This window comes from Chiloscyllium plagiosum, unplaced genomic scaffold (genome assembly GCF_037043375.1).
Source record: "Chiloscyllium plagiosum isolate Xiang-an unplaced genomic scaffold, Cpla_swu_hap1 HiC_scaffold_35, whole genome shotgun sequence".
NCBI lineage: Eukaryota > Metazoa > Chordata > Chondrichthyes > Orectolobiformes > Hemiscylliidae > Chiloscyllium > Chiloscyllium plagiosum.
Window position 1 is genome coordinate 10,254,767 of NW_028270173.1, and position 72,089 is coordinate 10,326,855.

The 72,089-nt window shown below is 43.9% G+C and overlaps 1 protein-coding gene across 2 annotated transcripts; it reads left to right on the forward strand.

Annotated features, from left to right (window-relative positions):
* Positions 1-22,395: 22,395 nt before the first annotated feature.
* Positions 22,396-47,917, forward strand: LOC122541474 (cytochrome P450 2K1-like). 2 transcript variants are annotated; one of them, XM_087979216.1, is made up of 10 exons: positions 22,396-22,413; positions 23,045-23,260; positions 29,247-29,409; positions 31,893-32,042; positions 34,356-34,516; positions 37,205-37,378; positions 39,218-39,359; positions 41,117-41,304; positions 41,858-41,999; positions 44,235-47,917. In XM_087979216.1, the coding sequence occupies exons 2-10, from the start codon at positions 23,060-23,062 to the stop codon at positions 44,423-44,425; spliced, it is 1,512 nt and encodes a 503-aa protein (XP_087835342.1). In that variant the 5' UTR covers positions 22,396-22,413; positions 23,045-23,059; the 3' UTR covers positions 44,426-47,917. The 2 variants fall into 2 exon arrangements, with proteins under 2 accessions (XP_087835342.1, XP_043534193.1); XM_043678258.2 differs by lacking the exon at positions 22,396-22,413 and adding an exon at positions 22,832-22,960.
* The last annotated feature ends 24,172 nt before the right edge of the window (positions 47,918-72,089 follow it).

The window sequence follows — 72,089 nt, forward strand, 5'->3', positions numbered from 1 at the left end:
GTATCCCTACTTTTGAGCCCAAAGGCTGGGCCTCTGGTCCCACCTGTTCCAGCAGTGTATAATAACATCTCAAAATGAAAAATACTGGAGATCGCGACGGGTCAGACAGCATCCAGAGATAGCAAGCTAAGGATTCAACTCTAGATGAAGTGTGCGGGGGCTGCAGCAGTTATTGCAATAGTTGGAGGGGAGGGGAGGGGTGGGGAATGAAGTGCTTTGGGAGAAAAGATGTTGATAATTCAGATTAAGTGATCGAAATGTGAGAATGGCAGACCAACGTGTATCTAACTGCCAGCCTGGCTTGCTGTGTTCTTCCAGACTCCTGCCTGTCTAGCCTTGAAGGAGCAGACAGTCCCACTGGAGTGGAGGGAGGGAGGTAAAGACAATGACCTTGGATGCTGCCTGAACTGCTGTGCTCTTCCAGCACCACTAATCCAGAATCTGGAGGGAGGGAGGGGAGAGGGGACATGGTGACTGAGAAAGTAACAAATAAAACTAAAAGGGAAAGAATGGGTTCACAGTTTGAAAGTGTCGAAGTCCAGAAGGTTGTAAAGTGCCTAGTCTGAAAAAGATAACAGCTCTGCACGGGTTGATTAGGAAATAGTTTTAAGCTCCTCTCTGGCAACCGGTGAACGTGAACAAGCTCAGGAATCAGTGAGCTAATATCTGCCCTTGGGCTGTCAGAACAGATTAGATTACTTACAGTGTGGAAACAGGCCCTTTATCCCAACAAGTCCACACCGACCCTCCGAAGAGCAACCCACCCAGACCCATTCCCCTACATTTACCCTTTCACCTAACACTATAGGCAATTTTTAGCATGGCCAGTTCACCTAACCCACGCATCTTTGGAAGGAAATCAGAGCACCCAGAGGAAACCCACGCAGACACGGTGAAAATGTGCAAACTCCACACAGACAGTTGCCCGAGTCGGGAATTGAACTGGTGCTGTGAGGCAGCAGTGCTAACCACTGTGCCACCGTGCTGCCCCAGTTTAGACTTTATTGAGAATGGTGCAATGATCCAGCACCAGTGGAGTCCCTTCAGCCCATCATGCCTGTTCCAGTTGCTTGGTTCAACAATTCAGTTAATTTCATTCCCTGCTGCTGGTCGTGCTTTGAACATTGATCAGATCTCCCTCTGAATATGCAAATTGAATCCGCCTCCTCTGCCCTGTCAATGTTTGTATCCCAGATAATCCCAACTCATTCTCTCAAACAAGTTTCCTCTATGTGGAGATGTACCGAGTTCAAACAAAGGTATATTGGGTTATCAGGAGGCCATAAGGCCATTCGGCCCATTGAGTCTTCTCAGCCATTCAATGTCATCATATCTGATCTGATAATCCTCAACTTCCCGCCTCTTCCCCAATAACCCTTGATTCCCTCACTGGTTAAAAATATTTCTTGCTCAACCATGAATATATTTGATGATCCAGCCTCCACAGCCAGCTGCGGTAAAGAATTCCATAAATTTTCGACCTCTGGAGAGAAAAAGATGCTCCTCATCTCTGTTGTAACTGGGAAACCTACTCTGAGATTTGGGCTTCTGATCCTAGACCCTCTCACAAGGGGACACGACCTCTCCACGTCTACCCTGTCAAGTCCCATGAACCTTATGTCCTACTATAAGGTCATTCTTCCAAACTCCAATGAGTACTGGCCCCATCTACTCAACTTCTCCTTATAAGAAAATCTTTCCATACCGTGATCAAACTAATGATCCTCCTCTGTTCTGCTTCTGCTGTCAGTATATCTTTCCTTCGATAACAGGAATAAAGCTGTGCTCTGATGAGTGCCTTGTACTGTTTCAGTAAAACTTCTTTATTTTTATATTCCACTCCTTTTGAAATAAGTGCCCGACGTCCCTGTGCCTCCCCCATTAGCCACTTAACTGAGAAGCTGGCTTTTTGTGATTCATGCATGAGGACCCCTAGATCTCGGAGCTGCAGTTTTCTGCAGTCTTTCCCGATTTAAATAATATTCAGTTCCTCTTTCCTTTCTGCCAACAGTTTTCCACATTATTTTCCATCTCCCATGTTCTAGCCCACCCGCTCCACCCCTCTGTAGACACTTTGTGTCTTCCCACCTGTTCTTATGTCTTTCACAAACGTGGCAACAGTATACTCGCTCCTACCATCCATGTCATTAATATGACACACCACTGGGTATGGGTTACCATCCTAAAAATGCCCACTTTATCCTAATTGTCTTCTATTAGTTAGCCAATACTGTATCCATACTGATAGGCTATCATGTCATAGTCATAGAGATGTACAGCACGGAAACAGACCCTTTGGTGCAACCTGTCCTTGCCGGCCATATATCCCAACCCAATCTAGTCCCATTTGCCAGCACGTGGCCCATATCCCTCTAAACGTTTCCTATTCATATACCCATCCAGATGCCTTTAAATGTTGTAATTGTACCAGCCTCCACCACTTCCTCTGGCAGCTCATTCCATGCGCATACCACCTTCGGCATAAAAAAAGCTGTCCCCTTTTAAATCTTTCCCCTCTCATCCTAAACCTATGCCCCCAACCCAGGGTAAAGACCTTATCTATTTACCCTATCCATGCCCCTCGCGATTTTATAAACCTACATAAGGTCACCCCTCAGCCTTCTACGCTCCAGCCTCTCCCTGTAGCTCAAACACTCCAACCCTGGCAACAACCTTGCAAACGTTTTCTGAATTCCTTCAAGTTTAACAACATCCTTCCTATCGCAGGGAGACCAGAATTTGAAACCTTTGTCACCTGGAAAGACAAGGGCAGCAGGTGCATGGGACTAGCACCACCCGCTAATTCCCCTCGAAATCAGATTTGGAATTATATAACTGTTCCTTCATTACCCGCTGGGTCAAAATCCTGAATGTCCGTCCCTTCCAAGTAGTTCTGTGGTTGTTCCTACACCAGGCGGATGGCAGCAGTTCAAGAAGTCAGCTCACCACCACCCTCTAGAGGACAGCTTGAGACAAACAATGGCCTAGTGGTATTATTGCTAGACTGTTAATCGAGAGACCCAGGTAACATTTAGGGATTTAGGTTCAAATCCTGTGATGGTAGAATTTGAATTCAATGTAAATCTGGAATTAAAAGTCTAATAATGACTGTGAATTCGTTGTCAATGACTGGAAAAACTCATCTGGATCACTAATGTCCTTTAGGGCAGGAAACTACCATCATTACCAAGTGTGGCCAACATGTGACTCCAGACCCACAGCAATGGGGTTGACTCTTAACTACCCTCAGGCAAATTAGAGATGGGCAGTAAATGCTGGCCTTGCCAGCAACGCCCTCATCCTGTGAATGAAATATAAGCAGGTAATAAATGCTAGCTACACCAAGATCCCAGAACAGACAAAAATAATTTGTATTGTGTACAGTTTTGAGCAGCAGAGTCTGGGAAGGATGTAAATGCATTGGAGAGAGTGCAGAACGATTTACAACAATGGTCCCAGAGATGAGAAACTTCAATGGGGAGGGCAGATTGAAGAGGTTGGGACTGTTCTCCTTGGAGTGAAGATGGCTGAGAGGAGATCTGATTGGACTTTTCAAACTCCTTCGTGAGCTGGAAACAGTAGTCAGTGGAGTGAAGAAGGAGATGGCACTGGGCAGGGTGACACTAGGCATACAGACACACAAGATGGCCACTGAGCCATCAGTTGGCCAACTTGACACACAAGATGGCTGCCGGATCACAACATGGAGAGAAGCAGTAGAGCAAATACAGAGCAAAAACTGCTTGGGACCACCAGAATGCCAGGGCAATACACTCACAACCCAGTTGATTAGTTTTAGGTGAGTGGGAGAGAGAATACACATGAGTAACGAACACTGCCCGCCGAAGTGTCTGGGTCCAGCCAACACCCCTTATTGAAATGCTAACAGCTTGATACAGACTCAATACGAAATGCTAATAGCCAGGGCTGCAGTAATCGTCGTTCTCAGGAAGTGCGATTAGCGCCCATTACTGCAGTAATGGATTTCCGTGCAGATATAGAAGCTGACAATGTCTACACTGAAACTGACAACGACCGCGCTGAAATTAACAAAGGCTGTGCTGGAACTAACAAAGGCTGTATCAAAGCTATCAACAATTCTTCAATGATTACCATAAACAAACCATGTTACAAAGACAATAGTCTCATCACTGACCTATTGTATCACAAGATGTGTAAAAGTTTCTTGACATGTGCTCTGGGTTGAGAGAAGACTCACAGCTGACCACTGTGTTGCTTGTGTCTTTCTCTCCCCGGAGCCTCTGGGGAGAGCTCCGTCATTGAAGCCTGATTTTGACTCGGAGACTGGTGTTTTTCCCCACAACAAGAGAAACAATTCCAATTGCAAAAGGAACAAGAGAATCACAGAGGTGATTTGCAAAAGGTGATGTAAGGAAACAAAATCACACAGGGAATGGTCTGGAATGCACCAGCCAGAAATGTGTTCAATTGAAATATTCAAGAAACAATTGGACAACAATTTGGATAAATTTTCCCCACAGGGGTGGGGAACCTTGGGCCTTCTAGGCCACTGTGTGTGGCCTTTTCAATGAATCCAAATTTTGCAGAACAAATCTTTTATTTTTTATTAATATGTTTTTTTTCATCCTTTATTATTTTTATTTTAATCTTAAAATGAATGTATTTAAAATACCAGAAGAGAGCAAAAGAAAATTCAACGAAATAATCCTCACAGACTGACCGCCACAATTAAAATAATTGGTAAGTCATAAGGGCTAAAACTGCAAACCTCCATGCTGCAACCAAACATTCAAATGCTTTCCTACAAAAAGCAGTCACAACAAAGTCATTAAAAGGTTAGTTAACTTTAGAATTAACATTTTTTTTCTTTTTTTTAGTTAGTTAGTACATAGTAGTTAGATTTTTACAAAAAATGTGAATTTTGAAGAATATATAATTGAAGTTTCTTGGATGCAGCCTTATTAGATTACAACTAACATAATCTAACATGCCTTCCAACATGAAAAGGTTCCCCACCTCTGGGATAAAAAAAACCATGCAAAGGTCTGGGGAGAGGCAGCAGCAGCAGCACACTGGCATTAGGGATTGATGTTCATTTGAAGACCCAGTGCTGGGCTGAATGGCCTCCACCTGCACTGCAATAATTCTGTGAAAAGTAATTAAAATTATTTCCATGTAATTAAAGGTGCTTGTCCCTGCCAGCTGTAATAAATAGGTAACTGAAAACAATAATGCTCTGTTTGATCCTGTGTTTTTGATTAGAAATTAAAGGCAATGTCATTAATCTGAGTACAAAGATGGATGGTCACTACAACATACCTTCATCTACTCCTGAAATATTGTCTGTGTCTCAGAATCTGATGACTCCGTTTTAATATTTTGGATAGATGGTAATTGTTTTGGAAGCTGACGGATGAAATATTTGATAAATGCTCCATCTTCTGAGATTAGTCTCCTGTTTAATTAACGGCCAGTCGAATGATCAGGGACTACAAAGTGTGGTTCATACGATGTTAACCACATATTCAATTATACACTTCAAATTTTAAAACTCTTACCCACAAGCTTTGAACTTTAAATCTCTCTGTGGCCTCTCCCCTCCCTATCTCTGGAACCCCCTCTTGGATGGAGCAACTATCCATGATGTCTGAGCTCCTCCTTTTTGGCTTTTTGCATATCCCTGATTTTTCTGGTCCTGCCATTGATATGGTGCTGCCTAGGCCCTGCATTTGGGAATTACATCCCCAAAGCTCTCAAACTCTCTACCTCACGTTCCCCCTGAAAAGTTCTCTTTAGAATTTGCCTTTTTTGACTAAACCTGTGTTCTCTTGTCCCAACATGGCATGGTGTCAATTTATTGCCAGATAACATGCTTGTAAACTGCCCAGGGATGTTTCACTAATTAAAGGTAGTTTAAATATATTAACCTTCCACAAATGTGGAATAAACTGTCCCTACTTCCTACCTTTTGAGAGGGTACTGAGATGGATGATCAGCTATTGAAAAGCAGAGGGCTAAATGGTCTCCTGTTCCCATTTTCTTTGTTTCTAAGTTGTTTTGCTTGTTGTTATTTTCATAAAGACTCTATGCTTCTTTTGTCCCTTTGGAATTCTGTCAAACCCTGATTCTTCCATTCCAACCGAAAGGACAGAAAACTTTATCCAGGGCAACGATCAGCTAATGTACGAGCGAAAGAAACTCAGAGCTCAGTTCTCTGCCTCAGATCCTGACAAAGAACTTCTGGCTTGGTTCAATAATGTGGAGGTGCCAGTGTTGGACTGGAGTGGACAAGGTCAAAAAAATCACACGACACCAGATTATAGTCCAACGGGTTTATTTGTAAACACAAGCTTTTGGAGTGCTGCTCCTTCATCAGGTGTTAGTGAGAGAGGAAGACATTAGACAAAGAATTTATAAGGAAAAGACCATGCAACTCACTGAACACATAAAGAATCATAGATTCCCTACAGTGTGGAAACAGGCCCTTCGGCCCAATGAGTCCACACCAACCCTTCGAACAGTAACCCACTCAGACCCATTCCCTTGCATTTATCCCTGACAAATGCACCTAACCTACGCATCCCTGAACACTACGGGCAATTTAACATGGCCATTTCACCTAACCTGCACATTCTTGGACTGTGGGAGGAAGCCCACGCAGACAGGGGGAAGTAAGCACAAACTCCACACAGATAGTCACCCGAGGCTGGAATTGAATCTGGGTCCCTGGCGCTGTGAGGCAGCAGTGCTAACCACTGAACCATGGTGCTACCCCATACCTGAGATGGCTCTTAAATCTTTAATCAGTTAAGAGCGGAAGTGCAGGCTTCGATTGATTAATATGCAAATCTCAGGATCTCTTTCAAGTCACTGCCCCGAGATAAGTTGATTCAATAAGACAGTCTTTTGGATGAGATGTTAAGCTTCAGGCCCAACAAGTAGATATCAAAGCTGACACAGCACCGTTTTTGAAGAGAAGGAGGAGTGACCTCCCTGGTACATTGGCCAACACCGAAACAGATTTGCCATTTGTAGAAGTGTGTTGTGCAACAATGTGGCCGCCATATCTCTGACATCACAATGGTGACTACCCCTCCAAAAGTATTTAATTGGGCTGTAATGTGCTTGGGCATATTGTGAGCTCGAGTGAGCTGCTTTAAAAACACCCTCCGCTTGTCTGGATGAAGCCTATCCGCCACCATAAGCACCTGGGGGGTAGCGTCCACACGTCGCATTGCAGTGACTTTCCAAGCCTCCTTTGACTATTTCCAACCTCACAACCATTACCCCCTAGAAGGACAAGGGCAGTAGATACATGGGTTAAGCCCAAAACATCGACTCTCTTGCTCCTCAGATGCTGCCTGACCTGCTCTGCTGTTTTCCATCGCCACACTTTATCGACACTGACTTCTCCAGCATCTGCAGTCCTCGCTGTAAGAAATGCGGAAGTGTGTTGTTTTTGCAGATATAGAAAAGCAAGAGTGTGTATGTACAGAAAAGGGGTCAGGGAAAAATATCAGCTAGGCAAGCATTAGGGAAATGTATCTTTATCTTTAATGAATAATTGTGGATAATTAAATCCGGCTGCATTTCTGTGGCGGAGAGAGGGGGGGGTGGCCCTTGGCAATCCAGAACATGACTGCCTTGATATTACTGAATATCAGACTAAAGTACGAATGAACTTAAGAGACGTACCGTTGCATGTGGGAGCTCAGTTGTTTATTGACGGGTCCTCCTGGATGATTGAGGGTAAAAGGCATAATGGATATGCCGTAGTAGACGGGATAGAGGGAAGCATTATCGAGGCTGAAAGACTGTCTAATGGCTGGTCAGCCCAAACTTGTGAACTCTATGCCCTAGAAAGAGCTCTCAGAACCTTAGAAAACAAAAAGGAACAATATATACAGACTCCAAATATGCGTTTGGAGTGCACATACCTTCGGAAAAATTTGGCAAGAAAGAGGACTGATAAATAGCAGAGGAAAAAAACTAGCTCATGAGAAATTGATAAAACAAGTGCTGGAATCCCTGTTACTCCTGAGAGAAATAGAGATAGTTACATCAGAAGGGGAATGAACCAGAAGTATGAGATAGTTAAAGAAGCGACCCTGAATCCACAAGGAGCAGTGATATACTCCCTAATACCTACAATCTCAGATCTTCAGGATGCCCCGTTGTTTACTGCAAAGGAGCAAAAAGGACCAAAAGATTTAGCAGCTGATGGGCTGGATGTTAAGAGATTATGGCTGTCCTACATCAGGGGAGTCACTGGGGAGCACAAGCTATGTGTGACATAGTGTTAAGGAAGTACGGATGTAAAGGGATATACACCTTAGCCAAGCAGGTATGCGCAGGATGCCCGACTTGCCAAAAGATTAATAAGAAAGTAACGAGAGGGGGGCCAAGAGGTGGAAGAAACCCTGGGGTAGGACCTTTTCAAAGAATACAGGTAAATTACACAGAATTACCCCCAGTAAGGAAACAAAAGTACTTATTAGTCCTAATGAATCACCTAACTGGGTAGGTGGAGGCATTTCCAATGTCCTCAGCTACCTCGAAGGGAGTGGTGAAAACTCTTTTAGAACATATAATTCCTCGATATGGAGTGGTGGAAAGTATAGATTCAGACCAAGGTAGCCATTTACCTCTAAGATCCTACAAGAAGTAATGGCAGGATTAGAGATCTCTTGGGAATTCCACACCCCTTGACACCCACCTTCCTCTGGGCGGGTGGAACGAATGAATCAAACCTTAAAGAAGCAATTGTTTAAGCTAGTCCTAAAGACTCGATTACCATGGACAAAATGTTTACCTAGCACGTTGCTACGCATTAGGACTGCGCCTAGACGGGATATAGGCCTCTCTCCTTATGAGATGATGTTTGGATTACCTTTGTTGGGTGGAAGAGGGGAATTTCCAACTGTAGAGTTCAATGATAAGTTTTTAAAGAACTATATTGTGGTGCTCGGCTCTTCTTTGTCTGTCCTTAGGAAGCAGGGTCTGTTGACCCAGATACCTCCACTTGAGTTCGACAACCGGGTGATTGGGTTCCAGATCAAGATCTGGAAAGATACCAAACTGCACTGCACCCGAGCAGGGAGGGACCATTCCTAACCCTCCTGACTACTGAGACAGTTATGCGGACTGCTGAGAAAGGGTGGAGTCATCACACTCGCATTAAAGGTCCACTGGCAGAGTGGCACGCTCATCCTACTCCCCCTCCCACTCCACCGAGGATATGCAGGTCATTGGACTCATCCACCGCCAAACCACAACAACCCGACGGTCGGAGGAGGAGCGTCTTATCTTCCGACTGGGAACCCTCCAACCGCAGGGGATGAACTTGGACTTCACCAGTTTCTTCATCCCCCCTCCCCCCACCTTGTCTCAGCCGGATCCTTCCAGCCCGGCACCGCCTTCCTGACCTGCAGTCTTCTTCTTGACCTCTCCGCCTCCACCCTACTCCGACCTATCACCCTCACCTTGACCTCTTTCCACCTATCACATTTCCAACTCCCCTCCTCCAAGTCCCTCCTCCCTACCTTTTATCTTCTCCTGCTGAACACTCTCTGCTCATTCCTGAAGAAGGGCCTGTGCCCGAAACGTCGAATCTCCTGTTCCCTGGATGCTGCCTGACCTGCTGTGCTGTTCCAGCAATAAAGTTTCAACTTTGATCTCCAGCATCTGCAGACCTCACTTTCTCCACGCTCATCCTACAGACAACCCTCTGAAAATTAAGCTGAGAAAGAAGGAATGAACTGAGACAAAAGACTCTTTTAGCGTTTGATGATATCTATTGTTATTAATTGTAAGGGCTGCGTGGACTCACCTCTCCCTGGCGCCTAAAAGATTAAGACAGATAGACAGGACGGTAGGCAGGGGTCAGAGATGGGCGGGTACTGGTATAGTATTGTAACGTTAGTAGTATTAACTGTTCAAGGAAGCGGGAAAAATCACTTCACTTCACTATGCCAAAATTATGCTGAACAAGAGGGACTTGCCGACTGTTGGGTCTGTGCAGAGGTCCCACACCATGGCAAATCTGGAATCCCCACCTCAGTAATACCGCTCACCAAAAAGGAAGTGTACGATGTACAACAATTTGACTCAGGCTCAAATGACGGGATGGTTCCCTAGACCAGCCCCGAAAACCCAGGGTGCTATCGATGGCCTTAGGGTTTCCCCACCAAAAGGAGCAGTAAATACCACCAGTTTCTGTAATCAGAATGATACCTTACCCTTCCGATTAGGAAAAATCATCTTGTGTCTACACCAGCCAAGCCACTGCCACGACCATTCCCCGAATATTAAACGGAACATATTGGGTATGCGGCCTGAAGGCCTATCCATTTATTCCCAGGAAAAATACATTCGTGTGACCGAATGCATAGGAATGCATGCATGTTATGACGTTGATGAAACACTGCCTCAAAGCCAGAAAGGCTGGAGTGGCTGCTGTTACCTCGCTTATATAGTTCCTCACCTCCAATTAAGAAAAACATGAGCACAACCTGAGAAAGGAGGGGGGAATAAGACGTAAGACCCGAGAGGTCTCTGAAGGAGACCATCTGTTGTGGACACTATTCCCAAACTGCGGCACTACAAGGGCAGGGGTAGAAATACAGAAACTGGCGGCTGCCCTTGAGAAGCTAATTAATGGTACCACCGACGCAATGGGAGAAACTCAGTCCCAAATATCGGCCATAACCACCGAAATGATTGCCACAAGACTAACAGCTTTACAGAATCGAATGGCTTTAGACTATCTCTTGGCCGTAAAAGGGGGAACCTGTGCTCTGATTGGTAAGGAATGCTGCATCTTCATCCCAGACACCTTCCATAGTGGAAGATAAGGCAGAAATAGTAAAGAAAAAGATAAACAATATAAGAGAAATTGGGAATGAACTCCAAAAAGATGAAGGACGGGGATGGGGGTAACTGGAGACTGACCGGTTGGGGAAAATGGTTAGTTAATTTAGGCATTTCTGTGTTACTAATAATTGTAGGTTTACTGATAGGGTTTAATGTGTTAAAGTGGATAATGACTAAGCTGGTAATGTCTTTGGGAGGACAACAATCAATAATGGTCATGACAATAGCACAAGCGCAAGAAAGAGAGAGTAGCAGATTACTCCTAGAGTTTGAAAAAAAGACAGACTTAGAAGGACAGAAATGGCAAGATTGTGAACCTCTGCACCATAGGGTGAAAAGAGGGCAGAAAATAAAATTGCAAAAACAACAAAAGGTAAAAAAAATGGGGGAGTTGTAAGAAATGGGGAAGTGTGTTGTTTTTGCAGATATAGAAAAGCAAGAGTGTGTATGTACAGAAAAGGGGGACAGGGAAAAATATCAGCTAGGCAAGCATTAGGGAAATGTATAATTGTGGATAATTAAATACTAACTTTAGTGCAGAATTATTAAAGCAAATAATTCTTTTAAATAATAGTCTGAGACAGGTGAAACGCATAAACCAAGCTTGAAAAGATACATTGTTAAAACGTATGTTCAAGAATGGAATGTACCTGTGAACAATGGAAGATGTTACAGGCAAAGTAAAAGAACATCAGGATACAAGTTTCGCCTTATGTCAGCACTTACAGAGGGAAAGGTTGCCAACTTGGAGAAAAGGGGGCAATAAGGGTGGAGTGCAGCTGGGCAGTGGTAGAATACAATAAAAAAGATTGGGTAATGTAAGAGTCGGGAGAGGTGACCTCACGCGGCTCAAAAGTATAACTGTGTACTAGTTTGAATGTTCATTGCTCAATTGCTTCTGCATTTGATGCCCTTTCTTACAAGATCGTAGAATAAATTGTCTTGTTTCCAGTTTTGGTGGTCTCGTCTAAATTTTATTAAATTTGTTTCTAACATCACTATCTCCCAGCAAATGCATGGGACCCCCCACCAGCCGCTAGTACCCCTTCAATCCGGACATGATTTGGAACTACATTACTGTTCCTTCAGCACCGCTGGGTCAAAATCCTGAAACTCCCTTTGTATGAGCTCTGTGGGTGTTCCTGCACCAGATGGACTGCAGTAGTTCAGGAAACCAGCTCACCGCCACCCTCTAGAGGACAATTCAGGGCAGACAATAAATGCTGAAAAATGTGTTGCTGGAAAAGCGCAGCAGGTCAGGCAGCATCAAAGGAGCCGGAGAATCGACATTTCGGGCATAAGCCCTTCTTCTGGATGCTGGTCAAGCTAGTGACACCAAGATCCCATGACGGAATAAAAGTAGAGACAAAAACAGAAATTGCTGTATAAGCTCGGCAGGTCTGGCAGCATCCGTGGAGAGAAATCAGAGATAATGTTTTGGGCCAAGTGACTCTTCCTCAGAACCCCTGACTAACAGTTCTTTTGCTTATTACAGAATAAAAATAAATTGTATAGTGCACAGTTCTGGGTGCAAATGCATCAGGGTGCAAAAGTGATTTGTAAGAATGGTTCCAGAGATGTCAAACTTCAGTGATGAGGATAGATTGAAGAAGTTGGGGCTGTTGTCCTTGGAATGAAGCAGGTAAAGAGGAAGTCTGAAAGAATTTTGCAAAACCATGAATGGGTTGGAGAGAGTAGATTCTGTAACAAGCATAATAGGAACAGGAAAGAGAGATCTCTAGTGACTTGCAAAAGAAGCAAAGGTGATATGAGAAAAAAACATTTGAACACGTTTGCTGAGAGTATGGAATGCATTGCCTGGAAGTGTACTGAATTCAGACATTCAAGAGGGCAATGGCCAATTATTTGGATAATAATAAAGTGTGAGGGTATAGGGTAAAAGCAGGAAACTGGCTCCAGTTGAAGAGCTGGTGCCAGCAGAATAAGCTGAATGGCCTCCTCCTGCTCTGTAATAATTGTGATTCTGTGAAAAATGTGGTTTTTTTTTTCATTATGATCTTGAGAGCTGATTCTGTTCTAGAAGAATGGCTTCTCTCTCTCTTTCTCTCTCCGTAATTTTCCCACTTTACAGAGGCTGGGTGAGCCAGTCTTTGTGGATATGCTGGACTCCATGTTCAGATGGACAGATGAAAGATTTTTTATCACACTGTGTGTGCCCATCACTAAGATCCACTGCTCTAGTCTGATACTGAAGTCACAATCATTGTGTACCTTTTAACAGACCAACACTACCAACAATCCTGGAAGCCAATTTCTGTTTTCACTACGTCAACAGGGAGAGCTCCACACATCTGTAGCCAGTTGTTATAAAACTGTAGATGGGATGAGATACAGGGAAATTGGGATGTGGGCATATGGTTTCCATGGCGACAAAGGCCATGCCAGTGTGATTGATGACTACACAGCCGTGCAATGCACCATGGGATTTGTGAATGTGTTGCCATAGTGATGGATGATGACTGCGTCACAGTGCGTGTGGCCCATTGTGTTGCATCTGTTTTTTTAGTGGGGAATGCGAGTGCAATTTGGGAATATTGCTTCTATCATCACATTGATCGATTGGCACCCAATAAAAAGTCTTTAGTCAAGGTTAAAGGTCAAAGATAGCTAATTGGCCTGGAGTGCCTTAGAAGTTACACATAGCAAGCAACAGTTCTGACTTGGATCTGTAACAAATCTTGCCTGACCGGAAGGTTTAAACTGAGGTACATTGCTGTGATCCAGCCCCAGAGTATATATAAACAAGGCACCTACTCAATTCTAAAAATCATACATTTGCAGACCCCCATCCTAACTGTGAGAGGTAATTTCGGTTTAAACTTTAAGATGTGCCTGGAGCACAGACTGATCTATAATAAAAGACAAAACTTTTGTTTCTTTTCTAACAACCATTTTATATACTCAAAAGTAGAGTAGTTTAAATTGTGCAGAATGCTGACAATTTGTGAGCGATAGTAAAAACAAGCAGGCTCTTGATTAATGAAGCCATTCACACAGCAGGGAAGGATAAGTCCTTGACTGATAAGACTCCAGGATGGGGGAACGACTTGAGACATCTGTTTCAGATTAAAGCCTTTGACTGATAAGACTACAGGGTGAGAAAAACAACAAACTTTGGAGACTCTGGAGCCTTTTGTTGCAGACTTTGTGATAAAAATAATGATGTTTTTAAGAATGTGAACCTTATGGCTTGTTGGAGCCAAGGAGAGGAGGGACTTGTGCTATATATAATGGAGACTTTGTAAGCCTCAGCGCGTCTTTTCTTTAAGGGTGCCCGACTCTGCAGACTTGACTTGTTAATAAAACTTTGTTTTCCTGAATTTGTCTAGAGCGATTATTGAGAAGCGATTTTCGTTTCTAACACTAACCTTCTCTAAAAGTCACTTCATCTGAAATCTCTGTTCCCATATCCTGACTTCCATCAGGTCCCCACTCACCCTTATCCCAGTGCTCCATGGCCTATGTTAGATACAATTCTCATCCTGGTGTTCAAATCCCACCCAGACCTTTCACTTCCTTATCTCTGTAACCTCCTCCAGCCTGACAACAACAAATTACTTTCATGGATTGAGTGTAGTCGGTGCCTCATACTCCCCAATAATAAGACCAGGAGACAAGTGAGCAGAAATAAGCCATTGGGCCCATCAGGTTTGCTCTGCTGTTCAGTGAGACCATGGCTAATTTGATAATCCCCAACTGAACTTTCCTGCCTTTTCCCCATAACCCTTGCTTCCTTTCTTGATTGAAAAGCTATCTCTAATTTGAATAAAATTAGTGATCCAGATTTGACTGCCCACTTTTGATAAAGAATTCCACAGATTGCAGACCCTCCAAGAGAAGAAATTTACTCTTATTCCTGTCTTAAAGGGGTGACACTTCATCCTGAGATTATGCCCTCTGGTCCTAGACTGTCCCACAAGGGGAAACAAGCCCATGTCTGCATCTCCCCTGTTGAGCCCCTGAAGAATCTTGTACATTTCTATAAGCTTACATCTCATAATGAGCCTGCATTGCCCAACATGTACAGGCCTCATCTACTCAATCTCTCCTCTTAAGAGAGTCCATCGATACCTGGGATCAACCTGGCAAACCTTCTCCTGGACTGCCTCTATTGCCAGTGTATCCTTCTTGCCATTTATTAATGATTACCAGTTCTTTGCAAAATGGCTCAGCCATTCTGAATTTTGAATTAGCTTTATTGTCACATACTCACATGAGTACAGTAGAAAGTTTATAAGTCACCACTTATGGCACTACCTGGAGTTCAAATGTCGCTGGGTGAAAAGGGTGAAAAAGGTGAAAAAGATAAGGAAAGCAAAGTTAAAAAGTTGAACATTATAGTCCTTCTTACTAAAAAGTGGAAGAACAAAGGAAAGAAACACAGTTAACAATACAACACCAGGCCAGACCCCTCAAGAAGATAGCCCAGATCCTAACTTTGCTAGTTGTTTTAAGCAAGGTGGATATTCCAGGAGAGATATTGCTGGTCAAACCAATTAGTTTTAAACAAACCAGAATTTATTTATAGGATTACTGAATGAGACACAAACAACAGAAAACAGAATACTGAATAACGTAACCTCTCCAAAAACCTAACAGATCATCCCAAGTTAATGATGTTGTTCCAAATACTTGCAACAATCCCCATAAACATCTTTTGGCACAAATGTATAAATCAAACACGGGGTCTTACAGGAGAGATGTCAGAGAGAGTGTGTCCCAGTCCAGACCTGCTTCTTTGAGTCCAGCAGCTTTTCCCCACTACTGCTAAAAACCAAGCCAAACCGGAGTAAAGCTGAGCTGGGAGAACTGGCCACTCCCCTTTCATTGTTTAAGCATTTTTTTTAACTTGAAGCCTTCTGCCTGAGGTAGTATCTCTTAGCTATAATCAAATTGGCCCTAAAACACATCAACCCCAGACTTTTACGACCTCTGGAAAAAAAAGCCAAGGACAGCATGACCTTGTCAAATGAGCAGCTTTGTCACACACTACAGTCTATAAGTGCCTGGCCATGCTGGGCTCACACTGCCCAGAAGGGATCCACAGGTAAATGGAGGTCTGTTCAGGTATCAGACCCTCCTGGAGCCTCAAATGCATGCAAATGTAGTGTCGTATGTGGAAGAGAGCGCTTTGATTTGTTGGGATAGAGTCAACTGCCAATGTTTGTTTGTTTCCTTAATATGCTACTGTACAAAACCGAACTGCGTTTGTGACTATGGATACATACAAAGATTCCTTTTATGAATAAAGTATATTTTTGACTTAAGAAGAAGGTCTTGACCTTCCTTGCTTCAGTCTTAATGTCACCCCCGCCACTGCCCTGGCCTACCTGCTCCAACTCTCACCCCCAGCTGCCCTCTAGTGTCCCACTCTGGTACTGCTCCATCCCAATTCTTACCCGGGGGTCCCTGCTCCCACTCTCACCCCCAGCTGCCCTCTAGTGTCCTACTCTGGTACTACTCCGGCCCGTTCTTACACCAGGCTGCTTCTCCCACTCTCACCATCACCTCCCCTCTAGTGTCCCACTCTGGTGCTGCTCTGGTCTGTTCTTACTCTGGGCTGCTGGTCCCACCCTCACCCCCCCAGCCGCCCTCTAGTGTCCCACTCTGGGACTGCTCCGGCCTGTTCTTACCCTGGGCTGCCTGCTCCCAACTGTCTACCCCCCTCCCCTACTCCAACCTCGCACCCTCACTATGCGCAGCCCTCCACTCCCTCTGCTCCAATCCCAACCTCACCATCAAACCAGCAGATAAATGGGGTGCACCACTGAAGCCAGACGCCAACTCGAGGACACCTCCTCCTACCGCCCTCTCGACCATGACCCCACTGCTCATCACCAAACCGTCATCTCCCAGACTGCTCATCACCTCAGGAGATCTCCCACCCACAGCTTCCAACCTCATAGTCCGGGAACCCTGCACCGCCCAATTCTACCTCCTTCCCAAGATCCACAAGCCTGATCACCCTGGCCGACCCATTGTCTCAGCATGCTCTTGCCTCACTGAACTCATCTCCACCTACCTTGACACTGTCCTAGCCCCACTAGTCCAGGAACTCCCCACATACGTTCGAGATGGCCCCCTTCTGTAGAGACCGCAATTTCCCTTCCCACGTGGTTAAAGATGCCCTCCAACGCATCTCGTCCACATCCCGCCCCTCCGCCCTCAAACCCCACCCCTCCATCCGTAACAAGGACAGAACGCCCCTGGTGCTCACCTTCCACCCTACCAACCTTCGCATAAACCAAATCATCCGTCGACATTTTCGCCACCTCCAAAAGGACCCTACCACCAGGGATATATTTCCCTCCCCACCCCTTTCCGCCTTCCGCAAAGACCATTCCTCCGAGACTACCTGGTCAGTCCACGCCCGCCCCCAACAACCCACCCTCCCATCCTGGCACCTTCCCCTGCCACCACAGGAATTGCAAAACCTGCACCCACACCTCCTCCCTCCCCTCCATCCAAGGCCCCAAAGGAGCCTTCCACATCCATCAAAGTTTTACCTGCACATCCACCAATATCATTTATTGTATCTGCTGCTCCCGATGCAGTCTCCTCTACATTGGGGAGACTGGACACCTCCTACAGAGTGCTTTAGGGAACATCTCTGGGACACCCGCACCAATCAACCACATCGCCCCGTGGCCCAACATTTCAACTCCCCCTCCCACTCTGCCGAGGACATGGAGGTCCTGGGCCTCCCCCACCGCCAGTCCCTCACCACCCGATGCCTGGAGGAAGAACGCCTCATCTTCCACCTCGGAACACTTCAACCCCATGGCATCAATTTCACCAGTTTCCTCATTTCCCCTTCCCCCACCTCACCCCAGTTCCAAATTTTCAGCTCAGCACTGTCCCCATGACTTGTCCTACCTGCCTATCTTCCTTTCCACCTATCCACTCCACCCTCCTCTCTGACCTATCACCTCTATCCCCACCCCCATTCACCCATTGTACTCTTTGCTACCTTTCCCCACCCTCCTCTCTGACCTATCACCTCCAGCCCCACCCCCATTCACTCTATGCTACTTTCTCCCCACCCCCACCCCCCTCTCATTTATCTCTCCACTCTGCAGGCACCCTGCCTCTATTCCTGATGAAGGGCTTTTCCCCGAAACATCGATTTTCCTGGTCCTCGGATGCTGCCTGGCCTGCTGTGCATTTCCAGCACCGCTCTAATCTAGACTCTGCCTGCTCACACCCTCACCCCAGCCACCCTGTAGTGTCCAACTCTGGTACTGCTCCATCCTGTTCTTACCCCGGGCTGCCTGCCCCCATCCTCACCCCCAGCCGCCCTCTAGTGTCCCACTCTGGTACTGCTCTGGCCTGTTCTTACCCTGAGCTGCCCGCTCCCACCTTCACCCCCAGTCCCCCTCTGGTGTCCCGCTCGGGTACTGCTCCGGTCCATTCTTACCCCACTGCTGTGGGCCCCCAGCTGCTGCTGTCTCTGCTGCTCACCTCCACAACCGAGCTCCCTCTAGAAGGTAAGTAGAGAAAAATGAGATGAAAAAGCTCAGAAAAAAGTGGGAGAAATAAAAACAAAGAGAAGTTGTCGGAGAAAGTTCAGTTATAGATTCACAGAATTTTATAGTACAGAAGGAGGCCATTCGATCCATCAAGTCTGTACTGGCTACCCAACTTGTCCCATCCTCCAGCCCTATCTCTGTTGCCCTCTTACTTAATCCATTTCAAGTATATATCCAGCTCTCTTTTGAACCCTCCTATGGAATCCGCCTCCACCACTCTCCCAGGCAGCACATTCCAAATCCCAACAAATCTCTCTCAGGTAGAAGTTTCTCTTCATCTCTCTCCTAGCTCTCTTGCTGACAATCATGAAATTGTCACCCCTAGTTACTGGCATACCAACTACTCAGAACAGAATATCTTTCTTTACCCTGTTCATAACTTTTGTGAGAAACGAAGCTCACTCACTTTAATAATTTCAGTCTGAGACAAGATCTGACGCAATCAGTATGTTTATTATATGCTTGCAAGCGTGGTGCCTGAAATAGACATGCAGAGTTTAGCAAGTACATATCTTGTATAGGATTCACTACTCCAAACCCGGTGCCCATTACTATTGTTTATCTCCTGCCTTATCCGGCCTTGTGCATAACAAAGTACAAGTTTTACTTGGCCATTTCACCACATCCTGCTGTGGTCCATTGTTAGGTATATCCTCCTTCACTGCCATCTATTTCCCCACTTGTGACATTTCCTCCCATTCCTCAACCATATTGAACCTTAGGACATTTTAATTGGGGTTTGTTTATTTTGTTTTTGCAGAAGTGGGAAACAGATGCTTATAACTACTGCTTGTACAAGCATATCTGGCTTAACCTACATCCTCACAGCACCTTATCTATTTGTCTGTAACATCTACCATTGTTTGCAGGCATGTTTCATTCTTGTATGCACATTTTAGCTAATACAAAAACAATTATATATTTCCGTCACATAGTTTTCATTCTTATTGACTCAGCTCTTGGTTGAAACAATTATACACTGATGTGAGTGCATTTACCTTGCATAAATAATTATGATTGCAGAAGTAACACTACGTTACCTATATCCCACACTTTGAACACCTCAATAAGACCACATTTTAATCTTCTCTGTTCCAAGGAAAATAAGTCCAATTTCACTAATATTTCCTTATCACTGTAATCCTTCATTCCTGGTAGGTTGGTAAATCTCTTTTGCCCCTCTCTCCAGACCTTTAACATCCTGCCTTAAATATGGTGCCCAGAATCGAATACAATATTCAAAACGTGGTCTAACCAATGATTGGAGAAATGCAAAAACACTTCCTTGCTTTTATACTTTGCCCCTCTATCTATGAACCAAAGGATCGTATAAACCTTCTTAATAACTGTTTCCATTTGCCTGTCCACCTTTAGAGAATTATTCAAGTGAATTCCTTGGTCCCTCTGTTCCTGTACTCTCCTCAATGTTGTGAATGTTTGCACTTTCAGTGGTAGATTTTCATCTCCAGCTCAAAGTGTAAGAGTTACTTTTCTGTGCTGTGGCTTTAATTGCAAAATTGAACGCAGTCTGACTGAATGTACAGGAAATTATGAGGCCATTCTGCCTGATTCCAGTTCCCGACTGAAACCTTTAGTCCCATTCCTTCTTGTCCCCCAGTTTTATCCACTGGACATCTTGTGTTATCCCAAGTTTTGTTCTTTGCTGTTGACTGATTAACCAGTGACCAATTTGATGGCCATGTAATGGGAAAGTTTGTTCCAGCGAGGTGGCAATAAAAAGCCACCTCCCTGTACTGACAGAAAAATAAACATTATGCTTCTGTTACTGGCAAACTACTGGGAATTCAGCAATAACAGAATGGGGGTTTAGATCAGAGTGGTGCTGGAAAAGCACCGCAGGTCAGGCAGCATCCGAGGAGCAGGAAAATTCACAGGCTGATTCTTGATGAAGGGCTTTTGCCCGAAACGTTGATTTTCCTGCTCCTCGGATGCTGCCTGACCTGCTGTGCTTTTCCAGCACCACTCTGATCTAAACTCTGGTTTCCAGCATCTGCAATCCTCACTTTTGCCTAATAACAGAATGGGTCCTGACCTCGAATGGTCTATTTGCCCAACGTGACAGAGATATGAAACAGTTTTAGTAACCACCACAAATGCCCCATTACACTAGTTACCAATATATAGTACACAGAAAATCCATTCCATTTGCCTGCTTTTCAATAAGTTCCTTCTGATAATGGTTATTCTTAGCATGAGATGAGACAAAAGAAAAAAAATGATCCATTGATTGATCTGCCCCCGATTTCCTTCGAAATGGGATCTTTTACTCCAGCTGCGAAGATAGGCAGGGATTTGGTTCAACATCTTGTCTCTTGGTACCTCTGACAGTGCAGTGCTCTCTCAGTGCTGCACTGAGATTGTCAGCCTGAAGTTTTGTAAAGTGCATCATTTTACTTGCTGTCCAACAGAGCGCATAGCATCTGAGAGAGGTGTAGACAGAGACCATCATGTTTTGCTAACTTCTATACAAAATATGTGACACATATCAATGGCATAGGAAGCCTTTTAACTTTCTTTGGACCTGGTATCTCAATGAGACAGATCAGAGAACGTCATTGGGAAACTACATTACAGTATCTGTCTTGCTAATCTTATTTTCATGTGCAAATGGTCTCAGTCAATGAACTGAAACATTTCTGTTTGAACAAATGGTTAGTTCATACAATGTTGCCAGTAAACTCGAAAACCAGGTCAATGCTGGTATTTACTCATTGGGACATACTGAGCAGGTCATTCTGCATAATGAATGAACGCATGAAGATTCTCTGTGCTTCCAACAAAAAACTAAAAATCTATTCTAAAAAGAAATCTTAGACACACTTATCAAATTGCCACAGAACAGTCTGGTACTGCTATATAATTCAAATTACACCATTTTCATGGACAATTCTATTGACACTCAGTAGCAGTAACAGAGCCCTTGTCATTTACTAGAAAACCTGTCTGGTATAGTGAAAGCCACACTCTAACCTGAATCAATAAGGTTACACACAAAACTTTAGCCTCGAAAGAAGCAACACGCCTTTAAAAATGGCTACAGGAGGAATAACATCCGACAATTCTGACAAAGGACTTTACAGATTGGTATCATCAGATCGACAGGTGATCAAAGATTTTGCTGTTATAATGATGATAACTGAAGGAGTTTCTGGGAGATATTCAGAAGGCGCAGCAGAAACTCCTCCCAAGGAGGAAGGGACATGCTAAGGGGAGGATGAGGCAACCGTGGCGGACAAGAGAGGATAGGAACAGCATAAAATCAGAAAGGGAAAGCATACAATGTGGTGAAGGTTAGTGGGAAGCCTGTAAAAAAAGCAACTGAAAACGTTGGGAGAGGGTGGAGAGAGGTTTAAATATGATAGTAAGCTAGTTAGCCATATAAAAGAAGATTGTAAGTTTTTTTTGGAACTCTAAAAGGTAAGAGGGTGGCAAGAGTGGACATTGGACTGCTACAAAAATGAGATTGGAAAAGTAATAATAGTGTACAAAGAAATGGCAGAGGAACTGAATAGGTACTTTGCATCAGTTTTCACATTGGAAGACATCAGCAGCATACCAGAACTTCAAGAAAGTCAGAGGCAGAGTTGAGTGTAGTGGCCATCACTCAGGGGAAGCTGCAGGGCTAACTGAAAAGTCTGAAGGTGGATAAATTACCTGAGCCAGATGGACTAGGGTCAGGATCTGAAGGCAATAGCTGAGGAATTTGTAGAAGCAATAATGGTGATCTTTCAGGATTCACTGGAGTCAGGGAGGATCCCAGAGGGCTGAAACTCTGAAACAGGACTATAATAGTCCTGTTTCAGAAAGGAGGGAGGCAGAGGGCTAGAAATAAAGGAGCAAGTGAGGACTGCATCACCCTCTGACTGAAAACTTCTCCTCATCTCAGGTCTGAAAGGTTGATCATTCACTCTGAGGCTGTGCCATTGGGTCATCGCCTTTCCTACTAGTGGAAACATCTTCTCCACATCCACTCTATCCAGGCCTCTCAGTAAGTTTCAGTCAGACCCCCCCGCCCACCCCTCATTGAGTACAGACAGAGATTGGTTCTTGGTTGGTAAAGGCAGCAAGGGTTAGGGGGAAAAGGCAGGAAAATGGGATTGAGAAACATAACAGCCATGATCAAATGGTGGAGCAGACTTGATGGGCTGAATGGCCTAATTCTGCTCCCATATCTTATGGTCTTCTGGTTTAAAAGAGAAAAGAGTGAATCAAACAGAGCTTCACTTCTGGGTCATAAGAGGGATAAAGAAATCCTTATTTAAATTCATCCCTTCCATCCCTTTGTGTGTGACTGAAAGGTTACTTGAGCTCAAAGGGCTTTTCACAACTGTATGCCAAAATAACTATGGCCTGGTTTCTGTACACTATGATGCAATCCAACTGAGGGTCATCCAGTGAAGGCAAGAGACCGCAGAGAGCAAAGACCAGCAGAGAGTTTTCTTGCCAGTTTCAATCAGCTCCAGGGGCACTGTTCTGAGGCTGTAAATTATGCTCGGAATGTGAATGTTTTACTTTCGGTGTGCGGCACCAGTCAGGCAAGGCATTAGGTTGATAGAAAGTCAGTAACTGTGCATGGAAAAGACATAGAGTTAAAGTAACAGAGAGGTTTTGCTTTACAGAGAATTCCGTTCGCTATGGCTCTCCTCAAACTGTTTGCATCAAGCCTCACCACGACATTACTGATTTACTCTCTACTTGGGATTCTGCTCATTTCCTTTCTCAACAAGTTCAGGAAAAGGCCTCCGATTAACTACCCCCCTGGACCCATCCCTCTCCCAATAATAGGGAACCTGCACCAACTGGACTTGAAAAGACTTTACAAATCGCTGGTCGAGGTAAGAAAACGAACCGCTGAGTCAGCAATGGTTGGTGGTTAACAGTGAGTGTTGAGGAGTTCATTGAGATAATTGATTTATTGAAAATTCATACGTTTAAAATTTGTCGGTGTGTTTCAGACTTCAGCCAAAGAAATCTCTTGGCACGTTCCCGAGCAGAGTGGACACTTAGAGATTGCACTGGAGGGTTTAGTTATGTTTAGTCAGCACGATGACAATGCTAACAGGTCTGGAGCTTGCTTGGTTGCCTTACAGAATATTGCCTCAGCTTATCCTGAAGTTGATTGCAGGTTTTGTCTCTTCTGGTAAGTATTTTTCCCTCCCCTTGGAGCACCTATGAAGAAGAGCTTATGCCCGAAACTTCGATTCTCCTGTTCCCTGGATGCTGCCTGACCTGCTGCGCTGTTCCAACAACACATTTTCAGCACCTATGAAGTGTCATTCGATCAAAGAATCCCTACAGTGTGGAAGCAGGCCAATCAGCCCATCAAGTCCACACCGACCATCCAAAGAGCATCCCACTCAGACACACCCCTACCCCATCCCTGTAACCCGGCATTTCGCGTAACTAACTCCCCCTCCCCACCCTCCCACACCCCCACCAACCTGCATATCCCTGGACACCATGGGCAATTTAGCATGGCTAATCCACCTAAACTGCTCATCTTTGGATTTGGGCTTTACTTGTACCTTGTACTTTTAAGGACCTTTACTTGGACTTATGCCTGGTGTTTGTTACTGTGTTCATGTACCCAGAGTGCTTCACATTTATTAAATACAGAAATGTGAAGATGCCTTGGCTATGTAACCTTTCCAATGTCACTAATGTTGTTCCTTCGATTAAGTTCCTTGTCAGCTCCTGGTGCTCCACAGAAGCTGGATGCTCTTCAGCCCCTCGGCTAAGGGTCTGTCCCTCAGTGAAGGTCAGACAGTGACCACGAATGGGTTGCTCAATGATAGCAGGGTCTCAGCTCTGAGCTCAGTGCTGCCCCTACCTCAGAGCGTAACACCCACTTGTTTTCCAGGTGGTGTCCCATGTAGAATAGTTGGATATTAGATAGCAGGCAGATACCGCTCTAGCCTAGAGGTCAAGGAGGCGGGCTGGTGTCCAAACCGAGACTAAAGCTGACCCGCATTATTCAGTGTTCAATTTTGCTTCTTTTTGAGAAAAGTAAGCAGCTGAGCATTTTTCTAATTGAGATGAAGAGGAGGCCACTCAGCCCTTCGAGCCTGCTCCCTCATTGAATAGCATCATGGCTGGTCATCCCGGTATATCTCTGATGACCTTTCAGCTCTTCAATAATCAAGAATCTATCTACCTCTGCCTTCAAAATATTTAAAGAGTGTGCATCCAGTGCCTTCTCGGGAAGGAAATTCCAAAAGCTCACAAACACTGAGAGAAAGAAATATATCCTCACCTCTGCTTGAACAGGAGATTCCTTATTTTTAAACAACTGTCAGAGAATGGTAAAAAGGAACTTGGCTCAGGACGTCACCATTAATCACCAAATCAACTGAATCCCAATGACTAGTTATTCTGCAGAAATGGTTGTCAGGTTCAAACTGGATGTGATATGGTTAAAATTAGAGGAGAAACCTAAGTGAGTGAGGGATATCCTCCCACAGCTTGATAACTCACTCTCACAGCACTCTGTTCCTCAGGTATATCCTCTCCCTTTCTTGTTTCACAACTGACAACCATACCTTCAGCTGCCCAGACCACATGTTCTGAATTTCCTCCCTGGAACTTTGCCTCCCTGTCCTCTTTAAGAACCTCCTTAAAAGCCACTTTCTTTTAAACAATTTATCACACCAGGTTAATGGCTTGACAGCCATGATTTCATTGCACAGTTGCACAGTGCCTGGATGTATTATTTAATGCTAAAAGTGCTCTCCAAAGACTGTGCTGACACAGTAGAGATTTTTTTTAAATTCACTCATGGGATGTGAGTGTTGCTATTGTCCCTATTTGCCCTTGAGGAGGTGGTGGTGAGTTGTCTTCTTGAACTGCTGCAGGCCACCCACTGTGGGTTGACCCCAATGCCCTTGGAGAGGGAATTTGACCAAGAGACACTGAAGGAATGGTGAGTGGCTTGGAGGTGGTGGTGTCCCATTATCTGCTGCCTTTGTTCTTCTAGATGGAAATAGTCATGAGTTTGGAAGGTGTTGCCTGAGGATCTTTGGTGAATTTTTGCAGTGCATCTCGTAGATAGCACACATGACAAGAACATCAGTGATGGAGGCTGTGGAGCTTGTGGATGTAGTGCCAAGCAAGTGGGCTGCTTTGTCCTGAATCGTGTCAAGCTTCTTGAGTGTTGTTGGCGATGCACTCATCCAGGCAAATGAGGATTACTGACTTGTGCCTTGTATATAGTGGACAGGCTTTGGGGAGTCAGGAGGTGAGTTACTCACTGTAGATCTCTGGCCTCTGACCTGCTCTTGTATCCACAGTGTTTATGTCCAGTTGAGTTTCAGGTCAATGGTAACCCCAAGGATGTTGATAGTAAGTTATTCATTAAAATACCATTGAATGTCAAGGGGCAGTTCTTATATTGTTCCTTATTAGTGATGATCATAACCTGGTGTTTGTTGGCGCAATTGTTACTTAGCCACTTGTCAGACCAAGTTATATTTCATCGTCAATGTCTGCCCTTGCTGAGCAGAAAGTCCCAATAGGAATTCCTACAGAAATTGATCTGGTGTGATAATGGAGATAAAAGGAACTGAAGTGTTATAAAATAACATCCTGGATTGTGGCTGACTGTGTTGTGACTATATAAAAGGCCCATAAAATGAGAAGGAGTCGATGAAGCATGGGATGATTTGGAAATTCAGTTATCAAATACAAAAATCATGAGGGGCATAGGTAAGGTGAATAGCTAAGGTCTTTTTTCCCCAGAGTATGGGAGTCCAAAACCAGATGGCACAGGTTTAAGGTGAGATGGGAAAGATTTAAAAGGAACCTGAGGTGCAACTTCTTCGCACAGAAGGTGGTGTGTGAATGGAATGGAGGTGGGTACAATTACAACATTTAAAAGGAATTTGGACAGATACATGGATCGGAAAGGTTTAGAGGGCTATGGGTCAAATGTAGGCAAATGGGGCTAATCCAGTTCAGGAAGACTGGTCAGCATTGAGGTATTGGGCTGAAGGGCCCGTTTCCATGCTGCATATCTCTATCACTCTAATTTTTGAAAATTAACTGAAAGCAATGAAGGCAGAAAAAAATGATACTCCAGAAACTGAATCAAAAACAACATCTGAGGACTAAAGGTTGAAAAACAAAGCCTTAATGAGCAAATAGAGACCACCAGCTGAGGAGGAAGGGACTGTGGTCAATCAGGTTTACTCTTATCTGAAAATGTTACTGAAAGTTTACAAGAGACTGATGCAATTCCAATGGCACGTCATTTCGGGATTAGGAAATCTCAGGTTAAAATAGTACAACATTTTCGTTGGCCAGGATTGCATAAAGATGTAGTCAAATCTTACCAAACGCACCATACATCTTGGATAGTCAGAAAATCCTAACCCTAACCCTAAAATTAAACTTGCACCTTTAATCCTAATGCCAATTTTTAAAGAAATATTTACCAGGATGTTAGTAGATTTGTGCTAAAACCAAAAATTGGAACCAATATCTTTTCCTGATAATGGCTGCTTCCACAATCCTTTGTTTGTTGGACAGGCTGTAATGTAATGGCAGAGTCCCGAATGTACTGGGGTCAATTCCCAACACAGGAGATGCTTGAATTCACTTAAAAACAAACTCTGGAATTAAAAGCTAGAGTAATGGTGATTTTGTAACCTCTTTTCCCCCAGACCACATCCAGAATTCTGCTGACAAATAAAATTTATGTCACAGTGCACATCTCCAACAGGAGACAATCTTACTGCCATCTCTTGACATTCAGTGGTGTTACTATCGCTGGATTCCCCCACTCTCAATATCCTGGGGGTTACTATTGACCAGATGGACTAGCCATATAAATACTGCAGTTGGAAGAGCAAGATACAGGCTTGGAATCTTGTGGGGTGTAGCTCACTTCCTGATTCTCCAAACATTGTTCACCATCTATAGGGCACAAGTCAGGAGTGTGATGGAAAACTCCCCATTTGCCTGGATGACTGAAGCCCCAACAACCTTCCAGAAGCTTGACACTATCCAGGATAAAGATGGATATCATATGGATATGGCACCATATCCACAAACCTTCATTCCTTCCACAACCAATGCATTGTAGCAGCTGTGTACCAGATACAGGAAAAATTCACCAAGTTTCCTTGCACAGCATTTCCCAAATACACGACAACTAGCATCTAAAAAGCCAAGAGCAGCAGAGCAATATGTGTATAATTCTGACTAGTCCTGAGTTGAGTTTGATGCTGGTATATAGTCTGGTCTTGAATCAATAGCCTGAACTGAAATATCAGCTTTTTCTTACAATGATGAAAATGCCTTAGACGCATCTCATCACATAACCATTGAGCAGAGATGGAGAACCAGGCACATCTTGTTAAATCCCGAAATCCCATGTTTCTGTCAGGGTAAACATTCAAAATGAGGTATGAAAAGACGGCAGAAGTACAATAATAAATAATAATTCAAAAGTCCAGACTCCCTCAAATATGATTCCCAACCAGATGGCTCAATGATCTACAGCAGTTACTTTACGCCATCATGCTGCAGTGAGAAACCTTCCTCCTTATATATTAATACACAGAGCACAAAAACAGATCTTTCCGCCCAACTTGTAAATGTCCAATGTTACATACTAGATTCATTCTTCTTTTTACTGCCCAAGACCGGTCACTTTACAAGTAAGGTCTTTGCATTTTTGCCTCAATTCAATAATTCCAGCAGCAATTTTTTAAAAAAATTATTTATTATCCCACATTTTCTGCTCAGTGTTTAAAACGTTTAAAAAGCAGATATAAATGAAGGTCAAACATTAAACAATGATTTGTGATGTTCTCAGTCTTTTGTTATCATTTGAAGTGGACATACATTTTCTTAGATTAATTGAGGCTTTGGTTGAAGTGAAGAACTTATAAAACAGAGGATTCTCAGCAAGCTAGGAGGCTTCTTACAGTCAAATTCCTATGAAGTCGGCTTTCAAGTGAACGGCAAGTTGAAACAATATGGGGAATCCTTTGCTCATTTTCAAGGTATTGTTAATTTTTGTGTCGTGGAGGAGCTGGCTGGTGTTGGACTGGGCTGGACAATGTTAAAAATCACACAATGCCAGGTTATAGTCCAACAGGTTTATTTGGAAGCCCTGGCTTTCAGAGCGCCTCTCCTTCATCAGGTAGTTGCCTGATCAACAATCTGATGAAGGAGAGGTGCTCTGAAAGCTAGGGCTTCCAAATAAACCTGTTGGACTATAACCTGGTGTTGGCTAATTATTACCTTATCTTTCTAGAAGGTTTACAATTGGTTTAATGGCTCTGCAGTGAAATATTCTCAGAATAGATTTTTTGATGCTATTTTAAAACCAGAAAATGAAATGGTTTCCTTGTCATGTGACTTTTCAACAAGACAAAATCCCATTCCAAATTATGTGGATGATTTGGTCAATTATACATCCTGTGTTGTGTAGTTCACATTTTGAGAGTTTTAAGACAGTTGGTGTCCTTTATTTCAGAATGTCCCATTCAATTGATTGCAGCCTTTTGAATGAGATTCAGGAAAGGGCATTGAGTGAGTAAGTATGTCTGGAATATCCCTTAGGTTCCTTCTTGAGATAAGAGACTAGTTTTAATCCACATGGGTAGTCAGGCGATCCTTGGGTCGCATTTTGTTTGCAGGCTTTTGTGGTTAGTTTAAAACATACATACATTAATTCAGAGAAGGTCGCACTGGGACATGACAATATCTTGTGCATGACACAGGCCCTGTCTCACCCTTCCTCATTTAATTCCATCAATTAGTGCAACAGGCCACCTGCTAAGAGACAGATTTAATAGCTTGTTTCTTTCTTTGCAGCTGTCAGAAAAATATGGCTCAGTGTACTCTGTCAGTCTGGGTCCGGAGAAGGTGGTGGTGCTGGCTGGGTATGAAACAGTGAAGAATGCCCTCATTAATCACGCTGATGAATTCCTGGGAAGACCTGATGTACCGATCATGAATGTGCTTAAAGAAGGATCTGGTAATTTCCTGTTAATTAAAATGTGTGACCCTGCTATAGGAACTGGCAGTACATCGGGGCACAAGGAACAATCCCTGGCACTGGCCTCTCATCTTTCATGTCTTCCTTAATACATTAGAAATAATACACTCAATCAAATTAATCCACAGGTTAACTGGAGGTGTAAGAACAGAAAGCTATTTATTCCATCTACAACACTAACACAGCATGATAGTGAGATTACTTGAAGCAGAAAATGTTCCAGCTAGTCAAATACTCCCCTGTCTCCTCAGTAATCTTAATTTGAATTAAGAGAAAGAAAATGCAGTAACCCCACACTATTCTGATCTGTGTTTGTGATAAAGAATTCCGAAAAAGATTGTGACATGGCGTGCAGGCAGCAACGGGTTCATTAAAATGGAGTCAAGTGTAGTCTGCGAAACTGAAGACAAAAACACCAGGAGAGAAATTCCGAGCCTAATTACCCAGCGTCAATGGATGGATAATTGGAAACTGGTGTTGCATGATATTTATTTCAATGGGACAATTATATGTGGCTTGTCAGGGCTCCTGTAGTGCAGTGGTAGTGGCCCTACCTCTGACCCGGGAAACCTGGACTCAAGTCCCACCTACTGCAGAGGTGTGCCATAACGCCTATGAACATGTTGCTTAAAAACATATTTTTTTTTGTAGATTGGAGAACTTAAATCGAAAGCTGAGCATGAATAATCCCTCAGAGCAATTTTTGTAAAAGTCCTAGATTGAAAGTCTTGTTCTTTTATGGTAAAAGATCATGATGGCTCAGTAGTTCACACTGCTACCTCACAGCACCAAGGACACAGGTTCAATTCCACTCTAGAGCAACTGTCTATGTGGAGTTTGCACATTCTCCCCGTGTCTGTGTGGGTTTCCTCTGGGTGCTCCGGTTTCCTCCCATAGTCCACAGATGTGCAGATGAGGTGGATTGGCCATGCTAAATTGCCACAGAGTGTCCAGGGGTGTGCTGGCTAGGTGGATTAGCCAGGGAAATGCAGGGTTATGGGGATGGAGTGAATCTGAGTGGGATGCTCTGTGGAGGGTCAGTGTGCACTCAATGGGCTGAATGGCCTGCTTCCTCACTGCAGGGATTCTATGATGATGGTTCTATGACCACGCACACTCATGAATGCAGGTACAATTATATTTAAAAGACATTTGGATAGATACGTGATAAGAAAGATTTGGAAGGAAAAGGGTCAAGTGCAGGCAGATGCGACTAGTTTAGTTTGGGATTATGTTTGGCATGGACTGGTTAGACCGAAGGGTCTGTTTCCGTTCTGTATGAATATATGGCAACTAAGCTATGCACAGCAAGATCCTACAAACAGGGGAGTCGGCTATTTGTTTTACTACTATCGGTTGAGATTGGGCTGTTGGCCAGGGCACTGGGTGAAATCTGTAGTTCACTTTATTTAATGCTGCCGTACATTTAACATTCAATTGGAGTAAATGTCAGGGCGGGTACCATGTGGAGCTGTGAAAGAAGATGCTGTAAATGATGCAGGACTGTCCTAAGGACCCTCCAACTCAATGTGGGAAGCCTGTGATTGGACTAAATGTGGGAACTGAGATGTTCAACAGAATTCAGAAACCAATCCTCTTTAATCATTCACAATAATAAGTAAAAAAAGCAAATCAGGAAGATCCAAATTTTGGGAAAGATCGCAGAGGCAGGGAGTGTCTGCATGGCACCCATTCTCCACTGCAGAGTGTTGGAACAGATCTCCAGCTGGTGTGTGTCTTTGAGTAACTGCAACATTAAAAGTGTAGACCCTAATATGCCATCTATCGTAGCATGCTCAAACAGAATTTGACAGCCCAGAAACAGGGCATTCAGCCCAACAGATAGTGCTGAGCCATACACACACACAAATTCCATTTTAAAGATGTTAGGGGATTTGTAGCTTCTGTTAGTGTCTATATGCAGGTGGTGCCCTGTGATATATCACACACATTTGTACAGAAATAGCCTGTAAATCTTCCACTGAAATTCTGCAAACGAAATGGTATTCATTCTCTTTTATGACGAGGGTAGCTGACACAGCTAAGCTTAAAAAGGAGATAACTGCGAGGGAAAAGATTATAATGCAATCAGATATGGACAGAAACAGAGAGAACTGCAATGGAGAAGGGGGGGATATTGGGCAGAGACATTTTGCCCAATAAGTTCTGCAATCTAGAACACTGTCTGAAAGGGTGGAGGGGTGAAGATTCATTTGTGATGTTCAAAAGGGAATGAAAAGTGAAAAAAATGCCAGGCTGTAGGAATGAATCGAGGTGATGAGACAAGTTGGACAGCTTTCTCCCAATTACAATGGATAGAAGGCCCTCTGTTTATTCTGTACAATTCTATAGAATCTTACATAGTGTTTCTGCCACACTGGTAAACTCAACTAGCATTTGACATCTTCACCTGTCTGAGAAAAGACTTATAGATTTGACCAGCTCTTTTGATTGACCTGTAGGTGTTGTTTGGTCCAATGGGGATCCATGGAAACAAATGAGAAGGTTCATGCTCTCAACCCTGCGAGATTTTGGAATGGGCAAGAAATCTATTGAGGACAAGATAATTGAGGAAGCTGGATTCCTGGTGAAAAAGATTGACTCGTACAAAGGTGAGTACATGTGTTAGCTCAGTATTACCATCCAAGGAGACAGTGCTCACACATACCAAATTCCCACCAGATACGTTAAAAGTCACGCCTTACTCTCCCTCTTAGACCCAAATTGGGAAACGTATTTTATTAAAACTGTAAAATGATAGTTTAAAATAATTCAAAAGGATATTTTTCTCCCCTTCCTGTATCAAGAGACATTGAACTACTTGCACGTGCCTGAAGGAGAGCCTGTCTGAATGGATTAATCATTTAACTTAATGGATAGAAATCAAGTGAGTCCCATTAAATGATCAGGTTCCCTGCCCACTTCTGCCCTGTACTTGTTGACTGGATCTCAATGACTCAGTCGCCCATGGTGGAGGCATAAGTAGCAGGCCAAGAACAGCAGAGTAGAAAATTAACCACCAGAAGCCATCCACCTTTATACAGAGCTTTCAACACATTCAAAGATCCCGGGTACATTACCAACTCACATTGGCAACTGAGCCACATGACGAGATGGTAGACTCAAAATGTTTGCACAGGAGATAAATGGTAAGGAAAGTCTGAGAGATAGAAAGAGAGACAGAGAGGTCAAGATGTTTAGAGAGGGATTTTCAGTTTGGCAGCTGATTGCAAGAGTGGAACAAGGAAAATCAGGAATACAGATGGGGCCAGGATAAGGGTCCAAACTGAGCCGAATCAGAGGAGGTAACAGCATCAGAACCTATACTTCAGCAACCATATATATATTTTTAAAATTTCCATCAATCATGGGATTAACTGGATTTTGAAGCAGCAAATATCACAGCTGTGAAGATGATTTCTTATATAAGATACAAAGTACCTGAAAAGGTTAACTGCCATCATAAGATGAGCTCCGCCCATTAGGATATGTTGGGCTGATCCTGAGAGGACCTAACCAGTTTTCCTGTTGTTGGTCTATTTGAGAAGTCTATGCAGCTAACAGTAGCGTCTACTTATTCCAAAGTACAGTCTGAGGTCTTACAAAGTGCACTCGCCTGACTCAGTTGTTTTGTAACTAGATATTAACTACTATGTAATACATTCTTCTGTTTATCAAGACTGATCCCTCTTCTGCAGAAGACTTTAGTGGACATCTTTCCCCACTTGGTATCGGCAATTTAGACTAGGACCAACAAGAATGGGTGGTGGTACCAAAAATGAGTCTGGTGGAGACAACATTATAACTACCACATCAACAGAACTGGAATTCGAAAACATATCTTTTCTCATTAATGTTCTGAATTGGAAATGGTATTAGAAATATTTCCAGCTTTCCAGCCAGGAAATAACCCAGGTATATATATATATATATATATATACATACATATATATATATATATATATATATATGGATCTGACACTAACCACTGTCCCTTGGCATTCAATGATGTTCCGAATATTAAATCCCCCACTAGCAATATCCTGGGAGTTATCATTGACTAGAAACTCAACTGGACTCATCACATAAATACAGTGGCTACAAGAGCAGAGCAGAGGCTAGGAATACTGCGGCGAGTAACTCACCTCCTGACTCCCGAAAGCCTGTCCACTATCTATCCACTGTCAAAACCAGGAGTGTGATGGAATACTCCCCACTTACCTGGATGGGTGCAACTCCAACAACACTTAAGAAGCTTGACTCCATCCAGGACAAAGCAGCCCACTTGATTGGTCCGCATCCACAAGCATCCATTTGAATTTAAATTCAAATTCAAGTCCACACCCTCCACTACCGACGCTCAGTAGCAGCAGCGTGTGCCATCTACGAGATGCACTGCTGAAATTCACCAATGATCCTCAGGCAGCAACTTCCAAACCCACGACCACTTCCATTCAAAAGAACAAGGGCAGCAGATAATGGGAACACTATCATCTTCAAGATCCCCTCCGAGCCGCCCACCATCCTGACTTGGAAGTATATCAGCATTCCTTCACTGTCACTGGGTCAAAATCCTGGAATTCCCTCTCTTGTGGGGCAATCCACAGCACAGGGACTGCAGCGGTTGGAGAAGGCAGCTCCCCCCCCACCTTCTCAATGGCAACTAGGGACGGGCAATAAATGCTGGGTCCAGCAAGTGATACCACATTTTCCAAAATGAATTTTTAAAAATGTGCCTATTTATGCATCTAATAGTGTGGGTGTAAATATTGATGATAGAGTGGGTGAGTAGGTACTAAATGGAAAATGATTATATTAAAAAAATGGATGAGGCAGGTTTGGAAACATTCACTCCCACCCGGCTTCATGTAAACCTCTGCAATTGACTGATATCATGTCCTCATTCTGCAACGTCATGTTTTCAGGTCAGCCATTTGACACGGATGTTATCACGAACTTTGCAACAGCCAACGTCATCTGCTCCATAGTATTTGGAGACCGGTTTGATTATGATGACAAGACGTTTCTCAGCATAGGAAACATGGTCCATGAAAGCTTTCGACTACTTGGCAGCCCCATGGTCCAGGTAACGTCAGCATCTGACAACTCAGCGAATGTCATCATTTAGAGATTGCATTAACCATTGGATATTGATCAGAAAGGGTAAAATGTCTCAAAGGTTTGAGCAACAGCTTGAAGCTTGCTGTTACAATGCAGTAACAGCACAAACCATGTTCATAACTAATAGTATGCTGTCGTTAAGCCAAAAAGATATCTGTCTGTCACACAAATGAAAATTGAGGTAGCTGAATTTCAGTTCCTGTGTGATGCCAGGTATGTAGGCCATTCCTCCATTAGACTGGAGGATTGTACCAGACAGTGTATATCTTTGGCTGTTTGCAATAACCAAGATACTGCCTGTATGAGTTCTGAAACAGGGTCACAGGACCTGAAACACTGACTTTGCTTTCTCTCTGCAAATGCTGCCAGACCTGCTGAGTTTCTCCAGTGATTTCTGTTTTTGTTACTGACTGTATCCAACCACCCTGCACTTGCAGAACCGTAGCACTTGCTGAATAATTCTGAGTGTACAAAGAATTACAGTGATAAGCATTGGAAGCTGCATTTATTAACAGACAGGACCCTGTTCAATACAGACAGACAGAATATGTCTTTGCACTGCCTCTGTTGCAACTCAACAAAACAGGTGACAACCATTCACTGGTTCATTTCCCAGGGCCATGCCTTGAACCATCAGAGTTACATGGTTTAAAGTTTCAGTAAAGCTTGGCTATTACTGCCAGTAATCAGTAACTGGTGAATTTTCCTGGCAATACCTACCAATCCATTTGGCACCAATCAGTACCTTCCTCTCAGGCAGTTTCAATGTTGCCTTTCCCCTTAAGCTGCTATTCTTGCAAACCATCCTGATGAGGGAAGGCAAAATGCTTCAACATGCTGTGCCTTTTTCCAGCAGAATTACTCCCTGATCATTCTACAAAGCAGACCTTGTCAATGAATTGAAAGATGGCTAGCCTCACACAGAATCATAGAATCATACAGAAGAGGCCCTTCAGCCCATTGAATTTGTACCGTCAAATGATTAGTGCTACTACTGGACTATGTGAGCCCCTAAAACACCAACACAGCCAGATGCTCCAGATACACACAATAGCACCTTCATCCGTCACAGTTGGAGCCAGTTTTGTTGCCTGATTGCAAAGAGAAGGATTGCGTTGTAAAGAAAAAGACACTTTTCACTTTAAGTGCTGCTGTCATCTTTGGCTGCCGGTTTCACTCAGTTGTTGAAGTCAAATTGCCTCGATCAGAAAGCTCTGGTTTTGAGCCGTCCTGTGAGCATTATGTGAAACTAATGCTGAGCAGCCTTGACTGATTCTGTGCTGCTAAAGATGATTGAGTTAACCTTACATTGCATGAAAGTAGACTGTGGTTAAGTTTGAATGAACCTCTCTAATGTATGCCACAGTATGAATCCCCTTTCTGCTCAGGCCATTGGAGGAGAGAGGCAGGTGGGTGAATAATGGGTACTCGGTCTGTCTGCTTACACCATCAATCTCTCCATCACAGATCAGCCTGAATTGGCCATGCTAAATTGTCCGTAGTATTAGGTAAGGGGTAAATGTAGGGTATGGGTGGGTTGCGCTTCGGCGGGTCAGTGTGGACCTGTTGGGCCGAAGGGCCTGTTTCCACACTGTAATCTAATCTAATCGAGTGGCAGAGTCTATTAATTCCTGTTTCTATTTTCCTACAAATTAATGCTGCTAAAAGGGAAAGGTTTAATAGTTTACCCTGGAGCTCAGTCTCTGAAATTATTCACAGGAAACGATCAATCTTCAAAAAGGACATGGAGCATACATAAAAGGCAAAGAAAACTACATGACACTATCCCAGCGCTATTGGGAATCACCTCAGTACAAACATCAGAAAGAAAGACTTATCCCTTTTAGCCCAGCAATAAACTTCAGATATTCAAACCTCAGTGAAATATCAGCCCTATCTCTGTGTTAAAGCTTCTTGATCAGCTGGCATGGCTGTAATTGATCAATTTTGGTAAGTTCCAGTGCATTCACATGATGCTACTTTCTTCAGTTAATGTCTCTCCCTTAGACTTTTAAAAGTACTGCTCACTTATTGATTAACATGAGCTCCTTAAACTCAAGTCTTCAATAGGCTTGTCTTTCTTTCTTATACCAGAATCCCTGCTTCTGGATGTTTTTCTCATTAACTTCTGAGCAACTCAGGATTTCTGACACCTTCTCTCTCTCTCTCACACACACACACACACATGCTGGGTCACAAAAGGCAGGTCAGCAAACGCCTTAGCAATTATTTCCCCAATGGCTTGCTGTTCATTTAGCTGAAACCACATGACTTTGTGTAAATGATGTTTTTTTAACTCAGTGTTCAAAACTATTTCCTGACCTTTCAAAACAAAAGTAAAACCTTCACAGAACTGAAAACAAAAATCCGTATGTCCTCCATTTGAGACCAAAGGTTTTCAGGAATAATAAAAACACTATCTTATGAATCTTCATTGCAATGGATGCTACCTTATTTAAAGTATGTAGGTTAAAATTTCATTAAAAGGATGTGTGTTTCAATATCATAATGTTCCCTCAGATGAAATTGTTGCTAAATGTGTTTCAACACCTCTTGTTCTCTCCTGTGTCAACATCTTCCTTGGAAGCTATGATTTCATGCACATACCAATATATTTTGCCAGTGAGTACTAGTTTACTGCAATGTTTGGCAGGTGTTCAATGCTTATCCATTTCTGAGATTTCTACCTGGAAGCCACAAAGAGATCTGCAAGCAATTTGAGATGCTGAAGACATGTTTGACAGAGATCATCAAAGTTAAACAACAGGAGATGAACGAGAATGATATCAGGAGCTTCATTGATACGTACATTGTCAAACAGCGAGAGGTATGATCAGTCTACAAATTATGAAGGTAAAATTTCAACGGCAGTCAGCTCCTGTCTCAGTGGGCAGGACTCCTACCTCTGAGTTAGTAGCTCAGGTTACACTACAAGGACTTGAGCAGATAGTCCAACTGTCTGACTACTAGGCTGACAGTTCAGGTTGGCACTGAGGGAATGCTGCATTGCCTACCTGATGCTGTGTAGGTGGGATGATAAACCAAGGCTTCATTTCATCCCTTAGGTGGATTTGCATTTAAAAAAAAAACCATTGTAATATTTTGAAGAAGAGTGAGGACATTCTGTCCAATATTTAACTCTCGACAATATCATTAAAATCAAACATACAATATATTACCTCACTGCCATGCTTCTGATTGTGAGACCCTGCTGTACACAAATCGATTGTGTGTTTCCAACAGAGCGATCTGGGACTCCTCATCAAGAATCACAAAAACCAGCACCCAGGTTCAGTGAGTAAAAGGGAAGTTAAACAGAATGTTGACCCTTACTTTTAAAGGGAATGGAATGTAGAAGGAGGAAGGTTTTGTTAAAATGATACAACGCACTAGTCAGACCACAGCTGGAACACTGTGACCAGTTTTGGGCGCCTTGTCTAAGGAAAGATATACTGGCCTTGGAGGCAGTCCAGAGAAGGTTCACTAAACTGATACCAGATATAGAGGGACTATGATATGAGGAGGGTTTGAGTATATTGGGCCTACATTCTTTGGAATAAAGAAGAATGAGAGGCAAACGTATTGAAGCATGCAAGATCTTTAGAGGACTTGAGAGTGTAGACATGGAAAGGTTGTGTCCTCTTGTGGCAGAGTCCAGGACCAGGCAATGTAAACTCTGAACAAGGGGTTGTACATTTAAGACAGACATGAGGAGGAATTTCTTCTTTCAGAGGGTAATAAATTTGTGGAGCTCTTTACCACAGACAGCTGTTGAGGATGGCTCACTGAGTCTATTCAATGCCGAAAGAGACAGAGTTTTAACCACTAAGGGTATCAAGGGTGATGAGGAAAATGCAGGGAAATAGTTTTGAAGGATACCAGATCAGCGATGATCTCATTGAATGGTGGAGCAGAGCAATGTGGGGGATGGGGCTTAATGGCCAACTTTTGCTCCAGTGTCTTATGGTCTTATGACAGGCTTCGTTTCACAAGTACTTTATGAGTTGTAAAGTTCTTTGGAATGTTCTGAGGTTGTGAAAAGTGCTAAATAAATGCAAGTCTCCTTTTCAGGCTAACACAATCTCAAACCTTTTGAAAATCAGTGCAATAGTATGAGAGATTACTGAACAGTCTAAATCTCTCAACTTCTGAGTATCAGTATGTGGAATTACAGCAATAATTTATACAGCAGAGTAAAATGGAGTTGCCATTAAATTTCACTCACAGATTAATAATGCCTGAGAGAATGGTAAAAATACAAATCAGACATACAAGATGATCAGAGGATTAGATAGGGTGGACAGTGAGAGCCTTTTTCTTCAGATGGTGATGGCTTGCATGAGGAGACATAGCTTTAAATTGAGGGGTGATATATTTCGGACAGATGTCAGAGGTAAGTTCTTTACTCAGAGAGTATTAGGGGCGTGGAACACCCTACCTGCAATAGTAATAGACTCACCAACATTAAAGGCATTTAAATGGTCACTGGCTAAACATAAGAATGGTATTAAAGTAGTGTAGGTTAGATGGGCTTCACAGGTCGGCACAATATCGAGGGCCTAAGGGCTTGTACTGCACTGTAATGTTCTATGTTCTATACTGACTAATAGAAACAGAGCACTGACTATTCTGAACTCATTCTGTGATCCTCCACTTCCCTTTCAAGGAGGCGGGAAACCCAGACACATACTTCCACGAAAAGAACCTAGTGATCACAACGAGTGATCTGTTCATTGCTGGAATGGGAACTGCGGCCACCACCATTCGCTGGGCACTTTACATCATGATGAAATACCCCGAGATCCAGGGTAAGGAAGAACATCAAATATTCCTTTCATTTTTTTCCAGCTCCATTAGACATTTCATAGTCTGCATCGCACTCTGGTGCATCAATTGACAAAGGATCCCTGTTCCTTCCCACTGGCTCAACATAGGGATGGAATCTTTCCCTGGTCAGTTAGATGTCTGAAAACATCTGCTTCCTGACTTTCCGAATTCTGTAGAAGTGATGATGTACTCAAGAGGAAAGTACAATGATATCGTGGTTTCATTATGGCACAGGTTGTACAGACCAAGCCTGTATTCTCTTGAATTGTAGAAGATTAATAATTGATAGTTGATTAATGATTGGGTGGTAAGGTGACACAGTGTTTAGCACTGCTGCATCACAGCACCAGGGACTGGGTTCTGTTCCAGCCGTGAGTTACTGACTGTGTGGAGTTTGCACATTCATATTGTCTGCGTGGGTATCCTCCCACAGTTCAAAGATGTGCAGACGAGGGGGATTGGCTGTGCCATATTGCTGTGTAGTGTCTTGGGACGTTTAGGCTAGGTGGGTTAGCCATGGGGTGGATCTCAGTGGAATGCTCTTTAGAGGGTCAGTGCAGATTCAATGATTCGACGATCAAACTAGGGCATCTGATGTGATTGCAAGGTTTGGTTGGACTGATAAACTGAATTTTTTTCTGGCAAAGTTTAGTGATAGAGTAGGAGGTGTGATTGCAGGTGGAGAGACCAGAATAAGAGAGCATAACCTTAAAATTAGAGCGAGACCATTCAGGGATAGTGTTCGATAGCTGTTCCTCACACAAACAGTAATGAAAGACTGGATTTCTCTTCCCCCACTCCAAACGTTGTCAAAGTCAGGAGGCAACTGAAAATTTCAAAACTGAGCTTGATGGATTTTTGTTAGCTTACAGTTCTGGAACAGAAATAAGTCAATAAAATTAAGAAACAAATAAAACATGATCTAAATTGAACAGCAGAACAAGGCTGAGGGGCTGAATGGCCTCCTGTTGTTTCTGTGTTTCTATAGACATTGTGTCTGTCTGACTCAGCTGGAATAAGTGATTTTCAGAATGGAAGATAAAAAAAATATAAATTCTGGACATTCATAGCTGCTCACTCAGTCTCAGTGAAAAAGAAATGAGGAACTTTGAAATGTCTTGGGTGTGACCTTTCAGAATGGGCACTCAATATTTGACAAATTCCTGGCCAGAATTTTATAGGAACTAAAGGCTCAGGGCTCTCTCAGTGTGGACAGGAGCAGAACTTAACCAGCTATAACTATAGACTCACATGGCATTGATAAGTCACTGCTCTCCCACTAGCTTCCACAACATCCATTGTGGCTTCCTAGACTATCCTGCAATCCCTCATCACCCCAATAACAGCCCAAACTTCTGCCTTGCCATCCAGCTCCTGTAACTGAGTTGATCTGTTGGAGTGATCATTAGCAGGACCTGGAGTCGTTCAGAGAGTGAGACATGGCTCAGACGCTCCAACCTCAAACCATCAGATACACTGTATAGTTGCATCAAACTGAACAACTTCAGAGTCACCAGGAACATTGCTTTTTCCTTTGCTGTATAATCTGGGTCGTACTATGTGAACTTGAGTTTTGGATGGCAGCACAGAAAGGGAGGGGGTGAATGGCACAGGCTGCCCGTTGTACCCTCCCCTCAGAATTCAGTAGGTGAGTGTAACAGCCTTCAGATGCGGCACCACCCATTTCGCATTCCCTTCAAGCCACATTTCCACATACCTCAACCTTCCTGTCTTTTAGGGAAAGTTCAGGAAGAAATTGACCGAGTAATCGGATCAGAGCGATCTCCCAGGATGGACGACAGAAAGTATATGCCCTACACTGACGCTGTAATCCATGAGGTCCAGAGGTTTGCGAACATCGCCCCATTGGGCATCCCCCGATCGACAATGGTGGACATCAATTTCCAAGGATATTTCATCCCGAAGGTAGGTGGATGCAAATCTGTCGCAAGTTAGAGCTTGTTGGACCAATTGTAGAGGGCATCATGTCGCATTGTTTTACAGAAATTACACAGAAGACTGACAAAACTGAGCAAATTAGTTGCTGATTATTTATTCAGCATAACAAAAAGTGAATTAGAAACATGGCTTTTCCCTGTACACAGTGTCCAACTGTTCAAGCTGTCTATCCACTCAACTGAGATGGAAGAGAAAATGAGGTCTGCAGATGCTGGAGACAGAGATGGAAATGTGTTGCTGGAGAAGCGCAGCAGGTCAGGCAGCATCTAGGGAACAGGAGAATCGACGTTTCGGGCATTAGCCCTTCTCAACTGGTCAGCTTCCTAAGCGTCTCTAGCTGGTGTTCATAACTTGCCAACCGAATTTGATAATTGGACCTCAGACCTGCTTGGTCTGGTTTTGGGATTATTCACCATTTGACTTGAAAAGTCAACAAAATCCAATTTGACTTTTCTGCACAGTCTGGCTTCACAATAACAAACTGCACCATAAGTGATGATTATTTTAATTTTGTCCACAGGGAACTTACATTGTTCCTTTATTGGCCTCAGTGCTTTATGACAAAAGCCAATGGGAAAAGCCTGATGAGTTCAACCCAGCTCATTTCCTGGACGCTGCGGGCAAGTTTGTGAAGAGAGATGCCTTCATGCCTTTCTCTGCAGGTAACGCAGCTGAGAAGTTACACCACATTAAAAACTAGAAAGTTCTCCTTAATTTGCATTGACCTAAATAATTGACGAATTTTCACTTTGGAAACTCAGAGGTATGTCAGGCTCTTGAATCTGTTCCAACTTGTAATTAAATCACAGCTCATCTGAATTTGAATTCTATTTAATTAAGCTGGATCCTGTAACCCTTAAAACCCCTCTCTCAATTGAAACTCCCTGCCCTCCACAAGTCTTAACAGCCTTTAGTTCAAATTTCAACTGAATAAGTGCTTCCTGACGTCCTTGAACAACTTAGTGTTAAATGTTAAAGTTACGGCCATTTATGCTGGACTCTCCCCCAACAAGAGGAATTGGTTTTTCTTCAATACCCTATCAAATTCTTGAATCACTTTGAGCATAACAGTTAGACAAGCCATTGTCCTGCTCTTGTTCTTGTACCTTACATCCCTGTTAATAAAGATGAGACTGTGTGCTTTACTCGTTATTGTTTCCAGCTATCCAGCTGCCTTCAATGGTCAGTGCACATGTACACCCAGGTTCCTGAACCTGCTTTAGAATTGTACCCCATATTTTATATTGTTTTTCAATGTTTATCCCAATAAAATGCATCATCACCTTCAGAATTGCTACAGTATGGAAACAGGCTACTTGGCCCAACAAATCCACACCGACCCTCTGAAAATTAACCCTCCTAGACCAATTCCCCTACACTATTACTCACAGTTCCCCCTGACTAATGCACCTAACCTACACATCCCTGAACGCTATGGGCAATGGAGCATGCCAATCCACCTGACCTGCCCGTCTTTGGATTCCATGATTTGGAGATGCTGGTGTTGGTCTAGAGTGGCCAAAGTTAAAAATCACACAACACCAGGATATAGTCCAACAGGTTTACTTGGAAGCACAAGCCTTCGGACCCTGCTCCTTCAACTGTGAAGCAGGACCATAAGACAAAGAATCTTGTGCTATAAATTCGGTGTCTTATGATCCTGTTCCACAACTACCTGATGAAGGAGCAGCGTTCTAAAAGCTAGTGCTTCCAAATAAATCTGTTGGACTATAACCTGGTCTTGTGTGATTTTTAATTTCATCTTTGGATTGTGGGAGGAAACCGAAGCACCCAGAAGAAACCCAAGCAGACACGGGGAGAACGTGCAAACTCCACACAGCCAGTTGTCCCCGAGGGTGATATCAAACCCGGGTCCCTGGCGCTGTGAAGCAGTACTGCTAACCACTGAGCATTTGCAGACCTGTTACTGGGGCCATGTGGTGTCAAAAAACCCCAGAGGTTACCTTGTGAACCCTATGCATCCCTCCCACTTGCTGCTCCCACTGGAAAGGAACTCATTGGGTTTAATGTGAATAAAGTAAAATTATGCTCATTAATGTTTTAAGTTAAATATCCGACGTAAATTATTAATTCAGAAACTGAAGCATTGACATTTTTATGCTGTGAGCATTAATACCTGAAGCAATCTCATTTATCTGAAACATTTTAACTTATCACAATAATCTTCTTTTCAGAAATGGATAATTATTTCTATATTAATTAAACAAAATTAACACTGACATAAATATTCTTCTGAGATTATTCACTGTGACTGGTGCAGAGTAGGCAGGAGCCGGTTTGGCTGTGTGACATCTGGCAAGTGGTGAGGATGTGTGTTCTGGGTCTCTTCTTTCCAATGGCCTCAACAATGGTGTTGATCATCAGTGGCTTGGACCTTAGACCTCCCTCTGGAGATCCCGGGGCCCACGGGATCACATTCTATGAACCACTGCCTTACAATCATCCAAACTCGACAACGTTACATGAAGCCGTTGTTCCAATTTGATTTGAATGGAAGATGTTGCTAATGATTCTGCTGTTCACTTACATCAACTGTCTCTTTAGCTCTTTTCTCTGATCCCCCTTTCTCTGCTTTTTATGTCTCTAACGCTTTCCGGTTCCAATCAAAGTTCACGAATCTGAAGTGAAAAGTTTGTTTCAGTTCTGAGGAAAGGTCACTGGATCCGAAGCACTCATTCTGCCTTCTCTCCACAGATGCTGCCAAATCTGCTGAGTTTTTCCAACGATTTCTGTTTTCGTTTGTACCTGACTCACTGAATATTTTCAGCTTATGTTCCAGGAATCAGATGACGACGGTGTTTTGCCTTTTGAGATATTGAGTTGACACGGCACCTTTTTTTAACACTGGCTCTTGTCTCATGCATTGGTCCCTCCAGGTCGCAGGATCTGCCCGGGGGAAACCCTGGCCAAGGTGGAGCTCTTCCTCTTCTTTGTAACCTTGCTGCAGAAGTTTGACTTGCATCCTCCCCCCGGAGTCACCGATCTGGACCTCACGCCGGTCGTAGGTGGAATATTGAATCCAAAACCTCATCAGGTCTGTGTGGTGCCTCATATCCACCGCTGCTGACCAGTCCTATCGTTCCCACAATGCCGACAGACGATTATAAAAACCTTTGATGATAAATGCTGTTTTGCAGTGAGGTGATCCAAATATTTGCAAGGTATTGTTGCTCCGGTCACTGACAGCTTTGTTTCAATGTAAACCCCTCCTATCGTTCTTTGTTTCAGTGATGTTCTGATGAGCCTAACAGCCAGATAGGTCGATAAAGTGGAGTATCATTGAAACATATTTCATATCACTGCGCCATCCTTAAAATCTATCTGTAGGGTCATCAAACAAGACTTCCCATCTGCTACCACATTCCTTTCATGGCTGCTTCTTGTTGAAATTCACATTAACATGGAGATCAATTAGACTGAGATTAGATTCCCTACAATGTGGAAACAGGCCCTTCAGCCCAACAAGTCCACACCGACCCTCCGAAGAGTAACCCACCCAGACCCATTTCCCTCTGACTAATGTACCTAATACTATGGGCAATTTAGCATGGCCATTCACCTGACCTGCACACCTTTGGACTATGGGAGGAAACCAGAGCACCTGGAGGAAACCCACACAGACACAGGGGGAATGTGCAAACTCCACACAGGCAGTTGCCCAAGGCTGGAATTGAACCTAGGACTCTGGTGCTGTAAGGCAGCCGTGCTAACCACTGAGCGACTGCGCCACCCATCGACAGCATTATATTCTAACTGGGGGTTCAGCAGAATATTTTCACCATCACCCACTTCCACCCCACTCCAACCCCAGATAATAGTAAAATTATAAGGTGTTTTATTTTAATCTGCTTCAGCATTCCTGCAAATTGCACACTGATGGAGGTTAACCTCTGGAATTACAGCTGGAAGGCCTAACAGCATCTCCTTTCTGTTTCTCAAGTCACAAGGGGGATTTTAACTGGCCCCTCCCTCCCAAATCCTGATCAATTCAGTTGTATATAAAATGGAGTTCCTGCCAATGTCAGATGACCGTAATGATAAACTGCGCACAGCAAAAGATACTCTTTCATGTTCTTTATAAGTGCAAATAAAGCCGTGAAGACATCACTGGGAGTTGACTGTGCATTTTCACTGAAATTTGAATGGGAGAGCCAGTTATGGTCTCTCCACATGACCAAAGCTGGCAAGATCTGGCCTGCTCACAATTCATAGTCAGCTTCCTCATTCCTGACACTTCTCTCAGGCCACACTGAGGAGATCTCAAATCTCCTGTGGTCCTATGTGACTCTTCGTTCCACTTCACGCTCTCACTTCCAAACTTGCAATCTCTACCATTTAGAACGACAAGGGCAACAGATACATGGGAACACTCATGTTCCCCTCTAAGCCATTCACACATCCTGACTTGGAAATATATCACAATTCCTTCACCATCCCTGGGTCAAATTCCTGGAATTTGCCTCTCTAATGGCATTATCAGTGTCCCTGCATCCCAAGGACTGCAGCAGTTCAAGAAGGCAGCTCACCACTACCTTTTCAAGGAGAGTTCAGGATGGACAAAAAAACGTTGGGCCAGTTGGAAAGACCACGTTCTGCAAAATAATTTTTCAAAACCTTATTCTGTTCCCCCCAAATTAAAGTGTCACCTTGTCCCTCCTCTTAGGCGTTTCCATTAGCATGGGGACCAATTCTTTATCATGTCTAATCTTTGGAAGAAAGGAAGTGAAACTTGACTAACTTAGCAATAGATACATTCCAAAATATTTTCCTTTATCCCATGGTTAAAAAAAAAATCACTTCAGTTTCTTTCCAGAGATTGTTCACATCTATGTATTTCTAATCAAACTGTTTAGATGTGTTATTCCACACTCCTGAACCAACTGCGACATGAATCCAGATTTCCTGCCTCAGAGGCAGGGACGCTAACTTGCACCACAAAAGCTCTTCCAGAGATTTTTTTTTCATCATTTTTACATTTAACAAATTCTGTTGGCAAGTGAGTCAACTTGTTTTAAAACAGGTGAGTGAAAGTTTTGCAGCAACTACTTAATTATTGGCTGAGACAACTATTTCTCTTCCTCTTTGAGTCAAACACAATAAATGGTATGTACACAAAAAAAACCATGACTGATAGGGGGAGTGCAATGCTTTCTGCCTCAGCAACACTCTCACCTTCATGCCAGACAGAACGGATTCAAGAGCCACTGCAGAGATCTGGATATTCTCCGAGTACAATGCTGAGGGGGTGCTGCATTATCCGATGCTCTGCTCCTTCAGATGCAGCCTCCAAACAGAAGCAGCAGGAGTTCTTTCAGTGCTTCTGGCTAGTTTCAGAAAGGATGCTTGTGTAACCATTACAGTCTTGACCAAAAGGAATTTGGATGAGCACTTGAAGCAAACAGGGTGGAGGAATCTAACTGGCTGGATTGCTCCACAGAGAGCTAGGATGGTCTCAATGGGCAGAATGGTCCCTTTCTGTGCTGTTATGACTCAATTTATTCAAAATAGAGCACAGGGTTAAATCAGATGAATTTTGTGCAGAATGAAAGGGAATGAGGATGCACTGAGGATAAATTGGGAGAGACAGGAATGGAACCTGTTGTACATGGTGTTAAACCAGGAAGTGTGTTGGTGGAACAAGTGACGGATCATCTCAGAGGCTGCAGGGCAACTGTGAAGCCATGGGTGCAAAGATACTGTAATTGTTAAGGTCTGTTTTGAAAGTCAAATGGCCACACAGTTTTTTTTTCTCTTCCTGACAACACTCTGTTGTGAATAATTCTCCTATTTATCAAGGGTCAAAAAGAGAAAGGATGTCAGCCGGTGTATTAATCTGCTCGCACTCCACACTGAAAGGCTGACACTGGCTGTGCAGTCTGCCTCTTTCGTGCATCATTGCACAATGTAAGCTTGCCTGAACATCACAAAGTCCAATGATGGTCCATGGCACAGGTCGTGTATCTGAGGCCATTGACTCCTACAGAAATCGCCTTCTGGAAAAGAGTCAGTAATAGTGTGCAGAGACCTGCTTATTCAGCTAGACAATGCCTAGTGAGTCAGGAGTGAGATGGTCATGGAGAGTGAAACACCCTCTGAGGGGCAGTGAGGGGGCGATTCCAGATCTTATGGCCCATAAGATCTGGAATCCTGGCCCCCAGTGTTGGAGTAATTGAAGTGAGGGATACTCAATTAGTGGGCGGCACGGTGGCACAGTGGTTAGCACTGCTGCCTCACAGCGCCTGAGACCCGGGTTCAATTCCCGCCTCAGGCGACTGACTGTGTGGAGTTTGCACATTCTCCCCGTGTCTGCTTGGGTTTCCTCCGGGTGCTCCGGTTTCCTCCCACAGTCCAAAGATGTGCAGGTCAGGTGAATTGGCCATGCTAAATTGCCCGTAGTGTTAGGTAAGGGGTAAATGTAGGGGTATGGGTGGGTTGCGCTTCGGCGGGTCGGTGTGGATATGTTGGGCCGAAGGGCCTGTTTCCACACTGTAATGTAATGTAATCTAATCAATTGCTGCACCAGAGGTGCATTGATGTCCCAGAGAGCTTTGGGGCTGAAAGAGGTGGTAAGAGGAGAGGCCACAGAATATTCAGAATGTTCAGCCACGGGGCAGTTGGATTGGGTTGGCTGAACACTTTAACTCCCCCTCCCACTCCGCCAAGGACATGCAGGTCCTTGGCCTCCTCTATCGCCAGATCATGGCAATGCGACGCCTGGAGGAAGAGCGCCTCATCTTCCGCCTAGGAACCCTCCAACCACAAGGGATGAATGCAGATTTCTCCAGCTTTCTCATTTCCCCTCCCCCCACCTTATCTCAGTCCCAACCCTCGGACTCAGCACCACCTTCTTGACCTGCAATCTTCTTCCTGACCTCTCTGCCCCCACCCCCTCTCCGGCCTATCACCCTCACCTTAATCTCCTTCCACCTATCGCATTCCCAATGCCCCTCCCCCAAGTCCCTCCTCCCTACCTTTTATCTTAGCCTGCTTGGCACACCTTCCTCATTCCTGAAGAAGGGGTTATGCCCGAAACGTCGATTCTCCTTCTCCTTGGATGCTGCCTGACCTGCTGCGCTTTTCCAGCAACAACTTTTCAGCTCACAAATGAGGCGAGGCAAGAAAACAGTCTGTAGTCCTCCTCCTTATATATCAGTATGTTTTACATAGGATTACATAGAAAATACAGGACAGAATTAGACCATTCGGCCCAACCTGACTATGCTGGTGTCTATATTCCACTCCAGAATCCTTTAATGTTTCCTCATCTAAATTTCTCATTGTAACCATCTATTCTCTTACTCCAATGTCTAGCTTCCCCTTAAATGCATCAATACTCTTCATTTCCACCATCCACTGTGGTAGTGTTTTCCACATTCACATGTGTTTTTAGCTGATTGAAAGATGTTGATGTAAGATCTTGACTTAGCGCAGATGTTGTGAGTCAGGTGATACCACGTTGGCAACTCATTTTACACCCCCCCACCCCTCCCACATTTCATTTCTTGATTTGGAGGTGCCAGTGTTGGACTGGGGTGGACAAAGTTAAAAATCACATAACACCAGGTTGTAGTTCAATAGGTTTATACCAGCTTAGACTATACCTGGTGCTGCATGATTTTTAACCATGTATCACTTCCATTGAAATCAATGGACAGCAATTGCCATTCTCAGTGGGAGTGTGGCGATGCCTGCATGGTTTTTTTTTCCAGCCGGTGTTCCATTGCCATGTAGCGTGGAGACCTGAAGTGAGCTTATTAAAATTCCCTATAACTGCCTGGACCCAAGTAGTTCTGGTCAGTCATGTGGAGGTTGCCTTGGCTGAGCTGTTTGTCAGGGCCCTCTTTCCATTGAAATTCTAACTGGATCTTTCCTGAATGATTGTAGATTGGTTTTAGGTTGTACCATGACCCTTCTAGTACTTGTGGCTATTGCAGTTTTACTCTCCCTCCCCCCCCCCCGCCACTCCCTCACTCTCCACAGTGGTCTTACACACCATTAACCCAGGCACCATTTCGATGGCAGTGGTCTCATCTGAATTACAGAAGAGGCCAATCAGCCCATCATGCCTGTCTGACCTCTTTGAAAGAACTAGCTAATTAGTCCCATTCATCCGTCCTTTCCCCATCGCTCGGGTATGGCTTTCAGCAGTGGAAGCACAAGTCTCTGCTCTAATTATTAAGTCTGGAGTGAGAGGACAGCTGTCTGATCTAGGCTTGTCTACTAAACAGTTTCCATACTCATTCATATTCTTATAGTATACACTTGTGGCCGATGTTGAGGAGAATGAGTCTAGATTTTCTTGAATTTAGAATGGCAGATGTTCTTGTGAAAACATATAAAATTAGAGTCATAGAATCATAGAGATGTACAGCACGGAAACAGACCCTTCGTTCCAACTTGTCCATGCCGAGCAGATATCCCAACCCAATCTTGTCCCACCTGCCAGCACCTGGCCCATATCCCTCCAAACCCTTCCTATTCATGTACCTATCCAGATGCTTTTAAATGTTGTAATTGTACCAGTCTCCACCACTTCCTCTGGCAGCCCATTCCATACACGCACCACCCTCTGCACAAAAAGGTTGCCTCTTCAGTTTCTTTTATATCTTTGCCCTCTCACCCTAAACCTATGCCCTTTAGTTCTGGACTCCCCCACTCCAGGGAAAAGAACTTGTCTATTTATCCTATCCAAGCCCCTCATGATTTTATAAACCTCTACAAGGTCACCCCTCAGCCTCCGACCCTCCAGGGAAAACAGCCCCAGCCTATTCAACTTCTCCCTACAGCTCAAATCCTCCAACCCTGGCAACATCCTTGTAAATATTTTCTGAACCCTTTCAAGTTTCACAACATCTTTCCAATAGGAAGGAGACCAGAACTGTACGCAATATTCCAACAGTGGCCTAACCAATATCCTGTACAGCTGTAACATGACCTCCCAACTCCTGTACTCAATACTCTGACCAATAAAGGAAAGCATACCAAACGCCTTCTTCACTATTCTATCTATCTGTGACTCCACTTTCAAGGAGCTATGAACCTGCATTCCAAGGTCTCTTTGTTCAGCAACACTCCCTGTGACCTTACCTTTAAATGTATAAGTCCTGCTAAGATTTGCTTTCCCAACATGCAGCACCTCGCACTTATCTAAATTAAACTCCATCTGCCACTTCTCAGCCCATTGGCCCATCTGATCAAGATCCCCTTGTAATCTGAGGTAACCTTCTTCGCTGTCCACTACTCATCCAATTGTAGCTTCATCTGTAAATGTACTAACTATACCTCTTAAGCTCTCATCAAAATCATTTATATAAATGATGATAAATAATGGACCCAGCACCGATCCCCGCACTCCACTCGTCACAGGCCTCCAGTCTGAAAATCAACCCTCCACCACCACCCTCTGTCTTCTACCTTTGAGCCAGTTCTAAATCCTGTATTCCGTGAGATCTAACCTTGCTAACCAGTCTCGCATGGGGAACCTTATTGAACGCCTTACTGAAGTCCATATAGATCATGTCTACCACTCTACCCTCATCAAGCTTCTTTGTTACTTCTTCAAAAAACTCAACCAAGTTTGTGAGACATGATTTCCCACACATAAAGCCATGTTGACTATCCCTAATCAGTCTTTGCCTTTCCAAATACATGTAAATCCTGTCCCTCAGGATCCCCTCCAAAACCTTGCCCACCACCAACATCAGGCTCACTGGAAAGTAGTTCCCTGGCTTGTCCTTACCATCTTTCTTAAATTGTGGCACCACGTTAGCAAACCTTCAGTCTTCCGGCACCTCAACTGTGACTATCGATGATACAAATACCTCAGTGAGTGGCCCAGCAATCACTTCCCTCGCTTCTCACAGAGTTCTAGGGAACACCTGATCAGGTCCTGGGGTTCTGAGAGAATTTATCAGGACAGATGCTAAGAAGAAGCTGCTTTTCCCAACTGGAAAGATTAGAATAAAGGGACATAGTCTTAGGATAAGGGGTTTGCCAATTAGAATCGAGGTGAGGGGAACTTTCTTCATTCAAAGGAATCTTATTGTTTGGAATTCTGCACCTCAGAGAGTTACAGGTGCTCAGTTATTGACCACAATGAAGACTGGAACTGACTGTGACAATCACAGGGTTTGGGGAGTGAGTGGGATTGAGATTGAAGATCAGCCATGATCGTACTGAGAATCAGAGCACATTTGACAGGGGTGTGCTTCCCCCTACTCTGGCTACTATTTCTTGCACAGCCCAAGGACTGCTTCAGAAACATAATACAGCCTCAGTTGGTTACCAAACAGATGAACTCACCAGCAGAAGTGAAATCTCAGTCAATGAAAGTATTATCAACTTCAGTGGAGAAAAGTATTAAATCAATGGTCCTTTTAGGTTCAGGAGAGGGTGGATGGGTTAAAATTGTCCTCGTTTTAGGTCAATTGGAACAGAAAAGAAAACTAGCTGCTTCTTTTCTCTCTGTTTATTTTGCTTGTCCAGGCGATGACATGGAACTGGGGGTGGGGGTGGAGGAGGGGCTGTCAGGGAATGGTGAGGGCGGGTGGGGTGAGGATGGGGTAGAAATCTAGTAAGAGGCTGCAGCAATGATTGGTGTACACACTGGGCCAGTTCCTCTCTGCTTGTATAAAATCACAAAATGGCAACAGCACAGAAAGAGGCCATTCAGCCTATCATGCCATAGCCAGTTATCGAGTCATAGAGTCATAGAGATGTACAGCATGGAAATAGACCTTCGGTCCAATCCGTCCATGCAGACCAGATATCCCAACCCAATCTAGTCCCACCAGCCAGCTCCCGGCCCATATCCCTCCAAACCCTTCCTATTCATGTAATGTTAATGCTGCTGATGCCTTGAGCATGGTTCTTTGCCCATTCCTAATCGCTCTGGATAAGGGAATAGTGAGCTGCCTTTTTGAACTACTGCAGGGAACAGGGTGTAGGACATACACAGTTAGCAAATTCTTGTTTATCAATTACGCCTTGCAATATCCCTGTTTGCAGGTGATAGGTACAGAAGAACCACCTTCTCCACCATCTTGCAGAAGGTAATGTTTTTTAACCTCAAAAATCACTTCCAACAATGTGCACACACAACGCTCTCTCTCTCTGCTCTTTCACACTCTTTGTGCCCTGAAATTGTGCCCTGTAATTGTGCCTTGTAATTAACACTGTGTCTCCTCACTCTTCCTGCCAAAACGTATCATCTCACTGTCCTCTGTATTCAGTTCCATCTGGCACTTGCCTAACCATTAAACTCAGGCGAGAGTGAGGACTGCAGACGCTGGAGATCAGAGTCGAGAGAGTGGTGCTGGAAAAGCACAGCAGGTCAGGCAGCATCCGAGGAGCAGGAGAATTGATGCTTCGGGCAAAAGCCCTTCATTGGGAATTCCTGATAAAGGGCTTTTGCCCAAAATGTCGATTCTCCTGCTCCTCAGATGCTGCCTGACCTGCTGTGCTTTTCTAGCATTACACTCTTGATTCTAACCATTAAACCAGATTATGTCCTCTTGATGTCTACCCTAATCCGCCTCACAGTTCACATTACTCCCATGTTTTGAGTCATCTGTAAATTTTGAAAGCATGCCCCGAACAACCCTTTTTTAGATTCAAGGATTTGGCCTGTGGCAATGCAGACCCATGGAAAACTGGCTCACCCAGTTTTACACTCAGCAATAGCAAGCATTTGAGAAGGCATCTGGCATCTGTAATATAAAACTGCTCGCCCATTACCCTTTCTATTCCTGCTGACACCAGCCAATGACAGATAGCACTGATTCCTCTGCTCTCTGAGCTCTTTCAGTGAGATTACCTGATTGAAACCGGAATCCTACAGAGCTTGAGATGAACTCCATGCTGTTAAGGTGCAATAGCATTTTTGTTGTGATTTAGAGAACTTGTCAGAAACAAATATTTCCAACATCATCCTGTCAAATGATTTATGATCACGACTATGTAATGCAATTAATTCTGTTCAGTCACACAGTGGTGAATGCAGCATTCCAGCTCATACCATTCTCTTGTCAATGAGTTTTGAGTCTCAGACATGATTTAGGCAAGGAGAAAGTGAGGACTGCAGATGCTGGAGATCAGAGCTGAAAATGTGTTGCTGGAAAAGCGCAGCAGGTCAGGCAGCATCAAAGGAGCAGGAGAATCGACGTTTCGGGCGTGAGCCCTTAGGCAAGGCCTATTGAGGCTTGTGATTGATTGCTTATCTGTCTGTGTGTCATTCAGAATAATAACAAGCAAATCTCATCTGCCAGAAATAAACTTTGAGAAATGTTAGTTTAAGAGAGAGGCATTCATCACTGTTATTGATTCACCACTGCTGAAATATTCATCCATTTATTAAAATTTCTCCTTAATCTGCACCAACAGCCTCTTGTAAATCATCTAGTTTTCCTCCTTTAAATCTCATTGAGGTCGTGCACTGGAAATCAAGCCCTACCACTCCCAGCACCATCACAGAAGTTATAGGTTATATAAGATTGAGGACTTTTAACAATGTATTCACAATCATGAGGTATCTGGGCAGGGTGGATCAGGAGAAATTGTTCCAATTGGTGCAAGGATTGAGAAATAAATTTAAAACTGATTGTCCAAAGGAACAAAGTGACCTGAGGAAGGAATGTTTTGCAGAGTGAGTGGTTAGAATACGAATGATAATTTGTGGGAGGCAGCCTTCAAAAAGGGAATTGTACTATTATCCAGAGGGGATACAATTCCAGGGAGAAGGGACACTAACTAACTTGGTCTTGCAGAGAGCCAGGACAAGACATGACAGGCCAAATGACCTCCTCCTCTGCTGAAAGCACTCCCTGGTTCTGTGATAGAAGTGCAAGTTGTTGTTGCATTCTCGAGGACCTTGTTTTTGGTTGTCAGCTGTCATTTGAGCGGAAGAGAATTGAAATCCTCAGAAAAGGACTGTGATCACCATCTGTTACTTCACTGGGGTGTCTGTGGTTGTGCTGCCAAAGTTTAATCAGCTAATCCCGAGATTCATTCTCTTTCTAACAATAAGGTGAATTATACAACCACTGGTTTTGAGCTTACCATCGCCCTCCTGTGGTGGGCCTGTGATTACTACCACTGTATAGCGCCTGCTGCTCAGAGCAACGCCAGCTTAACGGGATTCACACTGTCCCAGAGGGTAATGATCATCTTTAACACATGATGGTGAACTTTACATGAAAGGTCAGCTAGCTTGTATAGTGGGCACCCTATAGGAATAATAGAATACTTATAATATTTCTCGCAACAAAAGGCCCCAGTCAATGGGGTCCATTTTTGCAGCATAAACACTGTCCTGATGTAGGAAACTCTGTGTGTAATCTACACAGCAAGATCCCATAAGCAAAGACCTGACAATGACTGGATAATCAAGTTTTGTGGTGCTGATGGAGGGGAGAATGTAGGAGATGAACATTAAAGTGCTGGGAGAGCCATTGCAGACTCAATGGGCCAAATGGCCAGCTTCTATAACACTGCTGTGATTCTATGAGCAATATTTACCCTGAATTCGGCTGTTGGTACTGTGGAATTGTTTGCATCCAATCCATAAATGCCAGCTGCCTCAGTTTTATTCAAGATCTTTCTCTGCCTTGAACCGCAGACAGAGTATAAGCATCTGGGGAGATGTAAAGATAACGTCCCTGGTCAGAGTGAACTATGGGGTGAGGAGTTTAGGGATGGATGCCCCTCAGATGTTCCTGGAACAAGTTTCTATATTGACAGGTAAAGGTGAGCCATGGTTTGGAGTTGGAGGAGCAGAATAGTATCTGATCCATTGGAATTCACGGAATCCCGGGAAAGTTACGGTGCAGGAGACCACTCGGGTGCACTTACCTTTACCTCCTATTTTGAGTTTCATCACCTTCAGGAGTCAAGATAGAATTTCCTAAGATATTTCCCTTTCATTAGCCTCACATTTATGCTTCGGCTGTGTCTTCTTTCATTATTGATGGTTTTTTTCACTCTGTGATTGAGAAACCGATAGAAGCACAGGAAAACTGAAGGAGGTAAATCAGTCCCTCAAGCAATAGATCAGCCATTGGCCTGATGGTATTATCTCTGGACTGTTAATCCAGGGAATGGTTTGTGGGCCTGGGTTTGAATCCTGGTGTGGCAGTTGGTGGAGTTTGAATCCAATAAAAATCTAGAATTGAGAGTCTAATGATGACCATGAATCCATCATTGCTTGTCAGGAGAAGGGGTGCCCTTGAGGGAAGGATACAGGCCTCCAGATCACACAGCAATGTGGTTGACTCTCAAAGGCCCTCTGGGCAATTAGTGGTGAGTCGTAAATGCTGGCCTAGCCAGCGATGCCCACATCCTCTGAATGAATTCGTCAGTGCCAATATTGCCCCAAATCCCTTGATGCTTACAGTTTTAAAATAAAATCACTTAATCCCAGTGTTAAAGTTATCTAATTGGTTGCTGTTTGTGGAAGAGTTAGCTACCAGAAGAAATTTTCCTAATTCCACTCTTGGCTCAGGAGTTCAGACAATGTCCCAAAGTCCTCAACTTCCCAGCTAATGGAAATTTCCCATAACCTACTGTTTGCTTTTGAAGTTTGAAAACTTCAATCAAGTCTGTTATCCAAATTCACTCGCATTCAGCTAAAAAGTAAGCAAAACAATCACCTTCAAAGTACAGCCTTCTGCCTTGCCTCGAGAAAGTGAATCAAACTGGAACTAAATGTGCCGAAGAAGATGCTGGGGCTGTTCTTCCAAGATCAGCGAAGTTTAATAAAGCAATGATGGTTTCAATGGAATAAATAAGGAGAACACTTCTGGTGGCAGGAGAGTGGATAACCAGGGGATGCTATTTTAAAGTGATGGCAAGGAACTGGAGGTGATAGGAGGCAAATCAAAATGTACATTAACTTGTTGTGATCTGGAATGAGCTGCCTGAAAGGATGGTGGAAACAAATTCAATAATAACCATCAAGGAGGAAATGGATATACAGCTAAATGACTACATTGCAGAGCTATGGGTTAGGGGAAATGGGAGAGTGTAATGACTTGGATGATATTCTCAGAGTCAGCACAGGCCAAAGGAAGTGAACGGCCTCTTGTTCTGTATCATTCTCTGGTTCTAAATAAAATATGTCTTTTGGCACTTTTGTGTAAGAGAGGGGTGTTAATCAGGTCAAAATTCATGCCCGTCTTCACTGACATGTCCAAACAGAAAGGCCAGGCTTCCCTTTGAGTCTCATCTTGAAATGCTCCTTTCACAAGGTAGCTTCCTCTCTGTTCTTAAAGAGGGACATACTTGCTTTTGAAGCAGCTCAGAGACCCTTCATTAAGCAGCTTCTTTGAATGAGAGAGATGTCTTCTGAAGAAAGATTGAGCAGTTTAGAAGGATGAGAGGCGATCTGATGGAAACATATCTGATTCTGAGGGGTCTTGCAACACTTGCTGAATAGGGCCCGTGATTATATACCCTCCTTCATAATTTAGATGAAAATCTCGAAAGCATGTTTAGTAAGTTTGCAGATAACACCAGGATTAGTGATAGAGTGCATCGTGAAGAAGAGATCTTGATTAATTGAATCAATGGGCTGAGGAATGGCAGACGGAGTTTAATTTGGATAAACGTGAGGTATTGCATTTTGGTAAAACAAAGAAAAGCAGGACTTATACAATTAAAAGTGGGGCATTGGGCAGTGCCATAGAATAGGAAACCTAGAGGTTCATGTACATAATTGTTTGTAGTTTGCATCACACATAGATAGAGTGGTCAAGAAGGTGTATAGCATGCTTGCCATCATTGCTCAGTCCTTTCTGTAGAGAAGTTGGGGGATTACGTTGAGGTTGCACAAGATGTTGGTGAGGCCTCTTCTGGAGTACTGTGTCCAGTTTTGTCGCCCTGTTATAGGAAGGATATTATTAACTGGACTTGGTTCATAATAGATTCACCAGGATGTTGCCAGGAGTGAAGGGTTTGAGTTATAAGGACAGGCTGGATAGACTGGGACTTTTTCCACTGGTGCGTAGGAGGTTAAAGACTGACCTTATAGAGGTTTACAAAATCATGAGGGCTATAGATAAGGTGAACAGCAGGTTATATTCCCCATAGTGGGATTTCAAGACAAGGGGCATATTTTTAATATGAGAGGAGAAAGACTTAAAAAAGACATAAAGGGCAATTTTTAAATGCAGAGAGTGCTTCATGTGCAGAATGAACTGAACAGAGGAAGTGGTGGAAACGGGTATAGCTACAGTGTTCAAAAGACATTTGGATAAGTCCATAAACAAGAAATGTTTAGAGGAATATGGGCCAAGTGCAGACAGGTGGGACTAGTTTAGTTTGGGGTGTCTGGTCAGCATGGAGTGGTTGAACCAAAGGATCTGTTTCCATGCTGTAGGCCTCTATGCCTTTTATGATTCAATGCCCCATTCTCTTCCTGGCGTTATTATTAGTGAATTCAGCCCATGCCCAGTCTTCAATAGCATCCAACATAATTGTAACCTCTACCACCAGGAAGGATGTTAATCTCCAATTTCACCTCCAAACATGCGCTATTCTGACTTGGTATTGCAACAGCATTCCTTCAGTGTCACTAGAATTCTTTCCCTGGCAGCACTATGGGTATCCCTAAGGACAGTACACCAATTTTTTTGAAAGAAATTTTAGATTTAGATTAGTTTAGATTTAGATTACTTACAGTGTGGAAACAGGCCCTTCGGCCCAACAAGTCCACACCGACCCGCCGAAGCGCAACCCACCCATACCCCTACATGTACCCCTTTTTACTAACACTACGGGCAATTTAGCATGGCCAATTCACCTGACCTGCACATCTTTGGACTGTGGGAGGAAACCGGAGCACCCGGAGGAAACCCACGCAGACACGGGGAGAATGTGCAAACTCCACACAGTCAGTTGCCTGACTCGGGAATTGAACCCGGGTCTCTGGCGCTGTGAGGCAGCAGTGCTAACCACTGTGCCACCGTGCCGCCCATTAGTGGATGGCTGACAAATATTGGTCTTGACAACAATGCTGGTGTCCCGTGAATAACGAAACGAAAGGGTGTACTGTACCGTGATGGGTTTTGTTAATTTCAGCATTGTCCATGTCAGCTGAAAAGTAAGCAGTGCACTTGCAAAATCAGAGCCTTCAAAAGAAGTTATTATTTTGTCAATGTAGGCAACATGGAATAGACAATTGTTTTAATGTCATACAGAAATACATGCTAAAGAGGAGCTAGGTTTTATTTGACTCTTAGTGTTAGGGCTATGAGTATGAAGCATTTAAACAATGGTCACAAAGGAGCCTGCTACAAATATTCCTATGAGCCATTCTCCCTGCTTCGGGCTGAACTCTGTGCCATCATGCATCTTGCAGGCATCAATGTTTCCTTATTTTCATTTTGTTGCAAATTGCTAGAAAAAGCACTGGAGAGCTATTTTTCCCCCATTGCACTCAGGTGTTTTGTAGAGACTGGATCAACGTACAGGTTGAGGAATTTAGATCAAATTGGCTTCTAACGCACACCGTTGATGAAGGGTCAATGAATAGAAAGATCCGATTGCCCCCAGCAGACTGTCAGTGCATTAATACCAGGTGGTAAGTGTTGTACAATAGGGGGCCCTTTAATGGTCTTGGTATGCGGCAGAGTATCCATAGTTGACATACATACAGGAAGCTAACAGGGCCCAGCCAACAACTCACGCAGCTGGGGCATTGGTCTCACTCCTACAGCAAGTGCAACGACCAGGTTAGCGACAGAAGGTGGAGGGTGCAGATGAAACCCCTGGAGCAGAGTTGTAAAGGGGAGGAAGAGCTCCATATTGGCCAAAGTCTCTCCAGCACAAATCCTGCGACCTGCAAAACAAAAAAAAAAGGGAGAAAGGACAAGAGCAGTCTGACTCAAAGCACTCAACCTAAACTTCCCCACAGCCAATTAAACAGTTTGGAAATGTGATCATCGCTGTAACGCAGGAAACATGTCAAGCGTGCAACAAATTTCTACAAGGTAACAGGAAGGAGATAATCTGTTACTCTGGTGGTTATTGAAGGATAACTTTTGGCTGAATGTTTCTGCAAAGGAGTAGCCATAAAGCCTTCTATATTCACCTAATAGGCTAAATGGGGCTTCTGTTTAATGTCTAATCTGGGAGATGCTAACATTGCAGTGCTGCCTCAGTGCTGGACATACGAGTTCAGATTGTGCTGCAGTAAAGCAAGTCTGGAACCCACAAACCTCAGACTGACAGGTGACTGTACTGTCACTGAGCCCTGCCACTTTGTCAGGCAGGAGGCTGGTAGAACACAGCAAGCCAGGCAGCATCAGGAGGTGGAGAAGTCAACATTTTGCGTCTAGCCCATATCTGCCACTTGGCTGATCCACTGGTGAAAAGGATCACCTGGCCACACAAATCATTGGAAATAAAACTAAGTGTTCCAAAAGAGAAAATGCTGGAAAATTTCAGCAGGTCTGGCAGCATCTGTAAAGAGAGAAAAGAGCTGATGTTTTGAGTCTAACTGACCCTTTGTCAAAGCTAAAAACAAGGGAGAAATAGGGAGGTATTTATACGAGGCTGAGAGAAGGGGAGTCATGGCTCCAGAAGCAAAGGTAACAATAAAGAGATGATAATGACAGTGAGATTACAGGGAGATTAGGATCTGTGAATGACCAAGGCTGAAGCCAGGGCTGTGTGACAAAATATGTGGGGGATGGGTGAAGCAGAGGCAAAATGGAAAACAGGAGAGAAAGGTAGCAAAGGGGGAAGAGGAGAGGAAAAAGATGATGAGAGAGTGGGGAGCGAGAGAAAGAGAGACAATCAAGAAATAAGAGGTACAGAACAGTGAAAAAAATTTTTAAAAGGGTAAATAAAATAAATGAAATAAAATTACGGAGCAGAATGAAAACAGGGGTCAAGATGGGATAATCATCTGAAGTTGTTGAATTCAATGTTGAGACGGGCAGGCTCCTCCCCCTTTGCTACCCTTCTCCCCTATTTTCCATTTTGCCTCTATTTCACACATCCCCCATATATTTTGTCACACAGCACTGGCTTCAGCCTTGGTCATTCCCAGCTCCTAATCTCCCTGTAATCTCTCTATGCACTGTCATTATCATCTCTTTATTGTTACTTTTGCTTCTGAAGCCATGACTCCCGATGCGGTCTCCTCTACATTGGGGAGACTGGGCGCCTCCTAGCAGAGCGCTTTAGGGAACATCTCGAGACACCCGCACCAATCAACCAAATCGCCCAGTGGCTCAACATTTCAACTCCCCCTCCCACTCTGCCGAGGATATGGAGGTGCTGGGCCTCCTCCACCGCCGCTCCCTCACCACCAGACGCCTGGAGGAAGAACGCCTCATCTTCCGCCTCGGAACACTTCAACCCCAGGGCATCAATGTGGATTTCAACAGTTTCCTCATTTCCCCTTCCCCACCTCATCCTAGTTTCTAACCTCCAGAAACTCGATCCCGTGACCTGTCCGGACCTGTCCGACAAGCCCAGCTCCTTTTCCACCTATCCACTCCACCCTCTCCTCCCTGACCTATCACCTTCATCTCCTTCCCCACTGACCTATTGTACTCTATGCCACTCTCTCCCCACCCCCACCCTCCTCTAGCTTATCTCTCCACGCTTCAGGCTCACTGCCTTTATTCCTGATGAAGGGCTTTTGCCCGAAACGTCGATTTTGCCTGTCCTCGGATGCTGCCTGAATTGCTGTGCTCTTCCAGCACCACTTCCAGCATCTCTCCTTCCAGATGCTGAGATTTTCCAGCATTTTCTCTTTTGGTTTCAGATTCCAGCATCTGCAGTAATTTGCTTTTAAGAAGTATTCCAAATGGATAAATGAAGCTGGAATAGACCCCAGGCGGGGAGGTGAACATGCAAAGTAGGAGCAGGCATGGCCACTCTGCCCTTAAAGATGCTCCTCCATTCATTAAGATGACTTTTTTTATGTCAAAAATATACTTTATTCATAAAATATTTTAATGATCAATACAATTGGTCATGCCATGCATACGTAAACATTCCATTTCTTTGCATACAGAGACGGAGTAATCATTCCTATATACAGGTCTGTACAATTACTATCCACATATTTAGCTGGGGGGTCAGCGGAGCCCAAATGACTGCGTCGGCACCCTGTGCTTAGGCAGGCACATGTTACACGGTGGTCTTTCCCCACTGCGCCTTGGCGTCAGCTGCCCCAACCTTCAGTGCGTCCCTCAACACGTAGTCCTGGACTTTGGAATGTGCCAGTCTGCAACACTCAGTCGGGGTCAACTCCTTCAGCTGGAAGATCAACAGGTTTCGGACCACCCAGAGAGCGTCCTTCACCGAGTTGATGATCCTCCAGGCACAGTTGATGTTCGGCTCGGTGTGCGTCCCGGGGAACAGGCCGTAGAGCACGGAGTCCCGCGTCACGGCGCTGCTCGGGATGAACCTCAACAAACACCACTGCATTCCTCCCCAGACTTCTTTTGCGTAGGCACATTCCAGAAGGAGGTGTGAAGAAGACTTCTTCCAGAAGAAGTCTCGATCCCCCCACAGCCGCATCGAGGGCAGCGTGCGGTGCGGCTGAGAGTCCAGGCGTGCATAAAGGATCTCACAGGCAGAGCCCTTCTCACCACCAGCCAAGCCATGTCTTGGTGCTTGTTGGAAAGTTCTGGCGATGAGGCATTCTGCCAAATGGCTTTGACAGTCTGCTCAGGGAACCGCTCGATAGGATCCGCCCTCTCCTTTTCCCGAAGGGTCTCAAGGACACTACGTGCTGACCACTTCCTGATGGACTTGTGGTCAAAGGTGTTTTTCTTCATAAACTTCTCCACGAAGGACAGGTGATACGGAACGGTCCAACTACTCAGAGCGTTCCGCGGCAGCGAGGCCAGGCCCATCCTTCGCAACACCGGGGACAGGTAGAACCTCAGTACATAGTGACACTTGGTGTTTGCGTACCGGGATCCACGCACAGCTTGATGCAGCCAAACACAAAGGTGGCCATCAGGGTGAGGGTGGCATTGGGTGTATTTTTTTCCCCCGTTGCCCAGATCTTTATACATCGAGTCCCTTTAGACATGGTCCATCTTTGATCTCCATATAAATTGGAAGATGGCCCAGGTGACTGCAGCGGCACAGGTTCAGGGAATAGGCCAGACCTGTGCCATGTATAATAGCAATAACAGTGCCTCACACCTGATGACCAGGTTTTTTTCCCGTGATGGAGAGCGACCGTAGCTTCCATCTGCCCAGTTTCTGCCTCACTTTGCTGATACGCTCCTCCCAAGACTTGGCGCACACCCCAGCCCTCCCCCGAACCAAATACCCAGCACCTTCAGGTGGTCGGTCCTGACGGCGAAGGGGATCAAGGATTGGTCGGCCCAGTTCCCGAAGAGCATGGCCTCGCTCTTGCCTCCATTCATTAAGATGATGACTGATCTGATAACGCCACAATCTCACCTCTGCCCGAATACCTATCAGTCCCTGGTTCATCAAGGCTCTGTTTACTTCAGCCTTAAAAATATTCACAGTCTCTGTCTCCTCTGCATTTGGAGAAAGAGAATTCCAAAGACTCACAGCTTCTTTGAAGCAAATTTCCCTCCTCTCTGCCTTAAAGGGGAATTCCTTTATATTTAAACAGAGACTCCTAGTTTTGGAATCTCCTACAAGAGGATACATGCTTTCCACTTCCACCCTGCCAAGGCCCCTCAGGATCTTATATCTTTCAATTAAGTCACCTCTGACCCTTTTGTCAACTCCAGGAGATACTGGCCAAGCCAGCCCAACCTTTGCTCATAAGAGAACCATGCCCTCCAGGTCAAGTAAACTTTCTCCAAACTGTTTCCAAAGCATTTACATCCTCCCTGAAATAAGAAGACTAATACTGTACACAGTATTCCAGCTCATTCTCAACAATGACCTAACATTGTAAGACTATAGACATAGGAGCAAAAGCAGGCCATTCAGCCCATTGAGTCTGCTCCACCATACAATGGAGTTATAACTGGTCTGATAATCCTCAACTCTATATTCCTGCCTTTTCCCCTTAACCCTTGATTCCTTTACTGTTTAAAATCTAACTATCTGAGCCTTGAATGTACTTAACAATCCAGCCTTGATAAGCCTCTGCAGTAAAGAATTCCACTGTTTCACCACACCCTGAGAGAAGGAATTCCTCCTCATGAATGTCTTAAATGCCTGACCCTTTATTCTGAGATCATGCCCTCTGGGACAGACTCTCCCACAAGAGCAAACAACCTTTCTGCATCTACTCTGTCAAGTTCCCTAGGCACCTCATATGCTTCAGTAAGGTGTGCTCTTAATCTTCTAAATTCCAATGAGTTCAGGTGCAAACTCCTCAGATGACAGTCCCTCCACGCTAGCTAACAGCCGAGTGAATCTTCTCTGGACTGCCTCTAATGCCAGAATACCTTTCCTTAGATAAGGGGCCCAAAACTGTTCACAGCATTCCAGCTGTGGTCTGACTAGTGCCTGGTATAGTTTTAGGAAGACTTTATTGCTGGAACAGCACAGCAGGTCAGGCAGCATCCAGGGAACAGGAGATTCGACGTTTCGGGCACAGGCCCTTCTTCAGGAAGGCCTGTGCCCGAAACGTCGAATCTCCTGTTCCCTGGATGCTGCCTGACCTGCTGTGCTGTTCCAGCAATAAAGTTCCAACTTTGATCTCCAGCATCTGCAGACCTCACTTTCTCCTTTTAGGAAGACTTCCCTATTTTATAGTCCATTCCCTTTGAAATAAAGTCCAACATTTCATTTGCTTTCCTTGTTACCAACTGAACTTGTTTACTTTTTTTTTGTAATTCATGAACAAGGATTCTCAAATCCCTCTTTCCTGTAGTCAGCTTCCTCCATTTAAATAATATTCAGCTCCTCTATTCTTCTTGCCAAAGTACACAACCTTACATTTTTCACATTATATTTAATTTGCCAAGATATTGCCCACTCACTTATGTCATCCAGATCTCTCGTTGTGTTATCCTCATCACTTGCCTCCAACTTATTTTTGTATCATCTGTAAACTTGGTGATAACTACATTCAATTTCATCATACTCATCATTAATGAAATAATTGTGGCCCCAACACTGATCCCTGCGGCCTGTACAAGTGAAACACAAGTTCCTTACTTTCATATTCACCTCCCCTTGCAACAAGCAATATTATTCTATTAGCTTTCATGATTACTTGCTGTACATACAGACTAACCTTGTGTGATTCATGCACAAGGACATGTCTGCAGTCTCTCATCATTTAGATAACATGTCTCTTTTTTTATTCTTAACCTACCCATATGCATTTGTAACTTCCTTATGTTTCCTTCACAACCTCCTCCCGATCTTTGTAACATTAGCAAACATTTGTCACTTCCTTCAACCAACTCAACATGGCTTTGTGCGTGGGAAATCATGTCTCAGAAACTTGATTGAGTTTTTTGAAGAAGTAACAATGATTGATGAAGGCAGAGCAGTGGACGTTATATGACTTCAGTAAAGCGTTCGACAAGGTTCCCCATGGGAGACTGGTTAGCAAGGTTAGATCTCATACAGGGAGAATTAGCCATTTAGATACAGAACTGGCTCAAAGGGTGTTGGTGAGTTGTTTTTCAGGATTAGTGCTGGGTCCACTACTTTTCGTCCACTACTTTACATAAATGATTTGGATGTGAGCTTAAGAGATATAGTTAGTAAGCTTGCAGATGACACCAAAATAGGAGGTGTAGTGGACAGCGAAGAAGGTTACCTCGGATTACAATGGGATCTTGATCAGACTGAGGAGTGGCAGATGAGTTTAATTTAGATAAATGTGAGGTGTTGCATTTTGGGAAAGCAAATCTTAGCAGGACTTATACAGTTAATGGGAAGGTCCTAGGGAGTGTTGCTAAACAAAGATACCCTGGATGAGTTGGTTCGAAGGGTCTGTTTCTGTGCTGTACATCTCTATGACTCTATAACTCATTCACATAAATTGTAAAATAAGGAGGGTCTGGCATTGTTTACTCTATGGTACACCATTCATTACATCTTACCAACCTGTTTTCTGTTGGGTGGCTAAACAAGCCAATATGTTATACCCAACACATGAGTTTGGGATTATGTTCAGCATGGACTGGTGGAACTGAAAGGTTTGTTTCCATGCTAATTGACTCTATAAGCTTTTATCTTCCACAATAATATTTAACGTTGATCAAACGCCTTCTCTAAATCTAAGTACAGTACATCCCTTTTATCCACACCTCAAAGATCTCCATTAACTTGGTTAAATATGATTTCCCTTTTAAAAAGCTAATGACCTTGATTTTTTTCTGAGTTTCGCTGTTATAGCCTACATCAGACATTAAGCTAAATGGTATGTAGCTTCTTGCTGTCCATCTTCTTCCCTTTTTTGATTAAAGAGTTACATTCGTTATGAGTTCTTACAAACTGTGTGTACTTAATTCCCAGCCAGTGTTGTAATTGATCAGCCCATCATCATGATATGTGGAAGAATGGGATTGTGGTTGATATAGCAGTTTGGATCAGTAATTGGCTTGCTGAAAGAAGACAGAGGGTGGTGGTTGATGGGAAATGTTTATCCTGGAGTCCAGTTACCAGCGGTGTACCGCAAGGGTTGGTGTTGGGTCCACTGCTGTTCGTCATTTTTATAAATGACCTGGATGAGGGCGTAGAAGGGTGGGTTAGTAAATTTGCGGACGACACTAAGGTCGGTGGAGTTGTGGATAGTGATGAAGGATTTTGTAGGTTACAGAGAGACATAGATAAGCTGCAGAGCTGGGCTGAGAGGTGGCAAATGGAGTTTAATGTGGACAAGTGTGAGGTGATTCGCTTTATTCGGAGTAATCGGAATGCAAAGTACTGGGCTAATGGTAAGATTCTCGGTAGTGTAGATGAGCAGAGAGATCTCGGTATCCAGGTACACAGATCCTTGAAAGTTCGTACATGGAATAGTGTAGGTTAGATGGGCTTCAGATTCGTAAGACAGGTCAGCGCAATATCGAGGGCCGAAGGGCCTGTACTGCGCTGTAATGTTCAATGTTCTATGTTCTATGTCAAAGCTGGATAATGTCAGAATTAAAGCGGGGCATTTGCATGCTCCTCCACACAATAACTACAACAACGTTTACAACTGCGGAATCACCTTCAACCCCCTGCTGTCTAGAATTTTTGGAATAGAAGCATTTTTGGTTACAAGTGAAATCCCCAGCTCATCAATCCCAATATCTGAGTTGGTCAGTCCACTGAGGAATGACAATAGGCTACTTAGACAGTCATTGATCTTGCTCATTCTAGGCTGGGGTAGCTCAGATACTTCCACCAGAACTTGAGAGGAATAAGGTTGATAGCTGGCTTCGCTGTAAAGCTAAGAGTTTCACTAACATAGGTTGCTGAAGAGGGTAATGTCTATTTTTCACGCTGCTCCTTTGGAGAACAAGTAGGAGAATTCTCAGACCGATTAACAGTATGCTCTATGACCAATTGGCTGATAAAGAATGGCTACTACTCAGGAAGAGTTTGTATGGGTGCCCACAAACTGAACAGTGAGCTGAAAGGAAGGACCCTGCTGTCACAAGGCAAGAGTATCCCTCTTATTGTTAACCCAGATCTCAGAGCCAGTAATCACTAGCAGGGAGATTCAAACCCTGCACCTTGGAATTCAGAGACAGAAATGTTAGCTCCAGCACTACCACCTACTGATCCTCTGGGGATGCACTTGAGCAGGTGATCAGCAGCTTACCTGCAGAGAAAGGCACGAAGGCATCCTTATTCACTAACCTCCCCTTAACATCCAGACAGTGAACCCAAGTGAACTCATCCAGCTTCCCCCATTGGGGTTTATTGGAAAGCACGGAGATGAGCAATGGGAAAGCACACAATCCCTGGGGAAAGGTGGGGAAGAAAAGGGAAGTCAGCCTGGTGACCAATCTCTGGTGACACACTTACATGGTTACTAAGCTGATGATATCATAGTAGGTCGCTCCGTTGCTATGGTTATGTGACAGCTCTGCCGTTGCTACGATGGTATTGTTTCGACTTGCAGACAAAATTTATTCTTAACTTTATCAGTGTTCTTAGTTTGAGACCACTTCAGGGTTACAGCTCATACTCAATGTTGGCACTGTAACAGAGAATGGAGCGGTATCTAATGGGGGAGGGGTCGCATTTGGCTCAGTTGGCTGGGCAGTTGGCTAATGATGCCAACAGTGTGGGTTCAATTCCAAACCAGCTGAGGATACCCTTCAGTCCCACCAATCCCACTTTCCTTCTCAACCTCTCCTCTCACTTGAGGTATAGTGACCTTTAGATTAAACCATCACCAATCATCCCCCTCTTTTATCGTTTAAGGTGCTACCTTTTAAAATTGCCAATTAAAAGTCAATGCGATGTTCAAAGACCCTTAAAGAATTACAAACTGTAAAACTGTAGCGAGTTTTATTATTGACACAGAAGCTGTTCTGGGGTGCTATGGTAGCTTAGTGCTTAGCACTGCTGCCTCACAGCACCAGGGACCTGGGTTCAATTCGCACCAGGGCAACTGTCTGTATGGGTTTCTTCTGGGTGCTCCGGTTTCCTCCTGCAATCCAAAGGTGTGCAGATTAGATGGATTGGCCATAGTGTGTAAGGTGCATTAGTTAGGGGAAATGGGTCTGGGTGGGTTACTCTTTGGAGGGTCAGTGTGGACCTTTCAGGCCTATTTTCACACTGTAGATAATCTAATCAATGATAACAAATCATTAATATAAAAGCAAAATACTGTACGTGCCAGCAAACTGGAATTAAAAAAAAGATACTCAGCAAACCTGGCAGCATCTGTGAACTTGAGTTAATATTTCAGGCCTAGTTAGATGAAAGGTCATAAGTAAAAGACTAAAGAATGTCACTGAAAATTTTTAAAAAATACTTTAAGAGAGCCCACAGAGCCAAGGGAAAAAAAAGTTTATTTTGAAGTATGATGCATGATATATTTTGTCATAATGTTCATGATGGCAACCAATTTGTACTGAATAAGAATCGATGGAGATAAATATTATGATAATCTGCTTCTTGGTGATTTTATCTGAGGGATCAGTATTCAGCTGAAACCCTTTAAAAACATGTCACAAGATGTTTCTTTTCCACCTAAGAGAGTAGACGGGGAGTTCAGATGAAAGCTGATTGATCTGAAACATTAATCCTGCTTCTCTCTTCTCAGAACATGCCAGGCATGTTGAATATTTCCAGCACTTTCTGCTTTCATTCAATATCCAAGCAGACAGGGCCCACAATTATTGTCTCACACGGAGATAGCTGGTTGCATTAAAAAGCAGCTCATTATTTAAAAGAAATAGAAATTAATTTTAGACAAAATAACTTAGAGGTGAGAACTGAAGACTTGGGCACATTTAATGACCCGGTGTCCTGGGCATCTGATGACCACGTGAACGACGTCTGATTCCTCTCTGTGCTGAGAAACACACATTGGGGTTTCAATGGGAACCATAGAATCACATTATGAAGATGGGCAGAATATGAGGTCCCTTAGCTTAGATTACTTACAGTGTGGAAACAGACCCTTTGGCCCAACAAGTCCACACCAACGCGCAACCCACTCAGACCCATTCCCCTACATTTATCCCTTCACCTAACACTATGGGCAATTTAGCATGGCCAATTCACCTAACCTGCACATTTTTGGACTGTAGGAGGAAACCGGAGCACCCGGAGGAAACCCACGCAGATACGGGGAGAATTGCAAACTCCACACAGTCAGTTGCCTGAGGCAGGAATTGAACCCGGATCTCTGGTACTGTGAGGCAGCAGTGCTAACCACTGTGCCACCGTGCTGCCCACTTAGATGTAAAGAGATCTCCCATAACATAGACTTACATTCCATCCATTCTAGAATGGGCAGAGTGGCCTAGAGTGCAGTCACCAGCCTGAGATATGGAGAGCAGTGGATCAGTGACGCCAAGGGGAGTATAACTCTGAAGAGAAGACTTTTCTCTGGGGCCCCTCAAACAGTTATCCAATTGCCCTCTGAAAGCTACTGAACCATTCCAGATTGTTGCTGAGTATAGAAGATTTCTTTTCATGTCACTTTTGGCTGTTTCATCAATTCCCTTTAATCAGAATCCTCAATTCCTTTGGTGATTCCATCAATGCAAATAGTTATTTTTCTCCTGACCTCCTCTGCTCAGACCCCGAACAATTTTGAATGCCTCTTCTCAGCTTCCATTCTCAGTGGATTAGTGCTTCTCCAGGCTGCCCACGTAGATAAACTAACACATAAAGAAGATTTGCTGGAACAGTTGCTTTCCTTGTAGCTTCACCACAATCTGTCAGCTGTGAAGTGTCGCTGCCAGGTATCTGCTTACATTTGACCTCAATTTGTGAAGTGTTCTTCGGCTGAGATGCATGATGAATGTTCATGTGGTACGTCTTTTCAATAATCCACATTCTGTGGGAGTGAAGCACCCTCCTAATCTCTCACCCACCAACACTTTCTGGAGGGTAGTGTGGGAAAAGATTTGCTAACCTACGATAGGCCTACAAAAGCAAAATTGGCCAAAGTGTACCAGAACACCCAGAATTCCCGAGCAGCTCTGCACGCAGACAAAGGAATACACTTTAAGCTCCCATGGACATGACAGATATGTCAAAGCCCTAAGGGCAGTTTTACAATCCAGCAATACCAAAGCCACACAAAGAGCGGGTCAGAGAGAGAGGCACCAGCAAGGACATGCTCCAGGAACAGGACAATGGAAGCACCTCACCACCTCAGAGGAGACATTAACATCTACCTGTGAAGAGGAATGGAACTGTTGATACTGTCAGGATGTTGCATTGTGTGAAGAAACAGGACATTCATCCCATAAACTGTTTTCCAATTAGCATCCTTGCAACTAAATTACTCCATGTCCAGAAACATTGTAGTTTGCCATTTCTTGATCAGTGTCATTGTGCAGCATTACTATAAAACTGGTCTCATCCTCAGCTCTGGGAGGAGAAATCTGATCTACCTGTGCAGACTGTCAGTTCTGTGTCAGCCTAGGTCAATTCGTTTCCAGCAATACCGCTTGCAATAAACTGTTTTGTCAATTTCATTTCGAGCTGTGTTTTGTGATCTCTAACCTATTGGGAAAATTTCTCTGACAAGTAGGGACTGCAACCCGGTAAAAATATGTAAATGTCCAGCATTGAGAAAATCACGAAACATCCTGAACTTTCACAGCAGCATTATCAAACTAAATTTATGTCAATTGGAGGGATTGTAAAATTTTCATCCTTCCTTTCAAACCTTGGCATTGCCCAAACCTTATCCCATTCCCCTCCTCACCCGCTATCTCTTTTATCTGCTATAGTCCCACAACCCTCAGAGATATGTGAATTCATCAAATTCTGCTTGGAATCATAGAATCCCTACAGTGTGGAAGCAAGACTCTTGGCTCATTGAGTTCCCACTGAGCACCCCACCCCCACCCCTGTAACTCTGCATTTTTGCATGGCCAATCCACCTAGCATGGCCAATCCACCTGGGCAACTTAGCATGGCCAAACCACCTAGTCTACACTTCCTTGGACTGTGGGAGGAAACCAGAACCAATCCTGGCGGTGTAAACTCCACACAGACAACCACCCAAGGCTGGAATTGAACCCAAGCCGGGGAGCACTGTAAGACAGTAGTGCTAACCACTGAGACACTTTCTTGTTCAGCCCTAGCCTTTGTGGCTTCATTTTGGGTAGAGATCTCAATTACTGGACTTGCTAAACTGTAGATGTTTTTTCTCCAGAACACAATCACCTTTTGGTGTCTGTTTCCTTCTTGAAAACATTCTTTAAAGCTAACTATTTGGCCAAAACTTGTTCTTCCATCCTGATGTCTCTCTAGGTGGCCTAGTATCATATAACAAAACTCTGTGAAGCACTCGGTATATTTCATTATGTTAAGTACAAGTTCCTATTGTCGTAGGAGGACAGGCGACTAACTGCTATCCATAGAGGTAGGCTTTAATCTGTGTCTACAAAGAGGAAAGAGTGAGTGAGAGGGTGAAGAGACTGAGAGCATTTGGAAGGGCTTAGGACCCAGGTGACAGAAGGTAATGGTGGTATGAAAGTGCTGTAAAATGCATGAGTGATCAGATTTGGAAGAACCCAATATTGGCACTGTTACCTGCAAGTAATGCAAAGCCCTGGCAATGCTTTTCACCAGCTGCTCCAGCAAATCTTTATGTGTTCATCTGACTGGCACCTCGTGTCAGGTGCCTTGGGATTGTTTACTGCCTAAAAGCTGCCATGTTACTGCAAATTGCTGTTGTTTGTTGTTGTATCTGAAGATGAGCTTACATTACTGAAAAATTGAACTCTGAATCTTGTCGGGACATCTGCTTACTTATAAAAGCAAAATGGTAAGAGGATGGTTTAAGTGCCAATATAAAAACACAAGTGATAGGACCATGTGTAAGCTATAGGTTCCCTGGAAACTACTGTCTCCAGCTCAACAAGTTCTTAATCAATCTTATTGCATCATAGCCTGGATTTCCACTCCCGAATTAAGCATATCTAGTGAGGAATTTTCTTGGCGCCCCACGTTTTTCTCAGGAGGAAAGGAGAGATATTTCTTCCAAGGAGTGGGTATAGAATGGAATTGACTTGTCATCAATTAGTGGTGGCCAAAATGATTAGCAAGATGGATTGATTAAAAGGTCTGCCCCAGTTGTCTGTGCCTTCTTCATTCACACTGTGGATGTCAGTGGCCGGATCAGTGTT

Excerpts from the sequence above, each read along its gene's own strand:
- LOC122541474 (XM_087979216.1), top strand. The coding sequence starts at position 23,060 with ATGGCTCTCCTCAAACTGTTTGCATCAAGCCTCACCACGACATTACTG. Across the intron at positions 29,410-31,892 it reads TGTGCTTAAAGAAGGATCTG|GTGTTGTTTGGTCCAATGGG; the intron begins GTAATTTCCTGT and ends ATTGACCTGTAG. Across the intron at positions 41,305-41,857 it reads AAGGATATTTCATCCCGAAG|GGAACTTACATTGTTCCTTT; the intron begins GTAGGTGGATGC and ends TTTTGTCCACAG.